The sequence below is a fragment of the Budorcas taxicolor genome, chromosome 8, assembly GCF_023091745.1.
Source record: "Budorcas taxicolor isolate Tak-1 chromosome 8, Takin1.1, whole genome shotgun sequence".
In the NCBI taxonomy this organism is placed as follows: domain Eukaryota; kingdom Metazoa; phylum Chordata; class Mammalia; order Artiodactyla; family Bovidae; genus Budorcas; species Budorcas taxicolor.
In genome coordinates this window covers 32,673,972-32,746,060 of record NC_068917.1, presented here as the reverse complement: position 1 = coordinate 32,746,060, position 72,089 = coordinate 32,673,972, and the positions used below count along the sequence as shown (strand labels likewise).

General features: G+C 34.5%; 1 protein-coding gene across 1 annotated transcript; it reads right to left on the bottom strand.

The window, feature by feature from the left end:
* Positions 1–22,523: 22,523 nt before the first annotated feature.
* Positions 22,524–71,759, bottom strand: ZDHHC21 (zinc finger DHHC-type palmitoyltransferase 21). Its single transcript, XM_052645268.1, has 7 exons — positions 71,606–71,759; positions 70,663–70,761; positions 63,991–64,102; positions 60,822–60,960; positions 37,901–38,017; positions 23,320–23,363; positions 22,524–22,769 (listed from the first exon to the last, which is right to left on the bottom strand). The coding sequence occupies exons 1-7, from the start codon at positions 71,757–71,759 to the stop codon at positions 22,637–22,639; spliced, it is 798 nt and encodes a 265-aa protein (XP_052501228.1). The 3' UTR covers positions 22,524–22,636.
* Between the last annotated feature and the right edge of the window lie 330 nt (positions 71,760–72,089).

The window sequence follows — 72,089 nt, the reverse complement described above, 5'->3', positions numbered from 1 at the left end:
CTGGGCATACATACCAAGGAAAGCAGAATTGAAAGAGACACATGTATCCCAGTGTTCATCACAGCACTGTTTATAATAGCCAGGACATGGAAACAACCTAGATGTCCACCAGCAGATGAATGGATAAGAAAGCTGTGGTACATATACACAATGGAATATTACTCAGCCATTAAAAAGAATGCATTTGAATCAGTTCTAATGAGGTAGATGAAACTGGAGCCGATTATACAGAGTGAATTAAGCCAGAAAGAAAGACATCAATACAGTATACTAACACATATATATGGAATTTAGAAAGATGGTAACGATAACCCTGTATGTGAGACAGCAAAAGAGACACAGATGTATAGAACATCTTTTGGACTCTGTGGGAGAGGGAGAGGGCAGGATAATTTGGGAGAATGGCATTGAAACATGTATAATATCATATAGGAAATGATTCGCCAGTCCAGGTTCGATGCATGATACAGGATGCTTGAGGCTGGTGCACTGGGATGACCCAGAGGGATGGTATGGGGAGGGTGGTGGAGGGGAGTTCAGTATGGGGAACACGTGTATACCTGTGGCGGATTCATGTTGATGTATGGCAAAACCAATTTATATTAAAAAAAAAAAAACTATAAAAGGGCTCCCTGGGTAGCTCAAATGGTAAAGAATCTGCCGGCAATGTGGGAGGCCTGGGTTTGACCTCTAGGTTGGGAAGATCCCCTGGAGAAGGGCATGGTAACCAACTCCAGTATTCTTGCCTGGAGAATTCCATGGACAGAACAGCCTCGTGGGCTACAGTCCATGGGGTCTCAAAGAGGTGGGCACAACTGCGTGATTCACTCACTTTCACTCATAAAAGTAATTACATTAAGTGTAAATGATCTAAATGCATAGCTCTAAAACTGTGGTCTACTGGTCCCTTAACAGAAATCAACATAGAACATCAAACTGTACTGGCAATCACTGTACTGTTCATTATCATTAATTGCACATAGAAAAGAGTCAGTCTCACTTAAGAAAATGCTTCATGTAGCAGTACAAATTATTGACATTATTAAATCATGACCGTTAAGTACCTCTTTTATAAAATATTCCCTCCTCTTTGTCTTTTGTAATATTTCATGGCATAAAATCTATTTTGTCTGATATCATTATAGCTATTTTATTTTTCTTATGATTACTGCCTGCATGGTATATCTTGTGTAATCCTTTTATTTTTTATCTATTTATGTTTCTGGACATAAATTTTGTCTCTTGTAGACAGCAAATAGTTGGATCTTGCTTTTTTTAATCCATTCTGACCATCTTGCCTTTTGATAGTTGTTATTCAATTTATAATAAAATAGTAATTGATATGGTTATATTTACAGTTAGGAAGATATAGCAATTACAAGTCCATTCTCATCTAACAACAAAACCTTAAAATAAAATGGTGCAAAAACTAAAAGAACTGAAAGGAGAACACACAGTTCCACAATATATTTGATCATTTCAATAGTCTACTCTCAATAACTGGCAAAGTAACTAAAAAGTCATCAGGGATAGAGACTTGAACAAACATATTAATCAACATTTCATAACTGACACTTGTAGACCACTGCATCCAAAACCAGCAGAATATACATGCTTTTCAAACATACTTGGAACATTTTTCAAGAGGTACGATATGCTAGACCATAAAATAAATCTCAAAAATTTTTATAAAAGTTGAAAAAGTGTACTTTTCAACCATAATGAAATTAAATTAGAAATCAATAGTTGAAATAAATTTGAGAAATTCCTAAATTCTTCAAATTAAACAATACACTTCTCAATAATCTTTGGTCAAAAAATATGTAATGAAAAAAAATGTAATGAGGGAAATTAAAGTATTTAAAATTGAATGAAAAACTATAGCATATCAAAATTATGGGATATAGCTAAACAATACTAAGAAGGCAATTCATAGCTTTGAAAAATCCATGTTAAAAAAGAATAATCATTTCAAATCAGCAATTTAAGCTTTCACCTTAAGAAACTAGAAAAAGAAAAGCAAACTAAACTCAAGGTAGGCAGAAAAGAAATAGAGTTGAAATAAGAAATTATAGTACAAATCAATGAAATAGAAAAAAGAGAAAATTCTGAAAAAATATGTCTTTTATTAAAAAAATCACAAAATTGACAAAAAAGAAAAATAGGTTTTCAAAATTAAGAATAAAAGAGGGGACATTGCTACTTAAACTACTGAAATGAAAAGACATCTAAGGGAATACTATGAACAACTTTGTGTCAAAAATTAGACAAGTTGGATGAAAAAGACAAATTTCTAGAAAGATAGAAATTCTCAAAACAGACATAAGAAGAAACAGATTCCATTTGTGTTTTTTGTTTGTTTTGTTTTGTTTTTTTCATTACTCTAGGAGATTAAAAACAAATACTTCTGCGATTCATGTCTAGAGTGTTCTGCCTGTTTCCCTTCAGGAGTTTTACAGTATTGGGTATTACATTTAGGTCTTTAATCCATTTTGAGTTTATTTTTATATATGGTATTAGAGAATGTTCTCATTTGATTCTTTTACAAACATCTGTCCAGTTTTCCCAGCACCACTAATTCAAGAGACTTATCTTTTCTCCATTATATACTCTTGCCTACTTTGTTGTAGACTGATTGACTGTAATTGTGTGGGTTTATTTCTGGGCTTTCTATTCTGTTCCATTGATCTAGAAGTCTGCATTTTGTTTGTTTATTGTTTTAACTTCTAATTTTATATTGGAGTATGCTTGTTGACAATGTGTTAGTTTTGGATGTACAGCAAAATGATTCAATTATACATATAATGGATCTATTCTTGTTCAAATTATTTTCCCATTTACGTTGTTACATAATAATGAGTCAGGCTTGCTTGTACTATACAGTAAACATCTGTTTTTTGCCAATTCCACACTATTTTGACTACTGTAGTTTTGTTGTATAGTTAGGAGTCAGGAAGTGTAATTCCTCCAGCTCTGTTCTTCTTTCTTAAGATTGTTTTGGCTATTTGGGGTCTTTTGTTTTTCCATACAAATTTAAATTTTTTTGTGTTAGTTCATGAAAAATGCCATTGCTAATTTGATAGGAATTACATTGAATCTGTAGATTGCCTTGAATAGTATGGTCATTTTTAACAATATTGATTCTTCCAATCCAAGAACACATATATCTTTCCATCTGTTTGTGTCACCTTCAATTTTGTTTTTCAATGTCTTATTTTTGAGTACAGCTTAGTTTTTTGAGTACAGCTCTTTTGCCCCTTAGGTAGATTTATTCCTAGATACTTCATTCTTTTTGATGCAATGGTATATGAAATTGTTTCCTTAATTTCTCTTTAAGACAGTCATTGTTAGTATATAGAAATACAACAGATTTCTGTATATTAATTCCAGCAATCTTATGAAATTCACTGGTGGACTCTAATTTGGAAGCATATTTAAGATTTTCTATGTATATTATCCCCTGGTGAAGGAAATGGCAACCCACTCCACTATTCTTGCCTGGAGAAATCCATGGACAGAGAAATCTAATGGGCTACAAGTCCAGAGTCGCAAAGAGTTGGACACGACTAACTGACTAACACACACACAGGTATATTATGATCTCATATGTGAACAATGACAATTGTTCTTCTCTTCTTCTCCAATATATATTCTCTTTTTGTTCTCCAATTGCTGGGGCTAGGACTTCCAAAACTATGTTGAATAAAATTAGTAAGAGTGAGCATCCTTGTCTTATTCCTGACCTTAGAGGAAATGCTTTCAGCTTTTCACCATTGAGTATGATGTTAGCTGTGAGTTTGTCATATATGGCCATTATTATGTTGAGATATTTTCCCTCTATGCACACTTTCTTAAGAGTTTTTATCATAAATGGATATTGAATTTTATCAAAAGCTTTTTCTGGATCTTTTGAGATGATCATATGATTTCTATTCTTCAGTTATTCAATGTGGTGTATCAAACTCATTTGCAAGATTTTGAAAATTCCCTGCTTCACAGAAATAAATCTCATACTACTCAAGGCAATCTACAGATTCAATGCAATCCCTATCAAATTACCAATGGCATTTTTATGAACTAAGACAAAAATTTTAAATTCATATGGAAACACAAAAGACCCCAAAGAGCCAAAACAAATGTACTGTTGAAGCTGGTTTGCTAGTATTTTGAGGAATTTTGCATATATGTTCATCAGTGATATTGCCCTTATAATTTTCTTTTCTTGTGATATCTTTGGTTTTGGTATCAGAGTGATGCTGGCCTCATAGAATAAGTTCAGAAATGTTACTTCCTCTGCAGATTTTTTGGAATACTTTCAGAATGACAGGTGTTAACTCCTCTCTAACTGTGCGGCAGAATTCACCTGTGAAGCTCTCTGGTCTTGGGCTTTTGTTTGTTGGCAGTTTTAAATTAATGATTTCATTTTAGTACTGGTAACTGGTCTGTTCGGAGAAGGCAATGGCACCTCACTCCAGTACTCTTGCCTGGAAAATCCCATGGATGGAGGAGCCTGGAAGGCTGCGGTCCATGGGGTCGCTAAGAGTTAGACACGACTGAGTGACTTCACTTTCACTTTTCACTTTCATGCATTGGAGAAGGAAATGGCAACCCACTCCAGTGTTCTTGCCTGGAGAATCCCAGGGACAGGGGAGCCTGACGAGCTGCCGTCTATGGGGTCGCACAGAGTCGGACACGACTGAAGTGACTTAGCAGCAGCAGCAGCAACTGGTCTGTTTATATTTTCTATTTCTTCCACTTTTGCATAGCAAAAGAAGCCATAAACAAATTGAAAAGATAACCTATGGACTGGGAAAACATATTTGTAAATGATGCTATTGACAAGGGATTTATTTTCAAAATATGTAAACAGCTCATATAGTTTAATACAAAAAACCCAGACAACACAATCAAAAATGAGCAGAAGACTTAACCAGACATCTCTCCAAAGACAAATAGATGGCCAACAGTCACATGAAAAGATGCCTGCTAACATTAATTATTGTTGTATAGTCACTAAGCTGTGTCCGACTCTTTTGCAACTCCATGGACTGTAGCCTGCCAGGCTGCTCTGTCCATGGGATTTCCCAGGCAAGATTACTGGAGTAGGTTGCCATTTCCTTCTCCAGGGGATCTTCCCAACCCAGGGATTGAACCAACATCTCCTGCATTGCAGGTGGATTCTTTACCACTGAGCCATGAAGGAAGCCCTATCACTAACTATCAGAGAAAGGCAAATCAAAACTACAATGAGGTGTCACCTCACACCAGTCAGAATAGCCATCATTGAAATGTCTCCAAATAATAAATGCTGGAGAGAGTGTGGAGAAAAAGGAATGCTCCCATGCTGTTGGTGGCAATCTGAATTGGCATAGCCACTATGGAGAACAGTTCCTTAAAAATCTAAAAACAGAGTTATCATATGATCCTGCAGTTCCACTCTTGGGCATACATCTGGAGAAAACCATAATTTGAAAAGATATATGCACCCCAATGTTCAACTGCAGTAGTGTTTACAATAGTCAAGACATGGAAGCAGTCTAAATGTCCATCAACAGAAGAATGGATAAAGAAGATGTGGTACGTATATACAACTGGATATCATTCAGCCATAAAAAATAATGAAATAGTGCCACTTGCAGCAACAAGGGTGGACCTAGAGATTATCATAGAAGTGAAATGAGTCAGAAAGAAAAAGGCAAATATCATGTGATATAACTTATATGTGGAATCTGAAAAAAATGATACACATGAACTTATTTACAAAACAGAAATAGACTCACAAATACAGAAAACAAACATATTTACCAAAGAAGAGGAGGGGAGCCCAGGAAGAAGTAAATTAGGTTGGGGATTAACATAAACACACTACTATACATAAAATATATAAACAGCAAGGATGTACTGTATAGCACAGGGAACTATATTCAATAGCTTATAATAATATATATAATGGAAAAGTATATGAAAATATATATATATTTATATACTATATAATATGTATATATATATATATATGTTACTGAATAATTTTGCTTTTGCTGTATAACTGAAACTAACAACATTGTAAATTAACTATTTCAATTAAAAATGGTTAAAATTTCAAAAAAATAAAGAAGAAATAGAAAACCTGAGTAGATCTCTAACAAAGTAACAAATTGAATAAGTAACTAAAATTTTTCTAGCAGAGTAAATCTTAGGTCCAGTTAGTTTCACTGGTGAAATCTATGAAATATTTGAATAAATAATACCAATCCTTCCTAACTATTTCAGCAACTATATTATATTGAAAATTAGGATTAATTATAAAACAACATGCCACTGTAAGAAAAGGAAACAAATTGATACTGACACCATGAATGAATCTCAAAAATATAATGCTGACCAGAAACCTGTCCAAAAACAGGACAGACTATATACTTCCATCTATACAAAGTTTTAGAAGAGGCAGAGCTAATCTATAGTGAGGGAAAGCTGACCAGTATTTTCTGGTATTGGGAGTGAGCTTCCCCAAGGAACTTTCTGTGGTGACTGAATATTCTGTATCTTGATTGTGCTGGTCGTCACAAGGTATGACACTAACTGAAACGTGGGCTTCTCTGGTGGCTCAGACAGTAAAGAATCCACCTGCAACGCAGGATGCCCAGATTTGATTCCCGGGTCAGGAAGATCCCCTGCAGGAGGGAAAGGCTGCCTACTTCATTATTCTTGCCTGGAAAATTCCATGGACAGAGGAGCCTGTCAGGCTACAGTCCATAGGGCCATAAACAGTCGGATATAAATGAGTGACTAACACTTTCACATACACACACACAACTAAAATGTACCTGTAAAATGGTTACTTTATATTTCACGCAACCTACCTCAGTAAAACTGATTTTAAAATGAAAGATATAAAATATTATATGACTTTAAAATTTTAAATTATATTCATTTTAAAATAAGTGGAAATATGGAATGAAAAAATAAATTCCTTGCTTCAAATGGGTAGAGGTGTTAAAAATACTATTTTTTAAATGAAGATCACAGTGAGGAAAATACAGATGAATGCTTCTGAAATTTTAATCAATAATTATTAGAAGCATTAAATGCACACTACATATCTTCAAGAATATAATTAATATTATACATCATATATGATAAAGTGAACTGGGCAAAAAATTGTGTTGTGATATTCTGTATATGTAAACAAATTTAAAGTTAGTCTTCTGTGTGTGTATGTGTGCTCCGGCACTCAGTCATGTCTGACTTTCTGTGGCCCCATAAACTGTATCCCGCCAGGCTCCTCTGTCCATGGGATTTTCCAGGCAAGAATACCGGAGTGGGTACCCATGCCCTCCTCCAAGGGATCTTCCCGACCCAGGGATCAAACCTGCCATCTCCTGCATTGCAGGCAAACTCTTCACCACTAGCGCCACCTTTCTAATATATACTTATTACAAAAATAAAGGCTTATAAAAATACACAAAAACACTGAAGTTTTAAAAAATTAAAGTTACACTGGATTTTGTAATAGTAAATAGATTCAGCAGCCTAATACAAATGAGTAACACTATCAAAGTTTTCTGAGAAATAAAGGAAAATACATAATGTTGATTTAGGAAGGTTTTTTTTTTTTAATAATATAAAACCCCAGACATCTTACAATGCTTAAATTTCAAGATAATTTGACACTTCCATAAACCATAATGATTGTGGCAAATTTTATTATCCATATTTGTCCTCAATAATATCTTCCTTTTAAAATGATTTTCCTGTTAAATGTGAACTTGACACTCTTCCCAAGAAGAGTGTCAAATTCTCTTTCACTGAATCTGGGTAGGCTTCTGACTTCTGAAACTAGGTCATAGAAGGTGATACAGCTCTTACCTGGTTCTCTTGGGCCACTCTCTCTTCTGGAACTCAGCCATAATGAAGTGAGGATGCCCAAACAGATTTATGGAAAGAACCATGTGGATGTCCTCAGTGACAGCCCAGTTGCAGTCCCAGCTGAGAGCCAGCATCAACCATCAGACATGTGAGCAAATGAGGCTTTGGCTGACTGTAGTTTCCAGTAATACATTCCTTCACGGTCTTCAAAACTTTCTAGCTGAGGCCTGAGACACTATGGAACAGAGAAAAACTGCTGTGCCCTTTCTGAATTCCTGACCCACAGAATCTGTGACCATAAGAAAATGGTTGTTTGTTTTGTACCACTAAGCTTGGGGTTATTTGTTACACAGCCGTAAAGAAAAACCATAGAGAAAAAAAGAGGCTGGGCTAAAATATAGAAACATGTAGAATAAGTTAACAAATAATATCCAGAAAATATGAAGAGTTACTAACACTCAATAAGGAAAAGCAAAGAGTCCAGTCAAATATTCAAATACCATACACAAGGAACTTGGAGAAGGAAAAAATAAGCAGATGCTCACCTCTATTAGACTGACACAAATTTTAAAGATTAATAGTACCAAGTGAGGCTGTGTGTAAACTAAAGAAGTTTGGAAGGCAATTTGGTATTTCCTATCAAAATGTAAAATATGCGCATCCTTTGACTTGTCAGTTTCACTTCTAGAAATCTACTTACAGAAATACTAGCTAATGAATGTAAAGATTTTTGTACAAGTGTTTACTGTAACATTGCTTCTAATTGCAAAAAAAAAAAAAAGACTATATTTGGTGTTCATTGTAGAGGCATAGTTAAATATATTATAGGATACTGATATGTTGAAATCTACAGTAAAGGTAGAAAGAAAGGGGGAGACTATTATGCCTTGATACGGATGATCATCAAAATACATTGTTAACAATGAAAACGACAGAAAAGTTAGTTTGGTCTTCCATGAAAACCAAACAACTGTGCATGTGAACACAGATTGTTGGGTAGGTAGGTAGATATGAGATATGTGAAGATAAGGAAGAGAAATGATGGATACTAAGCTACTGTCTGTGTGGATCACAATAAACTGTGGAAAATTCTGAAAGAGATGGGAATACCAAAACACCTGACCTGCCTCTTGAGAAACCTATATGCAGGTCAGGAAGCAACAGTTAGAACTGGACATGGAACAACAGACTGGTTCCAAAGAGGAAAAGGAGTACGTCAAGGCTGCATATTGTCACCCTGCTTATTTAATTTATATGCAGAGGACATCATGAGAAACGCTAGACCGGAAGAAACACAATCTGGAATCAAGATTGCCGGGAGAAATATCAATAACCTCAGATATGCAGATGGCACCACCCTTATGGCAGAAAGTGAAGAGGAACTAAAAAGCCTCTTGATGAAAGTGAAAGAGGAGAGTGAAAATATTGGCTTAAAGCTCAACATTCAGAAAACGAAGATTATGGCATCTGGTCCCATCACTTCATGGGAAATAGATGGGGAAACAGTGGAAACAGTGTCAGACTTTATTTTGAGGGGCTCCAAAAATCACTGCAGATGGTGATTGCAGCCATGAAATTAAAAGACGCTTACTCCTTGGAAGAAAAGTTATGACCAACCTAGATAGCATATTAAAAAGCAGAGACATTACTTTGCCAACAAAGGTCCGTCTAGTCCAGGCTATGGTTTTTCCAGTGGTCATGTATGGATGTGAGAGTTGGACTGTGAAGAAAGCTGAGCACCGAAGAATTGACGCTTTTGAACTGTGGTGTTGGAGAACTCTTGAGAGTCCCTTGGACTGCAAGGAGATCCAACCAGTCCATTCTAAAGGAGATCAGTCCTGGGTGTTCATTGGAAGGACTGATGCTAAAGCTGAAACTCCAATACGTTGGCCACCTCATGCGAAGAGTTGACTCATTGGAAAAAACTCTGATGCTGGGAGGTGATTGGGGGCAGAAGGAGAAGGGGATGACAGAGGATGAGATGGCTGGATGGCATCACCGACTCGATGGACATGAGTTTGAGTAAACTCCGGGAGTTGGTGATGGACAGGGAGGCCTGGCGTACTGCGATTCATGGGGTCACAAAGAGTCGTACCCGACTGGGCGACTGAACTGAACTCAAGCTACTGTCAGTAGCTGCCTCTGGTGAGCAGTAGAAGTGGGGATTTTTCACATTTTGTTCTAAATGGTGATAAGTGCTATGGAGAAAAAAAAAAAACAGCAGGAACAAAAGATAAATGCTGGTATCAAAACTGAAAAAGACACATGTACCCCAATGTTCATTGCAGCACTATTTACAAAAGCTAGAACATGGAAGCAACCTAGCTGTCCATCAACAGATGAACAGATAAAGAAGCTGTGGTACATAAATATAAGGAACGCATCTGAGTCAGTTCTAATGAAGTGGACAAACCCAGAGCCTATTACACAGAGTGAAGTAAGTCAGAAAGAGCAATATAAATATTGGATACTGATGCATATACATGGGGTCTAGAAAGATTGTACTGATGAATTTATTTTCCGGGCAGCAATGGAGAAACAGACATAGAGAACAGACTTATGGACATGGCGGGAGGGGAGGAGGGAGAGAGTGAGATGTATGGAGACAGTAACACGGAACTTACAGTACCATATGTAAAATAGCCAATGGGAATTTGCTGTATGACTCAGAGAAGTAAACAGGGGCTCTGTGACCATCTAGAAGGGTGGGGAGGAAGACGGAAGGGAGGTTCAGGAAGGAGGGGACATGGGTTCACGTATGGCTGATTGTTGTTGAGGTATGACAGAAAAACACAAAATTCTGTAAAGCAAATACCCTTCAATTAAAAAAAAAAGTGGAAAAAAAAATGCTAGTGAGGAGGTTTATGTAAATAATCAAATAAAATATATTTCTCATCTTTACATACATGAAATTACAAGAATATCTTTGGAAACAATACATGCCAAATTTAGAATAGTGTTTACTTCAATGGAGAGGAAAGGGGAAAATCCTCTAAGAGTTTGAAAACCAGGAAATGTGGATACCTGAGGCCCTCTTAGAGATTATCTACCACAGAGATACCCAAATTACTGAAATTATTTTCAAATATCCAAAAATACATATGGAAAATGAATGGCAAAAATTATAGCACTTTGTATCGATTGGTATTTTCCATATTGTGGGTAGGTTTTCCATATTGAGAAGATTTGAAATGCTTTCAAACACTTAAGAACTCTCTAAAGCAGACATCAAGTTATAGTGTGGATAGATCACTCCAAAATTTTGATATTTCTTATTTTTAGCTACCATTAAAATATGAACCTATTAAATGGAATGAGGGTTATTTGGCCCAACTGCTACACAGCTTACATAATTTACAGAATGAAATTTATTAACTTGATGGTCATTCCTTATTCATCAAGATTACTCACCCATATTTTCAAGATTGAACTATAAAAACTCCACATTGTATTAGATCCTCAATCATTCAATGTATGCCAGGAACGAGCACAAGCTAGAGGGGCCACTATTAGTTATAAAAATAATACATTTCAGTATTAAGGATAAGTTTCACCTGAACCATTCCACAATTTACTACTAACAACACACGTAAGCACTTATGCACAGTACCATCTGAATGTTTGGATTTGTATATTTCAAGTTTCTCTATTTCTTGAATTCTTCTGGCTTTTTTACATGCAAAACACATTACTATTTGGGTGTTTGATCTTTAAGCAGAGGCACATTTTTGTTTGGAGAAAAGGACTAATTTGAAAAATACTAGGCAACCAGAGGACATATAAAGAATGTGCTGTGACTGACACAAGTATTTTTTTAAGTAAGCTTAGATGTATTTTTTTTTTCAAAGCAACACACATCCTCTATCCTTTCTCAGTCCTGTTTGCTCAGCTGGATGTCCACAGGGTCCAATTTTCCCTCCAATTGCCCTTGCACGCTAATATAATTGCTGCTCATATGGGTAATTGGTCAGCCTAGAGCAGCATTTGTATGCATTTGTTCACTTACAGTATCTGGCAGCTTCTCAAATGATTTTGCAGTATTATAATACTGTCATGTGTTTTTAGTTTTTGTCTCTTTATAACTAGCTAAATAGAGGTGAATCCTTAAGTATGCTATATTTTAAGTGTTTCAAAAGTAGGCATATAGAAATACAAATTCTTTTTAAGCAGCTCATGTTCCTTTTCACTTATCAAATGAAGAGTAAATGAACTAGAGTCTCAAATGGATAATGTTCTGTCCTACCTTCCCTCATTGCTTTCCTCCCTGTGTATGCGTGCTCAGTTGCTTCAGTCATGTCCGACTCTGCAACCCTATGTACAAAAGCCTGCCAGGCTCCTCTCTCCATGAGATTTTCCAGGCAAGAAAACTGGAGTGGATAGCCATGCCCTTCTCCAGGGGATCTTAAATTAAGTAGATTCAAACAAACTTCAGCTTAAAGAAGAAAATGACAAGCCAGTTTCACTTAATACGCCCTTGATGAATCAGTAAAAATAATAATTTTACTAAATCTCAGCCTTTGAGTACATTTTCAATATTTTCTTTGACAGCATAGGAAGTAAACATGAGGCACTCTTACCTGTATTCCAAAGTATGACTCTTCATTCTTGAGGGAAATAAGCACTGGTGTAACTTTTGAGTTGCAAGCTGAACTAACCACATTTTTCATGGATAGCATTTTTTACTTGAAAGAATAACTGACAAACTTTCATTTTTCAGACAGGGATATATGGCAAATATTTTCTCAAGATGAAATGAACCTGCCACATTAAGGGAAATCACTGAATCTGTGGTTACTGATAATAAAACTCAAGTTTTCACATGAAAATTAGGATTTTGCAAAATGTAATGCATGAGCTGAACAGTGTTCTAATACTTACTTTTCCTGAACAAGATCAGTGGTGATATTAGTTTTAAATTTTAATCCAATTTTTATTTTTATAGAATGAACGTGTCAACACTTGAAAGATCTGTGTTACTCCAATAATTTCCAAATGACTAATGAACGATGTCACAGAATCATGTATGGGTTAAGAGAACTTTTCAAAGTGAAAAAGAGATCAGTGGCTTTTAATGTAACAGGGTTGGAAAAGTCCTTGGTATTGTTTCTGGTTCTACAATGTAACTAAATTTTAAGGAACCATAACTTGTTAAGACTTATATTATCAAAGAGTATCCACAGACAATTGAAAAAACTATTTAAATATTCTTCCTTGTTCCAATTCCATTATTTGAATGAGATGAGATTTTTTCCAGATACTTCAGCCAAAATAACAATGTAATGGATTGAGTGTTCTATGAAAATCCAAATTTCTTTTTTAAAGCCAGATATTAGAGCTTTGAAAAAAAATTTAGAATCATGACTCTCTAAGTAAAAAACATTATTTATGTTAACAAGCAATAGGTTTATTATATGTTTAATGAATAAATAAGCATTTAAAATACTTCTCAGTTTTAATTTCTAATATAGTCAATATTGATAAAGACATTCTATATAAGCAAAGACTCCTTGGGGCATGTAATAATTTTTATGAAAATAAAGAAGTTCTGAGACCAAAAACTTGAGAATTACAATTTATCATCACTGAGAAAGCACAATTATCGTATATGCTGCTTAGAATCAGAGCAAAGGAAACTGAAGAAGAACAAGAGTGAAGTTTTACAATCCTTTAAGACTTGTCAGCACGCAACAATTTGCTTTGAATTACCAGTGCAGCAAAGTTTATAGTTTCATATGAAATCCTACCAACTTATTTACCTATTAATTCAGAGTATTTATCAAGTTATTTTTCTGGTGATAAAAATTTAAGAAGGGGGTTTTAAAAATTAGAGTTAAGCCCTATCTTTCAATCTCAGGGCAGCTTCTACTTCTTCATTCTTCGTAACACACACTGATTTGTCTTTTCAGATGATATTTTTGACACATTTATACTCACTAACATATGTCTCTGTTCTGATTTCTTGCATATACATGTAAAGTAATTAGTCGAGACTTAGGAAGGTATTTTTAGAACATAACTCAGTAAGAGCAAAAGCTCTAAGTAATACCCCTAGAAAATAAACAATGCCTAGACATGTACTCTTTGCATTTTACCTTGCATAGATTACTCCACAAAGAGAAACTATTTCCATAAAATAATGTCTGGCACAATAAATGCTAAAGGGGTGACTGAATATAGTCAATTGGGTCATCTCTACACAAATATGCCTAACTAGAAATACTCTGTCAATTTCAACTCTATTATGTATACTGAGTTTTTCTTGAATATGTAAACAATTCTGAGATTATGACAGAACAAAATCTTAAGGGTACTAAGTATGAATAATTATCCAAATTATATAAAATGGCTGCAGTCTAGGGGGTCGCTAGAGTCAGACACAACTGAGCGAATTCACTTTCACTGGCAACCCACTCCAGTGTTCTTGCCTGGAGAATCCCAGGAACGGGGAAGCCTGGTGGGCTGCCGTCTATGGGGTCGCACAGAGTCAGACACGACTGAAGCAACTTAGCAGCAGCAGCAGCAAACAAAGTGGCCCGGAGAAGGCAATGGCACCCCACTCCAGTACTCCTGCCTGGAAAATCCCATGGACGGAGGAGCCTAGTGGGCCGCCGTCTATGGGGTCGTACAGAGTCGGACACGACTGAAACAACTTAGCAGCAGCAGCAGCAAACAAAGTGGCCAGTCAAACTGATAGTCCTCAATTCTAGAATTTGGGGTTTATTTTAATAAAACAGAGGTGCAAAAGAAAAATAGTCCTATGTTTTTAAAAAATATTTATTTAAAAATAAGATATCTAAAAATACAGTGCATAATACATTTTGAGAGAAGTAAAAACTTCACAATTTAAATTAAAAAACAATCTGCAAAGAAAATAGAAATATTACATGAATAAAACTAAGTAAAATAAATTAAAAACAAAACAAAACATCGTTCTTAAGGTAGATAGATACATGGTTTGTTTTTCATTCAAAAACCAGTGTAGACTTTTCATTTCAACAAGTGTATCTCGGATACATGGCTCCCACTTATCATTTTCCTCCCTCTTCTCAATCTAATTTCATATCCCTCAACTACTGTTTTCTTTATTCCCTTTAGCACAAGAAACATCAGTGACAATTTTTCTTTAAATGCTATTCGGGGAACTGACAAGGTAACACGGTAGACATGCAGCAAAATAACACCCAGATTTAAACAGATGCACTGAATGTAAAAATGCCCAACAAATTTAAGAACAGAATCATCACATGGCACTTGGAACATACCACTATCAAAACAAAAGTCTTTCATTTTAGGGAGGATATAATATTAAACATCACTTGAGGTTGACACAGAATTTTAAGGGCCTCAAAATATCACAAATTTTGCCTATTCGTTAAACTTGCCAGTCACATTTTAAAAGACTAATTCTAGGGACACAAGGCCCACACAAGCAAGATCATCTACACTCAGTTCCCGCAAAAGTCTATTTCATTCCCTCAGGTTAAACTTGCAACTCACTTGCCTGAGTATCTCCAGTTGTAGAGAAAATTCTTCCTATGATATCATTTAGTCACTTTATTCTACCTATGCTAAAGCAGACATTTCTTTCTAATACTCTAGAGGACAACAGTTGTGAATCTTCTACTACTCAATAACTTAAATAAATGACTGCATTTAGCCACATTAAACGTGACTCCCCTGGTGGCTCAGACGGTAAAGCGTCTGCCTACAATGTGGGAGACCCGGGTTCAATCCCTGGGTCGGGAAGATCCCCTGTTGAAGGAAATGGCAACCCACTCCAGTATTCTTGCCTGGGAAAATCCCATAGATGGAGGAGCCTGGTTGGCTACTGTCCATGGGGTCACAAAGAGTCGGAGATGACTGAGCGACTTCACTATCTATCTATCTATCTATCTAGCCACATTAAATTAAGTAACACATAAACAATCTGAGTAACTCAGAACTGATACTGCAGCAACAAGATCTAGAAAATATATTTGGATAATTAGAGACAATGTTGTTTCTTCCCAGTTTGCTTTTGAATTTTATCTTTCCCCCTAATAATATATACATCTGTATTTCAATATATCATTCATGTGATCCTAAGTCACATTTCACATTAGTTTCAGGCATGATTTTTTTCCATTCAGAATTCACTGCAAAACCACATATTATATCTACACTCAAAGACAGAATGATTTTAGTTGATTGAAAACTATGCGGAACATTCTCAAATGCGATTGTCTACTTTCCCAATATGCACACTCAGTTATCTTCTTGCCAGAATTTTTAATCAATTCAGCTACATTTTTTAGGGGCATTAAATGAATGCTTTAAAGTTTTGTGGGGGAAAAAAACAGGGAAACAGGATAGTAAACATAACAGTATTACATTTGGACCATTACAACTACTTCTAAAGGATGTTTTCTTTCATTTTTTACAAAATGAATCACTAAGCAGAATTAGTTTTTAAAATACTCAACTATAACTTACGTGAAGTGAGTAACAACATCTAGATTTCTGGGGGGATGTAAAGTTCAATTTCTTATTAGTTTTGTTTAAATCAAAGTTTTGCATTTCCTCTTAAGACAAGCGTATGCATGTGTGTGTGCATGTGGTATGTGTGTGTACACACATACATATGTGTATATTTTAACATTTCCTTTAAAATTATCTTTATTTGCAAAATAGAAAAATGGCAATATCATTCTTTAATACCACTAATACACACACACAGATGCAGAAACCTTCATCTGTTATCAGAATGGGCCCTTAACTTTTCCTTTTAGCATTTTGCTTCAGAATTTATTAAAATGGCCCAACAAGCCATACAGTTCATTTGTAGGAATAGTAGAGTTATTATTATTTCTCATTTATTCCTGCAGATTAAGACAAAAAAAAAATCTTGTGAAAAGTGTTTCGATTAACTTTTGTAAGTTCAACCTACCATACTACATTTTAAAGTGGCCAATCTATATGAAAATACAAAATTAAACATCATACTAATCTTCCTAACTAAAAAACATAAAGTTCAAATGAGAGACATTTAAAGCCAACTAAATTGAGGCAGCAGTGTGCAAAAACTAACATCTATTAATCAGAACTGTTCTTAGTAACATCAAATTCTCCTTTATAAACACAAGGACGTGAGAAGAGAACCCTCAGGGAACTGAAAAGAAAATTAACTCTTTGGTACGGGAGTTAAAAATGTCACTCAAGGCTAAAGTGAGTAGCACCAGGATGTTTTAGTTATTGAGGTTGTAAAACACTAACTTCAGGCACCAGTAGTGCAAATATCACCCAACACACACTGGCAAGAATGAGCTTGCAATATGCAGGCAAGCTTTCCCTTTAGTTAACAGCCTATGCAATTAAACCCTGTACTTAGTCAACAGACAAGCAAAGCCACAAAAAGAAACACACCTTTTGTTGCTACTGTTCTGTCCACATCTCTGTTTATATATAAAGCTATCAATACCAAAAAGATCAGAGTGCTGCACGACTGTGGTAGGCACCATATTACATGTTACAGGAATTCACAATACCAATAGCTATGGAGACCCTCAAGATCTCAAAATATCTGAAATAGTCCAAAACTGAAAGTGAAAAATCACCCTTCATACACAAACAGTTGATTTTCTCTCTGTTGACAAATTCTACTTTAATATTTAATACATAGTATCCTTTCTCCGTAATAGGAGACTTATAATAAGGTCCTAGTTTTTTCAGTCAAACTTTAGGCAACCTATTCACTTCTCCTTGGCATTAAATAGCTGTACTACCACATAATTCTTGAAACTTCCTGACAGCAGACACTATACAATTATGATGTTTAAAATTAAAAAGAATTTCTCAAAGGCATCTGACTAGCTGACAAGAATCAGCAATATAAACTCCTTAGGTAAAATAACTCAAACTAAATGCTTACATGCATTAACAACTCTTACAGTAAAACGGTATCAACAAGAGATAAGGCTAAAGTGATTGTAGCAGGGAAATTCTGTGCCCAGTAAACCCTGCTGTTAAGATGCTGATTATATATAGTCTGTCTAGCCTTCTCTCTATCTCATTATGTTCCCCTACTCTCTTTATCCAGTTTTGGCTACTCACTCCTCATTTATACCTGTACTCTATGGTAGAAAAAGGAAAAAGGAAATAATATAGCAAAAAAAATTAATAATAATAGAAAATACCAAAAATACCAATAACATAATAAAGATCACTATTATTTGTTTCAAATTAGCATAGCAAGCAGCATACTATAACATCTGAACAACAGACAAAAACGCACTAAATTTAGTTGTTAAAAACTGCACAATGATAATGAAAGGAGACATAAGAGAAAACTTCCCTGAAGTTAAACCATCACCATCCCAAACACAGCAGAAATGTTAAATACTGACTGATATACAGAACAACAGCATTGGTTCACAATACTTCAAGCAAGTTGGTTCTATTACTTTTTCATGTTCTACTGAAGAATATTCTAGGATTCAACTGAGAATGGCTAAATTCAGAGTTCAATGAAATTAGTGATTTACAGAGAAATTCAAAGCATTCTTAGGATCTAAAGTAATAAATGTGGACATTAAATACTACATTCATTCATTTACTAGTTGTATGGCTACTAATACTAGCAAGTAGAACATACTAAATGTGTATGACTTACTAACTACATTTGCTAATACTTATTTTTTTTAAAGCAACAGTAGGAGAATTGGGTAAAAAAAATCCCATATCTAATAATAAATTATTTAATGTTTTTAAATATAAACTGTACCAAATAAATTCTAGATATATCTACATATATAGAGGTCATGTCAAAAACTTATTTAATAAAGCAGCAATAGTTTAGTAAACTTGAGCTAAGTAGTCTATTCATACAGGAAGCACTAAGGGAAGTAGACACTGGAGAAAAGTCCAGGGAAAGACTAGCAGCTCTGTTAATATTAATGCTTTTGTAAACTACAGCTGCATATATTGTGATTTTCAAACCACTCCATTACCTAACACATAGAAAGCTACATGCTTAAAAATCAAAATTATTTCATACATCTTGTGTGGAGGTGTTCTCCTAACTCAAGTCTTCATGATTAGCATCAAAACACCCTTTGGGGTAAAACATACCTTCAATTTATTGTTTGTACAAAAGTGGCCTGAAAAAGCCTGATGAAGAGTAGTTAAAATTAGCCACCAGCCTGGAGAAAAATACCCCTAAGCTTTAGCAAACAATCACTAATGCCCATTCTGACAGAAATTTTAACTTAGCTGTTATACTAAACTTTATCTATGCTTATGTTTTCTATTTCTATTATTTAAAACTATGCTTTCTTCTGCTCAAAGAGATTAATATATTACTATTTTAAATATACCTATTTCTTAAGTTAACCACAAATATTTTTAATACAATTCTTAAGCAAAATAGTTATTTTTCTTACAGTGGAACATCAGCTGATTTAATATTTTTAAAATTTTGAACTCAGTCAACTTTTGCCCACAATCTTGAGCCTATAAAATATTTTTGTTTGCAGAAATAAATAGCAACAAACATAACTGTTCAAGAGGGGTAAATTCTAACAACCACTTAAAAATCTTTCATTTCCAGAAGCCCAATTAATGACTTTGCTGACATAAAACATCCTTTAATATACATTTCACTTAAAATGAAATGGAATGTTTATAAGGAAATACTTCATTCAATATATAGATTACATCAATAATCTCACTGCTCATAATTATTTTCTAATGTTCAACATCATTAGTTATTTTCATGGTTATCCAGAATACATAATAAATCAGCTACTAAAGGTACAGTTCTAACTCACAGTAGGATAATTAAAAGGAATGAAGAAAATTATAGAAAGAATTAGTAATCTCATTATTTTAATACAATTGAATCAGTAAAAAAAAATTTATTCCAAAACTGGGATTAAAAACCAAATGTATTTTTTTATATATTCAGTAAAACACTAACTAGACACTTGCTTGCTATTGTAACTACAATAAATTTGTTTTGTAGTAAATTGGTAATTTTAAGGTAATGGTTTTTTTCAATTCTGAGGCTTAATTTGCCAAAATAAGGCTCAAAATAAAATTGATGAAATAGTTTCATATGTATTTATCCTCATCTGATATAAATCTGACAGTAAAAAAAATACAATATGAATACACATAAATGAAGAAAAGAGGTCATACCTGTATGAACTAGACATCAAAATCATAAATAGGAACACATTCATTTTCATAAAACCTTACATTTTTTTACACAGACTTCCCTTAAATTTGTACCTTTGAAGTATTCAGAATTTGACTATACAATTCACTTGTGGGGCAATAAATCTCTAAAGCCAGTATAATTACATCAATTAGCCAAAAGAGGGCGCAGAGAGAACACTAGAGTTTATGCACTCCCTAGGAAAGTGCCAGGTGGCTTCTCTCACGTGGTCTACCAAGAATCACAAAACCCAGTCATGTGTGCTAACTTGAAAACACTTAAAGTTACAGCATAAGTATACACAGCTACACTTTATATAGATTCTTATATAAATATATTGATATGTAGCATTTCTGCCATTCAAAGAAAAATAAATACATGCCTTGCCTAGTGTATCAGTTTGCATTTCAGTAACTTAGAAGAATCAGCTACAATGGGATCAGGATCAGGGAAACTAAAGAGAAAGAAGCGAAAAGATTGTGCCCTAAAATTGGGAAATCTAAGAAAGCCAGAAACAGAGATCCTTAGAGTAGGAAAGAGACCACCTCTGGTTCTCATCACTGAGGCAGAGGTTGGCCCTGACCTCCCCCAGTACCTTTCAAGGTAGCTACTGCTACTACATGAAGTATAAATACATCCATAAAGCTCTTTAGGAGTCCTCACTTGGCTACGCTGTGTTCTCAAGGTCCTCATTTGAAAGGAATGTATACAGCATAAGGCATTTGACTGATATCTATCTACATTATCTATACTCCTTATAACTTCTGTCACCAGGCCAAATTTGGTCAATATGTTAGCCTGCACAAAACCCTACCCATTTATTTGCCTGGCATGAATATACTAATTTTGTGGTTCATTAAGCTCTATAAATATATTTCTTATATTAAATTTACTATGCAACTTATCAGCACCAGTAAATATTTTTACCTGCCACATCTAAGTTTTTAAATAATAAAGCATTGTAATCAGAACAGGAGAGACATGGCACTTAAATCTCTGAGAAGACCTTATTCTATTATTTTAGAAGACTATTTACAGTTTCTAAAAACTAAACACAGTAGAGTTAACTAGCTGACAATGGTTAACCTTCTGTCCCATGATTTCTCAGGTATGACTCCTTACTATCAAAATTAACTAAAAAGAAAATATTGCTATGCTCCAAGAACACTAGACACCCCTTCAATCTTCTCTTCAAGAGAAAGACTGAGTACATAATTTCTTTAGAAAAGATATATGGATTTTGCAGTATTCTAATGGAAAAAAAATTTTTAACTGAATTTTTTTCCAAAACATACTAAATATTTTTTTCAAACAAATGTTCTGTACTTTCCAAGAGACCATCACTATCAACAATTCAAATTTGTATAAGGCTAATCATGAATACAGATCACTATATTTTCTTATTTTAAGGTCATTTCCTAACATTAGCTACAACGAAAGGTCTCTCCATCCAGATTATATGTGGGCAATTAAAATTTAATTTCAATTTGGGTGATTACAGGTACACAAAAGTTACTTACTTTTACTAGTAACTTTCTATAAATAAAATTTCAATATTAGTTGGCCAATATTTATTACATAAAAATCTTAACGTGTCATTTTAGATCTAATAGGTAAAAGTAAAAAGTATACATTTTTTCAAAAGCACAATACTCCTCTTTATTCTATACATTACATATTATCTAGTTCACTAGCATTTAAAAAACATAACACATTCTAATATAACGACACAAAAAAAGGTATCAGTGGAATTATTGCAAATTCTTTACCCTTCTGCTCATCAAAATCTTAGGGTAAAATAGGAACACGTCTGTTTAGTCAAAAATTCTTCCCCGGAGCAAATATCTCAACAAAAACCAATAATTACAACAGTAGAGAGAGAAGAAATGGGAAAGTTAACGTGGAAAAAATTAATTTTTCCTTTAAAATAAAGCAGGTAGTTGGTATTTTACTTTAGTGGTGTTTTTATTTAGTTTTTGGTGAAGAGAAAAAAATCAGAAAGCTACTTCTAAGAAAACACCGTCCTTTTTTTGTGTTGCTGCTTTTGGTTTTTGTTGCTGTTCAATCTTCTATGCTGCATTTAAAAAAAATCTTGCAGCACATATAAAAGGGAGTATATGATATTTTAAACTGTATTTGAAAAAGAAAATTTACATAAAAGGTACATCAACTTTTGTAAAATTTGAAGGATTAAATTCAGATTTGGTTAGTACCGCTTAAGAGTGAAAATTTTAAATACACACACACAAATCTGTAACACTGTTAGTACTAAAAGAAATTATGTACAATTATTTCATCCCAATCAGTGCCTTTTAAGTTTAATAACAAAAGCATTTAAAGAAATCCCTGTGGAAAGCTAATTTGAAAGTAAACATGCTTTAAAACTTAAATATAGATCTTTTATTAGTCCCACAACAGGATCAAGATCACTATTAAAATAAAGCCTGGGGCACATTATGATGCTTAAGATTGGTGGGTGGATTTTAATTGACTTGAAGACTGTCATAGTTCTATTATCAGAAAACCTGTAACGCATTTCCAGCATGGAGGACCCATCTGTGCCCACCATCCATCTGTTTAGACATGATTGGCAAAGTGGTAGGGAACTCGCAGTGGTTGCCTCCGCCTGAAAGGAATAAACCACAGGATCTTCCAACGAGTGCCAAAAACTTCTGAGAAGGTCTGCTGCCATGGCTTTCGGGGCCTCGATCTGCAGAAGACAGCATTATTAGTGAAAGACAGCTCTCCCATGGTGCACTTCAGTCAGCTGAAACAATACAGGTTGGCTGGGGATCCATTACTGGACTCTGATGAATTGTGTCCCAGCATCACAAATACAGCTTTCCTTTCATTATGGCATGCAGCTGAGTTTTAACTCTGGATAGCAGATATTGTATCCGTGTCGTCAATCAACCTAGGCAACTTTTGAAGCAGAGGAGAATCTCAGGATTAACAGAATGTGTGTCAACAACACAGTAGCAAATCTCTTTTGATGTACTTTCAGGACAAATAATTTAACTTACTTTAGTTAGACAAGGGACAAGAATGATCAGTACTTATTTTGTTTGAAAACTATCACGGCTAGAAGACCCCTACTGTAAGACTGGGTCATGCTTGTCTAGCTCAGACCTTAGACAAGGTACCGAGAAAAAGCCATCATTATATTATCTATCTTTTCACTACATGCACACATTTTTCAAATGTAACCAGTTGTTCACATTTTTAAATAAGAATACTACAGAGTTCACTTTTATACTTACATTTCTTCACAACAGTTTGACATCTTTTCAATAGATGTTGTATCCTATTAAAAATTTAAAAAATTATACTCAGGTATAACAAAGTTTTCAAGGCTTTATTTTATATCTATTTTATGGGCTTTATTCGATACTTTATGATGTTTTTAATCATATTAAGAGAATATTCTGAAGATATAAACAGTCTACATATAGGTACTAAGAACTCTAAATTATCCATGTACATTGCTGAAATTCCCTTGGAAAAACAGAATCAATATTACCTTGTGCTAAAAAAAAAAAAAAAAAATTCAATTACAAACCCCATTCCCCAAATTGTAGGAGTCTCACTTCATTAAAAAATACCTTTTATTACATTTCCCTTCCGGATAATTCTTTTAAAAGCCTATAGTTAATTCAATTGTCACATGCATTCAAAATTAAATACCAAAATATTAAAGACACTAGTGAACAGAAAACTTTAAAGAGTCAACAGTTGCTACTGGTTATGGATTTCTGTAAACCAACACAAATTCAACAACAGTCTATGCATTTACCATGCTACCACACTATTACTTGAAAAGTAAAGCTAACTGATTAGTATTTAGTAAAAACTGCTTCAAAAGAAAAAACAGTCCCTTCATAATAATGCAATTTCTCATTATGTGTTTTCTAAAAGGCTGTTAAGACAAATATATAAGAAAAAGAACTCAATAAAGAGAATAAAGTTTCTAGACATACTAGTCTAATTCATGTTAATGGAAGACATCATTAGACTGAGAAACTGGGATGGATAAGGAATATAGAAATAATTAAAAACACAAGTAACATAATATTATTTTATATACATATTTACATTTTTTTAATTTATATTTTAAAAATACTTTTAAATAGTACAAAAGAAATACATTCTTTTTAAATATACAAAAAAGTTAAGAGTTTTCCTTTTACCCTATTTATTAGCTTCCTCATATACAGCAGGTGGACTGTACTATTATTAAGCAGTACTACTCATGCAAATATTTCTAACTGCAACTCCAATTCCAAAAACTTCTTTAGATGTGATTGTCTTCCAACACTACTACTAAAAAATACCTTTGCTTCAAAAAATTCTTTAAAAGAAGCTACATGAATGGCTCATAATATTAAATTCTTATGTATGAACAGCTGTCTAACTTCAGTTGGCCCACACACAGGAAAACAAATCTCTGTTTTTTTTTAGATGACTAGTAACCAATAACAGAGTTTCACTTCCAGATTTGTCAGGCATGTGTGAGGAGGTTATAGATTAGTTACTCTATATTCACTAATTTCCCTAGCATTTTCTGAAATTCATGATATCCAATGACAATTCGACTCATAATTAACCTTTCCTAGTTCTATTGCGTGCATAATTTGCTCAAAATAATGTTTTACTTTGTGAAAACATAGTCTGCAAATACATGTAAACATTGATTAGAGATTTAGAGGAAAGTTGGGGCTCTGGTTCTGTATCTGACAAAAAAGTGAAGGAAGTCATTTAAATGGTTTCTTAGAATTGATGGTGACAGGTTATTGTGAAACAATTAAGACAGCTTGCACAAAAATATGAAGGAAGAAACAGAAAAGAAATTTAAAACTGTTATGAGGAAAGGTGTATAAATGGCCCTTAATCGCAGGTGTAGATAATATTTGAAACTAGAAAACTATTTCAGGATAAGGAAGGCAATTATAAGGTTAAACTATTGTAACTAGCTAATAGTACAGGAAATGTTTTACCATGCCTAAACTCACAACTTGACTATAATTCTGAGCAATGTTTGTGACAGTAAAAGATCAACTTAAAAGACTTTGGATTTAGACTTCCTAAGGGGAAAGCTCTTACTTTCAAGTGCTTTTGATGATATCTTTCTAGAATCTGGTTCAAGAAATAGCAGGAATACTACCTTTCAAGTCATCATAAACAGTTATTCTATCAAAGGATGGAGTGGTTTACCATGACTTTATGAACAGGACTTGTGGGGCAACCTATAAAGGACTATTTTTTCCCCCTCTAGAAATGGCAAATGCTTAGCTCTCAGCTATCCAAAATACTATTATAAGAACAATAAATGGCCAAACATGTCACAAAGTTTTTGCACTGGCCTTTATACAACATACTCAGGGCAACAAAAGTTATCAGCTATCACATTCATACACACAATAGAAACAGTGAACTAGAGGAGAGATTAGTAGTGAAGGAACGTTGACAGTTACAAGTTATTTTCAAGTGCCAAACTACATTCAATATATTTTTAGTTTTGTTTTATTTAGGCAGGGAATTGTGGAATATTTCACAGAAAAACTAAAAATAAATAGATTTTGTTGCAAATAATTCTATTGAACATAAAAGATTCAATACCTTTAGTGACTATCACAAAAAGACCAATAAGATAATTACTATCTTCAAGGAGTAATAATACAATCTTTTAAATTCCTGCTATATGTAGGACAGCTATCTAGAAAAAAATCACATTCCTCAAGGAATGATAAGAAACACATTTTTATTGTGTGTTGTCTACAATCAAAATACCTTATTTCCAATGAAATATTTATGTCTTGATTATGGTCTTATGACATAATGGTCTTATGACAAGTCTTGGCTAAGACTTGTGTCAGTCTGCATAAGTGAGATATATGAAAATCCTTTCCTAGTTTAAAAACCAGAAGTTTATTTTCTAAAAAAAAAAAGAATAAACTAGAAACAAGCAAGACTTACAGAAACATAGCCCTCATGTATTTTATCAAATATACTTTATCTTCTCCCGATGGCTGACCCTACTCTAAGAAATGATTTTTCAGGTTCAGTCTAAGGAAATATGTTTGACTATGAAAGAACGATGTATCTCTCAACTAATAAGATTATAACTGGAATGAAAAAAAAGTTTCTAATAGGAAGGGAGAAGGAGGTATTATTGCCTATGGGAAAAATTGGGGGTGAGAGAGGCGAAGAGCAAGAATTTATCACCAAACATTTCCTGGTTAACAGATCTGAGAATCTAGTCCTCTTGGGATAGACTGCTTGATGACACTATTCATCCAACTCACTCACTCTGCCTTGAGTTCATCCTCACCAAGCAACACTTTGCTGTGCACACAGCTGTACAGGAGAGTGTACTGCAGGGTCCTTTGGTACCTGACAGTTGTACATAAGGGAATAAATAGTCACCCTGGTTTATATGACTATCACTTTTGCACCTAGAAGTAAGAGTTACTACTTCTGGGCCTGATTAACCCTGGAAACATTTTCAAAATGGAGTTTCCAGAGCTATCAAAACAAAGGTCTGAGGAAAATAAGAACATTCTGTCAGAAAGAAGACAGTTCAACGTAGCTGCCCGCTCTCATTCGTCTCAGTATAGGTCTTCTTGATAGTTTTGACTCTGCTGCACATACCTGACTCAACAACTCTGCTGATTCAACCTGGAGTAAAAAACACTATTAAGGAAAGTCTATTTCAACTAGAGATGATATACCTCTTGTGTCTACTAATAATTTTTGTAATTCTAAAACAGACGTTAGTTGACTTCCTATAATTTCTGATCAACATACAGAGAGCAACTCATTTCACTTTGTATCTTTTATAGCACCAAACCACACAGAAAGTGGGTACTCAATATATGTTTGCAGCACTAAACTAATCGAACATGGACAGAAATAACATTATTTCTTATCTTTATTTTTTTTCAATCCAGAGAGAGAAAAACTTCCTCCTAACCTTAGACCTCTCTTATTCTTTGAGGTCAAACTCACTACCTTACTCACTTGAAGAGATAGTTTTTTTAAAAATCCATCTTTCACAAAGGATCAGCTATATCTTTTATTAGAGATCTTAAGTTCATATAAACATTTAATCAATCATGAAACCAAACTGAGAAGGCCGTAGATCTTACATTTATAGCCACTGAAAATTTCTTTCCAAAAGAATTTCTATACTCCTTTTCTGTGTGCGCTTAGTCGCTCAGTTGCGTCCGACTCTTTGTACCCCATGGGCTGCAGCCTGCCAGGCTCTTCTGTCCATAAGGATTCTCCAGGCAAGAATACTGGAGTGGGTAGCCATGTCCTTCTCCAGGGGATCTCCCCAACCCAGGGATCAAACCCAGGTTTCCTGCATTGCAGGTGGATTCTTTACCATCTGAGCCACCAGGGAAATCCAAGAATACTGGAGTCAGTAGCCTATTCCTTCTTCAGGGGGACTTCCCAACCCAGGAATCGAACCAGGGTCTCCTGCACTGCAGGTGGATTCTTTACCAGCTGAGCTACTCAGGTTTTTAATCAGCCTTTTTCTGGCTGTTCAAATACTACTACTAGGTTTTTGTAGGAATCAAATGAATTAATATGTTAGAACCCTTAATAACTCAATAAATGGCAAACCTAAGTTTTTACTGTAGGACTTGGAGATATCTCATTTATATTAGATTGTAACTAGACAAAATTATCTTTAAACAAAAGCGATTTTCATAATTAAAATGACATGGACTGTGGAAGACTACACAAATAAAATACAATGTCCAAAAGGGACTTATAATCTGGTTGAAAAAATAGGCAGTAAGTATTATACATAAACCATGATTCATTTACTCATTTATTCCTCTATCAAAAATTTAATAAGTACATATTATACAGTAACAAAGAGCTTACAGGCTAGTGACAGTTAAACATATAAGAAATAATTATACAGAAGATATCAGAGAGGACGATCATATCTAACAACATATAAGTAAGCCAAACACTATTTTAAAACAGCTGAAAACTTATGTTTGCAATCAACAATCAACTCAAGGCCAATTACCCTTACATGTTTAATACAAAATTATACTTTTAAGAAGATTTTTTACCAGTAGAAGATGGGCTAACGTGCCTCTTTGGCTTGGATTTGAGGAGTAAGTAATATAGCGACAGAATGTGACAGAGAAAAACATAAGAATCACTGTGGAAAAAATATACCAAGTTAACTATAAATATAAAGTTCACTGTTTTTTCCAATCCTGTAAGTTGTAAAGTCAGAGTAAAAATTCATGTGGATTCAGAACATGAAACAATAAAGTGGGAAAAATCACAATTAAAAGGGAAACTCATAAATGTTTAGCTTCCTTACCAAAAAAAAAAAAAGCCATCTACTTAATCACTGAAGCAATTAGTCATGCCTAAAGAAAATTAAAAGGCGCTATTCCTATTTTTTAAAGTACAGAAATAGATCTAAGTTGTTTTAAATGACTTTTAATCTTATCAGAAATAGTTAATTAATTACACTGACTAAAAAGAGAGGATGTAATATAAATACATTTACACACAGAACAGTTTTCTACTAAAGAGCAATCCAATTCCACACATAATAATCATGATGCTAGGAGGCATTTTTAGAAAGAAAGCTTTTCTATTACTAGGCAATGTAACTTAGTATGTATTTAAATTAATTCTTTTGCTAGAGTGAACCTAGTTTCCATACAGGTCTCTACTGTATCCAAAATTCAAAGAAATATTATAGCCAATATTAGAATATGATACTGAAAGCATATAAGAAGTAACATTTTAAATTTTAATGATTTTTCTAGGTTTTAAAAAGCTACACAGATACTTCCTGTAATATTATAATTAGAAATGCTGTATTAGAAACATATTTTGTTTTTATTAAATGAAAATATAATTCAGAAAGGAAAACAAAATGTTGCACAGAACTCCCTTTATAGAAATATAAGTGAGCTAGGTTCAGCATAATTGGTAATGATATCCATATTTGCAATGCTGATTTAGAGCTGAGTAAACCAAACATAATTTGTACACAGATTGTACTGAACACTTAATTCATCGCATTGATTCAGGGGATACTTAGCAAAATTTCATTATAAGTCTTAGGACTACATTTTTGGGTACATGTCTAAAAGGCAGGTAAGTTCACTAACTGATGAATAAGAATGCTATTTAATAGATAATCTCATTTAAGCTAATTTAACATTTTGAACATAAGATACTTTTCACTGTAAAACATAATCAAGTTAAAATTAAAGTCACTCCTGCATCTGTGAGTCTGTCTATGTTTATTTAGGTAATCATGAATGAGAATTTAGGGAGGAAAACATTTTCTCCTTTTATTCTGAAAAGCTTTGCTCTAAGCTATCCTCAGGAATTTAAGTAGTGGTCCAAAAATAGTACCTGTGAGACCAAATATAAAAAGTTCAAAATTTACAAAACTGCAACTAAATATATCTTCCCCAGCCTACCCTCAACCTCACCACAACTGAGAAAAGCACTAAGATCCAGAGACACCATCAAAAGCTTCAGCTTTTACACAAACTCCACGGTGCCCTGAAAATAAAAATGCGTGTATACAAAATAGAGATAAACTGTCAGAACAGTGTCATGGTGTACAATAGCTCACTGTCAGGCCCTCACCAGAAGGCGCTGTACCAGCTGTTACCGGCTTCTTGATTAACTCTCTCCAAGCCCAGTGACGGAAAACACAGCTAATACAATCATCCAGCACTATTAGTATTGGTGCTCATCAGAATGGACATTATTCTTGGCTGTGTGTGAACTACTGCATGGTAAGAAATACTGACAACAGCAATTACACTAATAACATCACTATCCATTTCATTCAGAAACAAACAAAAAGGCTAAATAGTCTAAGTGAGGAATAATTAGAATAATCTGTTCCCTAAATAAAGAATGTTTCAAAGCAAACTTTGAAAACACTTTTAACCTCAATATTAATTTTAGTCAAAAGGAGCAAGAATATATACTTAAACCTTGTTTTTTTAAATTGAGTCTAAAATAATCAAAGGTAATCCTTAAAAATTGGGTTTAAGATTAGTCTATTTCATAGAAACATCTGGCTGGGTTGAAATCTTTTAACCTTGGAAATGGGATCACAAATCCAATATTTCTAAATTTAAGTAATTTCTAATTATTTTATCTGGGTCATAGTAATTTGTCTTACTAGGTCTAAAATGACACTGGATTATCATTAACTATGATTAACCTGTTACCTTTCACTATCAGTAAAAAGATGGGATTTTTCCTCTTATACAGGAAGGAAATGTTTTATTTTTCCAAGTAAGGGCAGATAATGGGAAAAAATTACCAAAAATTAACATGTAGCTTCCTCAAAACTTCAATCTAAACCTAAATAGAAACAGCATTTGTTCTGCTTGTTTGTCATGTATTTCAAACTATGTAATTACATAATTTCTATAATGAAATGATACTCCTACCAATGTTTTCCAAAAATGTATCTTGGTCTTCGGGGTACAGGAGTAGGGGAAGGAGAAACACATCAATGAAAGGATTAAATTTACCATGATTCCTTCTCCTCCTTTTCTTTTTTATGCTACCCGACAAATTTTCGTCACTACTTTCACATTCTAAAGAGAGATCCATGGATTCTGACAGTGACAAAAAGATGTCCAGATGTGAAATATCCTATAGGTAGTATCAATTTTTTTCATCAAATTAAACAGGAGGCATATGTTATAAAGACAGGAAGCAAAATCTATATTTTAAACTTTAATTTTAACATTAATATGAATAATTCACTAGATTTAAAAATATTAAATATTGAATGCATTAACAACTTTATATAATTAAGCCCTAAAGAACCTTAAATCAATGTGGGAAGTAGTGCATTCTGGAAACTTAAAAAAAACAACTTTTTCATTAAAAAGAGTGGTACTTGAAGTACCTTATGAGAATCCAGGTAAATGCGATTGAAATTAACTATAATTTTTAAGAATTTAGATTCAAGAGGAAGTACAGTAACTAAAGGTTGGACTAGCAAATGGAATATATAAACAGCAAGCAAATTTTATAAAGAAAGGAAGCAAAAATCTTCATTTTAAACTTTAATTTTAACACTAAATACTATTTTAAATACTAATCAATTCATTAGATTTAAAATTAAACAATTAATGCATAACAACTTTATATAATTAAGCCCTAAAGAATCTTATATCAGTGTGGCTAGTTGTGCATTCTGGAAACTAAAAAAATTTTTTTTCTTCAAATAGTGGTACTTGAAGTACACCATGAAAGCCCAGGTAAATGCAATTGAAATTTACTTTTTTTTTTTTTTTCGGGATTTAGATTCAAGAGGAAGTGCAGTGACTAAAGGCTAAACTAGCAAATGGAATGTATTCTGTCTCTTAATACTTGCATTCTTTTTCAAATGTTTCACATATATTTAATTTCTGTACACGAGACCTGTCTACTATACTATATGTATACAGAAAGAGATGAAACTTTGGGAGAGAGCTTTATTTAACAAATAGAATTTCTACTCAGAGGCTTCCCAGGTAGCTCAGCCAATAAAGAATCTGCCTGCAGAGCAGGAGACCCGGGTTCGATCCCTGGGTCGGGAAGATCCCCTGGAGAAGGAAATGGCAACCCACTCCAGTATCCTTGCCTGGAAAATACCATGGACAGAAGAGCCAGGCAGGCTGCAGTCTACAGGGTTGCAAAGAGTCTGGCATGACTGAGCAACAAACACACACTCAGTTTTAGAAATGCCACAACCTTAAAACCAATATCCCTATCTTAAGAAAGACAATGAAATGAGGTTCAATATTATAGCGAAAGAGAACATACAATTTGAAAATTAATATTAATGTACTGGTAGTCTGAAACACAGAAGGGAACCTGATACTGTATATCCTTGAAAAAGCATAAATAACTATATATATATATATATATATATATATATATATAAAACTTTAGGTCCAACTCAGAAGTGAATCAGATATGATAAGTAGTTTTATGTCCAACTCAGAAGTGATACAAAAGCTTGAGAGCAGAAATTCTTAAATGATCTTGAAGCCTATGCTGCCAAACCCCATTTTCTGAAGCTACTAGGACTGCTTAGGTGAGAAGGAAATTGTTACTGCCAGCTATAAGCCTGATGACTCTCAGAAGTAACTTGTAGTCTTAACAGCAATGCTATCAAATGTCCATTTCCAGTCATTAACCATAGGAAATTAGGGAAATCAGAGAAACTTCATTTCAGGAAATATAAATATGATTTGGAAAAACTCAAAAGTAGAAATTTAAAAATGCAAGCACAATCTGGCAATTTAGACTCAACTTATGAATGGACTATAAAGTAATAATTATGAATGAGTATAAAGGCAGAGAAAAAAGATTTTAGGGGAAGATCTAGTCTCGTCCACAGGAATATGATTAATATCACATTACTTATCAACATCATTAGATAAATCACAAGAGATATTAGAAAATATATCAAGCGACTGAATAATAACAAAGGTATATCTAAACAGACATCATCCAATCCATGAATGACCAATAAGCACATGAAGAAGTGTTAAATATCATTAGTCATCAAGGAAATGTAATTTAAAACAACTGTTTATTATTAAAACCTATAGAACAGTCAAAGCCAAAGAGGAGAGTGAAAAAGTTGGCTTAAAGCTCAACATTCAGAAAACTAAAATCGTGGCATCTGGTCCCATCACTTCATGGCAAATAGATGGGGAAACAGTGGACACAGTGGCAGACTTTATTTTTCTGGGCTCCAAAATCACTGCAGATGGTGACTGCATCCATGAAATTAAAAGACATTTGCTCCTTGGAAGGAAAGTTATGACCAACATAGACAGCATATTCAAAAGCAGAGACATTACTTTGCCAACAAAGGTCTGTCTAGTCAAGGCTATGGTTTTTCCAGTGGTCATGTATGATGTGAGAGTTGGACTATAAAGAAGGCTGAGTGCCAAAGAATTGATGCTTTCGAACTGTGGTGTTGGAGAAGACTCTTGAGAGTCCCTTGGACTGCAAGGAGATCCAACCAGTCCATCCTAAAGGAGATCAGTCCAGGGTGGTCATTGGAGGGACTGATGTTGAAGCTGAAACTACAATACTTTGGCCACCTGATGAGAAGTGCTGACTCATTTGAAAAGACCCTGATGCTGGGAAAGATCGAGGGCAGGAGGAGAAGGGGACGACAGATGGTTGGATGGCATCACTGACTCGATGGACATGGGTTTGGGTGGACTCTGGGACTTGGTGATAGACAGGGAGGCCTGGCATGCTGTGGTTCATGGGGTCGCAAAGAATTGGACACGACTGAGCAACTGAACTGAAATGAACAGGTGCAATTAACTGAAATTAACAGGACTGGCAACAATAAATATTGATGAGTATGAAAGTAACCAGAATTCTCATACACTGCTGGTGAGATTGCAAAATGGTACAATCACTTGGGGAAGAGGCCTGGCAGTTTCTTATGAAATAAAAGATAAACCTATCTTAAGTGACCAGCAATTCTTCTCCTAGATATTTACCCAAGGAAATGAAAACATGTTTCCACAAAAATACCTGAACAAGAACGTTCATAGCATTTTTATTGATAATTACCAAATTATGGAACCAGACCAGTTGTCTATTAATAGAATGTATAAACAAACTGTGGTATAATGGAATATATTTGGTAATAAAAAGAAATTATCAGTACATGTAAAACATGGATGAATCAAAAAACATTATGCTGAAAGAAAGAAGACCTAGATAAATGGATACGAGTCAAGTTCTATAATGAATTCTAATCTATGATGGAAAAATAACCAGATCAATGCTGCTTCTTCACAGCACATTGATCTACTGATAAGAGGCATAAGAGAACGTTCTAGAGTAACGGACGCAGCTCTATTGTGAAAGAGGTTTGGGATGTGCATGTATGCATTTATGCCATTGTATGTAAATCTTGTCTATGGTACATTTTGAGTAAATTTACATAAGTGGTATGAGTTAAGGGCTCAACTTCATTCTTTTGCATGTGGACACCTAGTTGTCTCAGCAGCATTTGTTGACTTTTCCTTCCCCCATTGAATTTCTGTTCTAGATACAAGTCCTGTATCGGTACTCATATAAATGGAATCATACAAATCTGTAACCTTTTGTGACTGGTTTCTTTCACTAAGCATAAGGCTCTCTGGGTTCATCCATGTTGCTGCATGCATCATACTTCACCTCTTTTCAAAGCCAAATAATATTCCATTTTATGGACACACCACATTGCATGTATCCATTCATCAGCAGATAGATATGTGGACTGCTTTCAGTTTTGGCCTATTATGACTAATGCTGCTATAAATATTCATATACAAATTTTTGTGTGAACATATGTTTCAATTTTCTTGGGTATATACCTAGGAGTGGAATTGCTGAATAAAAGATAATTTAACTTTTTAAAGAACTGTTAGACTATTTTCTAAAGTATACGCCCCATTTTATATTCCCACTAGCAGTGTATGAGGGTTCTGATGCCTCTGCATCCTCACCTCTGATATTATCTTTATTATACCCTCCTCGTGGGTGTGAGAGAACTTCCCTGGTGGCTCAGTGGTAAAGAATCCACCTGCCATTATAGGAGATGCAGGTTTAATCCCTGGGTCAGGAAGATCCCCTGGAGAAGTAAATGGCAACCCACTCCAGTATTCTTGCCTGGAAAATCCCATGAACAGAGGGCCCTGGCAGGCTACAGTCCATGGGATTGCAGAGTCGAATAAGACTTAGCAACTAAAGAACACCAAGGATGCATGAGAAGTGATAACCTAATTATGGTTTTTCATCTCCCTGATGACTTATGATGTTGAACATCTTTTCGTGTATTTATTGTCCATTTGTACCTTCTCTGAAGAAATGCCATTCACATCCCTTCCTCATGCTTTAATTAGGTTATCTTTTGATTACTGAGTTGTTTTTTTAATCTATTCCAGATACAAGTCCTTTATCAGATATGTGACGTGCAAATACTTTCTCCCATTATGCGAGCTGTCCTTTCATTTTCTTGATAGAATCCTTTGAAGTTCAAAAGTTTACAGCTTTAAGTCCAAATTAGTCTTATTTTTCTCTGTTTGCACTTTTGGTATCATATCTAGGATATTATTTCCTACTTTAAGATTTACCACTGCCTAATCCTACATTTTCTTCTAAGAGTTACATAAGGTTAGACCTTCCATTTAGGTCTCTGATCCATTTTGAGTTAATTTACATATACAGTAATTACATATAATGGAAATAAGGGCCCAACTTCATTCTTTTGCATGTGGATACCAAGTTGTTACAGCAGCATTTGTTGAAAAGACTTTTTTCTTTCCACCATTGAATAATCTTGCTACTCTTGTTGAAAATTGATTGACCATACAGATACATGTTTATATGTCTGGACTCTCGATTCTGCTTCATCTATCCTTATGCCGGCAATACACTTTCTCAATTACTGCTGCTTTATGTTAAGTTCTGATGCATCTTCTTCACTGAATATATTCTGGTAAACACTTAAGCTTTTATACATATTGTGTTATATATAATAATGACAATCTTTTTTAACGTACATGTTTCACATGTAATATACACACATGTGAAAAAAATACTATCTATAGGTTGGCCAAAAGGGTTGTGCATTTTAAATTCTGATAGACACTGACAATCTGACCTTCAAAAACTTTATACTAATTTATACCCCCACCAATAACAAATGAGAAAGCCTATTTACATCTGAAATGCAGTGTATTTCCAAATGTTTTTGGGAAGTTTGTTTTTTTTTCCTTGTTTTGTTTTTCTCAGTGTTATTTTTCACATTTTAAAAATCTTTTCTGGAGAAATGTCTATTTAGTTCTTTGGCCCATTTTTTGATTGGGTCGTTTATTTTTCTGGAATTAAGCTGCATAAGTTGCTTGTATATTTTTGAGATTAGTTGTTTGTCAGTTGCTTCATTTGCTATTATTTTCTCCCATTCAGAAGGCTGTCTTTTCACCTTGCTTATATTTTCCTTTGTTGTGCAGAAGCTTTTAATCTTAGTTAGATCCCATTTGTTTATTTTTGCTTTTATTTCCAGAATTCTGGGAGGTGGATCATAGAGGATCCTGCTGTGATTTATGTCAGAGAGTGTTTTGCCTATGTTCTCCTCTAGAAGTTTTATAGTTTCTGGTCTTACATTTAGATCTTTAATCCATTTTGAGTTTATTTTTGTGTGCGGTGTTAGAAAGTGATCTAGTTTCATTCTTTTACAAATGGTTGACCAGTTTTCCCAGCACCACTTGTTAAAGAGATTGTCTTTACTCCATTGTATATTCTTGCCTCCTTTGTCAAAGATAAGGTGTCCATATGTGTGTGGATTTATCTCTGGGCTTTCAAACACATGAAAAGATGCTCAACATCACTCATTATTAGAGAAATGCAAATCAAAACCACAATGAAGTACCACTTCACACCAGTCAGAATGGCTGCGATCCAAAAATCTGCAAGCAATAAATGCTGGAGAGGGTGTGGAGAAAAGGGAACACTCCTACACTGTTGGTGGGAATGCAAACTAGTACAGCCACTATGGAGAACAGTGTGGAGATTCCTTAAAAAATTGCAAATAGAACTGCCTTATGACCCAGCAATCCCACTGCTGGGCATACACACCGAGGAAACCAGAACAGAAAGAGACACATGTACCCCAATGTTTATCGCAGCACTGTTTATAATAGCCAGGACATGGAAACAACCTAGATGTCCATCAGCAGATGAATGGATAAGAAAGCTGTGGTACATATACACAATGGAGTATTACTCAGCCATTAAAAAGAATACATTTGAATCAGTTCTGATGAGATGGGGAACTGGAGCCGATTATACAGAGTGAAGTAAGCCAGAAAGGATAACACCAATACAGTATACTAACACATATATATGGAATTTAGAAGGATGGCAATGATGACCCTGTATGCAAGACAGCAAAAAAGACACAGATGTGTATAGCGGACTTTTGGACTCCGAGGGAGAGGGAGAGGGTGGGATGATTTGGGAGAATGGCATTGAAACATGTATACTATCATGTAAGAATCGAATCGCCAGTCTATGTCCGATGCAGGATACAGCATGCTTGGGGCTGGTGCACGGGGATGACCCAGAGAGATGTTATGGGGAGGGAGGTGGGAGGGGGGACGCATGTACACCCGTGGTGGATTCATGTCAATGTATGGCAAAACCAATATAATATTGTAAAGTAAAATAAAGTAAAAATTAAAATTAAAATAAAAAATAAATAAATAAACAAAATAAATAAATAAAAAATAAAAATAAAAATCTTTTCTGTTGTAACAAGTCCACTTTGGCTAATAAACACATGCAAAAAAAAAAAAAAAAGCCCTTTACTTACTGATAAAATGTTTATACCTGCAACTCTATTTTTTGGAACTTACCTTAAATTAGTAGTTAAAAGAGAAAAATAGAGATGTTCAAAGAGCTATTTGTAATATAGAGAAAAAACCACATAGTAGATACTGATCAACAGAAAAATGATTAATTAAAATATGATGTAGTCACTAAACAGTGTATCAACCTATTAAAAACTATAAACATGAAGTTTGTAGCCATATAAAACTAAGCTAATTTTTAAAAGCAGGATACAAAATTATATGTACATTCTGTACACTGATTGTAACTATAATTACACAGGCATACAAAAATGGTACTATATAAATGACTATGGGTAAGTTTCTCTTTAATTTCTAAACTTTTTGTAACTTTTTAGAATTAAGTTCATAATTAGGACATATGTTCATAAATACATTACATTAAAAACATACTTACTGTGATGATGCCAATTAGTTGAGTATAAAACAGTCCAGTTATTCCAACTAACATTGTAATGCCCATAAAGGCAGCTAGTCTCATTATGGCCAATTCATGTCTAACAACAAAGAGGTCCTGTAAGAAAAAGAAAGTCTTAAAAACAATTCAAAAATTACTTATAATTGCAATAATCAAGAACTGAGCCATAACAATTTCCCTTATTATCTTAAAAGAAGTACACTCCCCTTTTATGAGTTTATTCCACTTTATAAATATATAAATATCTGAAATTGTCAAAACTAATTGTTTGTAGTTCACAGTTGCAAGCTGAAAAACAGGATTTTACTACTCTATTATAAGATAAAAACTCAATCCTAAAGTTGCAAATTACCCATGCTCATTTGCAGCAAAAAACAAAACATTCTTCAAAAATCAAGAAAAAAACAAACAGATGGTGCACAATCTCTGGTTCAACAAACAAAAATTTTATTATGGCACTGGTAAAAAGCTTGAATGCACAAGTCTGATTCATAATATTAAAGTTCAAGTGGCCAAGATACCTAGAGATTATGTATTTTAGTCAAAATGAGAGGAACACACAAACAATAGGATCACATGAACAGCTCTCCTCAATCTCCCCTCATTCATTCATTCATTCATTCACTCACTCATCCAACTACCACTGCCAAGCACTGAGCTATGTAGGAGAAATGTAAAAATGATAAAGGTATGGTCTGTGCCCTCAAGAAGTATGCAATTTATTCACAGAGAGAAGCCGACTTTGCAAAACCCCAGAACAATGATATATATGTTTTACCAGGAATGTGTGCACAGAGGACAGGAGAAAAGGGGGATGCCTAGACTGAAAGGTTAGAAAGAGAAAAGCTGTGAGGGAAAACTGATTTTCCAGCCCAGGGCATGAAGAAGAGAGTCTTGAAAGTGATCTAAAGAAGTTGTGGCAGGAGGTCAGGAGAACAAGGAGAAGCCATTTCATTTACCCTCAGAGTTCTTTCCTTCTCTCTCCCTCCTCTGGATAGACTAGTCCAGTCAAGGGAGATGAAAGAACAAAGACTTCTGGAAGCCTGTTGCTGCGAAGCTTTGGAATAAAAAAGTCACGGTGGATAAAAAGCAACAAAGGAATGGGAAGGACCCCAAAACATAACCATCCACATGCTTTTTCAATACTGATTCAGGTTAGGACTTAACAGTACTCTGGTGGCAATACCAGAAACAGGGAGGTCACTGAACATAATGATCTTGTTTGAAACAAAAGAACTGATGCTCTTCTATGTACCACAGGGATCATCCGCCAGGCTCAAGCACAACTCTGAGTCCACACTCAAACCACCCAGTTTATTAGCCAGGAAGAAATTAAAATTCGCCAAGACACTTAAGATGTTACGTAATAGTCGCATATTAGGCAGTCATTTCAAAACTTCAGTAAAAAGAGAACAGAGAATCCCTACAAAACATGTAAAGAGGAAAAGATGGGGCTATAAATGACACCACGAATTCAGTACAGTAAGCTCTTTAACAATGCTTTTGCAAAGCACAAATATGCTCCAATATGACTAATACATTAAGCAACAATTTGACCATAGCAAGGCCCTTGTGTTTGTTTATATGTGATTTTATCTGCAAGAAACCCAAGATGAACAATAAAATCTTCACCCAAGCCATACTGGAATACACAAAATACACACTGTCAAACATCTACTAGCTACCTCAACTTGTCATAAGTGTTATAAGTCACATTCATCCACAGCTGGTATTAAATTTTCCCTCCAATTTCAGGTGACTCTCCTCCCATCACTTGTAATAACTCACATAAGGCAACCCTTCTGGATACTCACTTCCACGAGAAAATTTTAGGTCTCTTCTAAGGTAATAAGCAATGTTCCTTACAGCATATCTTAACTAGTTAACATGTAAGACCATGCTGCTGTTTTTATTAGGTGTCCTTTTTAAGTGTCACTGACAAAGTTTTTGAATATTTTCATTTCTCTGCCTAATCCCTATGGTTTTCTTTGAATGATTTTGCATAGTGGGGCAAATTTTAGGAATTCACACATTGTGCTACATAGAGCTCACCCTAATAAAAAAACATACAGTCCCCAATTTACAATGGTTCACCTTATGACTTTCTGACTTTAAGATAGTGCGACTTCAGATATTTTTAATTTAGGATGGGTTTATCATGATGTATCCCACTGTAAGTCAAGGAAAATCTGTGACACATGTAACCAAATAAAATTCATCCTCTTTTTCCCCAGTGAAAAGATTAAAAAATTCTCTGCCAACTAGAATTTATACCTCTTAGGGATGAAGATGAGACTATAAAAGATCTATTTAAAATTATATTTATCCACTTAGATATACATTTATTATTGAGTATTTGTGCAAAATAGTAAAATAATTCAGAAGTTGCTTTTTATCACTCTTTTTCAAAAAATGTATTTCAATCTTATACACACATAATTAACCTAAGTACTAAATCCATACTTTGAGGCATTTAACACACATCTCCAGAGCACAACATCTTTACTTCTGTCTTCGATTTTTCTTTTTTTTTTTTTTAGATACAGTACTTCTGAATCCAAAAGTTGGCTTGGGAAATTTTATCTAAATCACAAGTACCCATTTGCTATTTAAAGCTTTACTACATAATCACTGTTAAGGCTGAATTATGGCTCTCCAAAAACTTGTATGTTGAAGTCCTCATCCCACCTCATCTTCAGTACTTCAGAATGTGACTGTATTTGGAGAAAAGGCCTTTAGAGAGCAGATGAAGTTAAAATGGGACGCTCAGGGCGGGCACTAATCCAATCTGACGAGTACCCTTATTAAGAAGAGGGAACTGAGAAACCCAGGGAGACACCGTGCATGCTGCAGCAGAGGCGAGACCACACGAGGGTACAGCAACAAGGGGCCGCCTGCAGAAAGGCCTCCAGTGGAGCCAGAACTGCAGACGTCCCAGTCCTGGACTCCCAGGCTCCGGAACTATGAGAAAACGTCTTTCTGTCGTTTGTGTCCCCCAGTCTGTGGTGAACTGTATCAGCCCTAGGAAACTAATAATACGGTAACTGTGCTTATAGTTTTCATTTCTTCCCATTTTTGTTAAGAAATGTGTTTATACATAGATGAACACAGAAAACACAAGTTCAGTTTAGAGAAAAGAATGTGGACATCTGAGAACAAACACAGGCGCCCTCACTGCATCTCTTCCCCTCATCCAACCCCTCATCCCTGACTTAAGGGAAAGGTCACTGACTGGCTCTTCAGACATTCTTGATGCTACATTTCTGTTGCTTATTACAATATCTTTTCATACTCCGAGTCTACTTTTTCATTCTCTTTATGGCAACTTTTGATAACCCCACATTCTTAATGTAGTCCAATTTATCAATCTTTTCTTTTAGTGCTTTTTTGTTTTGTATTTCGGAAATCTTTCCCAATCCTGAGGTAATAATGACATTCTCCTATATCATCTTCTAAAGCTTTTAAAAGCTTTATAATTTTGCCTTTCATATGTGGGTCACTCGTCCACGTGGAACTCATTTTTGTACACAGAGAAATACACACTTCTGAATTTACTTTTATTATATCGATATTCAATAGTCCCAGGATGGTTTATTTAAAAAGTTGGCCTTTCCTCAGTGATCAGAGGTCAAGTCTCCATACATGAATGAGTCTGATGTGGGCTCTTCTATTCAGCTTTCTTGGTTTATATGTTTATCCCAATACTAGTGAGCACATCTTTGTTACCATGGCTTTGTACTAACTCTCCATATCTAGGTGGCCAAATTATCCCAACTTGTTCTTTTTCAAGAATATCTTGTTATGGGGTTAAGAGACACAAACTACTAAGTGTTAAATAGATAAGCAACAAGGATATATTGTTCAGGACAGGGAAATTCAGCCTTTGTATTGTTATAAATTTAAATGGAGTATAATCTATAAAATATTGAATCACTAGTGTGTTACATCTGAAAATAAGATATTATGGTAAATGAAGTATACTTCAATTAAAAAAGGAATTATTGGTTATTCTAAATACAGCTGACCGTTGAACAACACAGGGGTTAATCTGTATGTAATTCATAGTAGGCAATCAATACCCACAGCTCCTCAGCATCAGGAGATTCAACCAACCGCTGGGGTAGTTACTACTGAAAATACACACAGGTAAGCAGTCCTGCATAGTTCCAATCTGTGTTGTTCAATGGTCAACTGTAATTTATATTTCCATAAAAACTTTTAAATCAGATTTCAAGTTATGACATACACACTCAGACATACACATACCTGACATATTCTCTCCACTAAGAGTCACAATTTTCCCCTAGAGGTCTTGTGCTTCTTCTAGTCAGATTTCCTTCAGGGACTTCCTATTTCTTGATTCAGTTATAAATAGTTCTGCTATTAATTTCACTGTCTAAAGCATTGCTTGCTGCCATTTAGAAGTAAAACTGATTTTTAAAAATATTTTATTAGAGTCACACTTCTTAAACTTTCTTTTAAAATCCCAAAGAATCTTTGAATAAATTATTTACACAATCATGACATCATGACTTTTACATATTTACACAAGAGTAACGATGGGCTTATTTATTTCAGCAGTTTTACTGTTTCCTTCTTCTTCTTGCCTCACTGTATAGACTAGAATTTCTAGCATTGTGTTTCATAACAATGGTTACGGGGGCACAGAGGCATCAATACCTTGTCCCGCAACTTGGAGGTCAACATCTTATCATTAAACAAGCTACAGCTGCTGTGTTGTGTTCTGTGTGTGGTTTTTGGTTGTTGGTTTGTTTTGGAACCATTTATCTCACTCAAAAAGCTCTCTAGTTCTAGTTTGCTAAGAGTTTATACATGAATGGAGGTTGAATTGTATCTTCGTCTTCATACATTGATATATGTAGTCTTCATACACCTGGGGATCTTCCCTAATCTGTTAGTGTGATAAAGTATACTGATTGATTTTCTAGTGTAAAAATAACCTTTCATTCCTAAGATAAACTTAACTTGTCCAGGCTGGTTATATATAACCAGATACAGTTGGCTAAAATTTTGTTTAGGGGTTGTTTATCTATGTTCATAATCAGACTAGTCTAATTTTCCTTCTTTTTCTTATTATCTTTGATAGGTTATATATCCAACATATGTTATACACATAAAATAAGTTGGGAAGAGTTTTCTCTTTACCTATTATTTTAATAAGTTTGCCTAAGACTGGAATTATTGTTCCCTTTCATACATGACAGAGTTAGAACTCACTGGTAAATGTGTGAATATTCTTTTCAGAAAAAGTTTTAACTACTCACTCATCATCATTGTATTACCCATGTTTCCAGATTCTTCCTGCTGCTATACTATGTTTACGATCAGGAAACTCAGTAATGTAGAGATGTCAATTATCCAAACTGATGTATAGAATTAATACAATCCCAATAAAATTCCCTCACCAGTAGAGTCCTACTGGTAGGAGTTTTTCACTTTCTTTTGATTTGTAAACTGCCAAGTAAGCGGTTTCTAAATTTCACTGGAAAAATAAAGGCAAAGGACAGCACAGCACTCCTATATAAAAAGCACAAGGGGAGGATTTGTTCTCCTGCATGCATTCTCAGTAGGGGCAGTACTGCCCCCAGGAGAGAGACAATTGGTTCCTGGAGGATAAAAAATCTTAGCTATTACAGTGATTTGTGGCTGTCCAACATCAGTCCTACCTGATAAAATCTTATTCCTTTAGTATTTAACTTCACAGAGAGAAGAGGAGAAAGCATCTAAAAAGGCTCCTGAGGGGAACAGAAATAATGGAAATAGAAAGGCTGAGAAACACTCCTACACTATATGACAAGATTTCTTATAAAACAACAGTTGTGGATTTTCCTGGTAGCACACTGGATAAGAATCCACCTGCCAAAGTGGGTGGCACAGATTCTATCCCTGGCCCAGGAAGACTCCATGTGCCAGGGAGCACCTGCCCAATGTGCCACCACCAGAGGCCCTGCTCGGGGCCCACAGCCACTGCCACTGAAGCCATGCTCGTAGAGCCTGTGCTCTGCAACAAGGTAAGCCACCGCGGTGAAAAGCCCACACCCAGCAGCGGGAGTGCCCTGCTCACCGCAACTAGAGGGAGCCTGTGCACAACCACAGAGACCCGGTGCAGCCAAAAATTAATGATTATTTTGCATTTTAAAAAGCCCTAAAAAAAAAACAGTTGTAACACATGATATTATACATGAGGTGGTGACCAAAACCATCCCCAAGAAAAAGAAATGCAAGAAGGCAAAGGGGTTCTCTGAGGAGGCCTTACAAATAGCTGAGAAAAGAAGAGAAGTGAAAGGCAAAGGAGAAAGGGAAAGATATACCCACCTGAATGAAGACTTCTAGAGAAATCAAAGAGAGAAAAGAAAGCCTTCTTAAGTGAACAATGCAAAGAAATAGAGGAAAACTACAGAATGTGAAAGACTAGAGATCTCTTCCAGAAAATTGTAGATACCAAGAGAACATTTCATTCAAGGATGGGCACAATAAAGGACACAAACAGTATGGACCTAACAGAAGCAGAAGATATTAACAAGAGGGGGCAAAAATACACAGAAGAACTTTACAAAAAAGATCTTAATGACCTGGATAACCATGATGGTGTGATCACTCACCTAGAGCCAAACATCCTGGACTGCGAAGTTAAGTGGGCCTTAGGAAACATCAGTACAAACAAAGCTAGTGGAGGTAATGGAATTCCAGCTGAGCTATTGCAAATCCTAAAAGATGATGCTGTTAAGTGCTACACTCAATATGCCACCAAATTTGGAAAACTCAGCGGTGTCCACAGTGCTGGAAAACGTCAGTTTTCATTCCAATCCCAAAGAAGGGCAATGCCAAAGAATGTTAAAACTATCATACAACTGTATTCATTTCACATGCTAGCAAGGTAATGAATGCTCAAAACACTTCAAACTAGGCTTTAACATTACATGAACTGAGAAATTCCAGATGTACAAGCTGGATTTTGAAAAGGCAGAGGAACCAGAGATCAAATTGCCAACATCTACTGGATCATAGGAAAAAAGCAAGGTAATTCCAAGAAAACATCTAGCTTGGCTTCACTAACTATGTGAAAGCCTCTAACTGCGTGGATCACAACAAACTGTGCAAAATTCTTAAAGAGATGGAAATACCAGACCATCTTACCCGTCTCCTGAGAAACCTGTATGCAGGTCAAGAAGCAACAGTTAGAACCAAACGTGGAACAATGAATGGACTGGATGAAAACTGGGAAAGGAGTACATCAAGGCTGTATATTGTCACCCTGCTTATTCAACTTACAAGCAGAGTACATCACTTGAAATACCGGGCTGGATGACTCACAAACTAGAATCAAGATTGCAGGGAGAACTATCAACAATCTCAGATATGCAGATGACACCACTCCAAGGGCAGAAAGCAAAGAAGAACTAAAGAGTCTCTTGATGAGGGTGAAAGAGGAGAGTGAAAAAGCTAGCTCAACATTCAAAAAAACCAAGATCATGGCATCCAGTCCCATCACTTCATGGCAAACAGAAGGGGAAAAAGTGGAAACAGTGACAAATTTTATTTTCTTGGGCTCCAAAATCACTGTTGATGACTACAACCACTAAATTAAAAGACGCTCACTCCTTGAAGGAAAAGTTATGACAAAACTAGACAGTGTATTAAAAAGCAGAGCTATCCCTTGGCCAAAGGTCTGTATAGTCAAAGCTACGGTTTTTCCAGTAGTCACATATGGCTGTGACAGTTGGACCATAAAGAAGGCCGAGTGCTAAAGAATTGATGCTTTCGAACTGTGGTGCTGGAGAAGACTGAAACTAGAGCACTTTCTAACACCATACACAAAAATAAACTCAAATTGGATTAAAGATCTAAACGTTTAAGACCAGAAACTATAAAACTCCTAGAGGAGAACATAACGCAAAACACTCTCCGAGAGTCCCTTGGACAGCAAGGAGATCAAACCAGTCAATGCTAAAGGAAATCAACCCTGAATATTCGCTGGAAGGACTGATGCTGAAGCTCCAATACTATGGCCATCTGACGTGAAGAGCCGCCTCATTGAAAAGATTGAAGGTAGGAAGAGAAAAGGATGACAGAGGATGAGATGGTTGGATGGCATCACAGACTTAATGGACATGAGTTTGAGCAAACTGCAGGAGCTAGCGTAGGATGGGGAAGCCTGGCGTGCTGCAGTCCATGGGGCTGCAAAGAGTCGGACATGACTGAGCAACCAACACATACAGGGCTTTGTCTTAAGATCTGTTTTCTTGTCTATCTATACTCACTCCCGAGAAAATCTTCTATCAGGTTCCATGGCTTTAAGTGCCGTCTTTATACTAAAGGCCCCAAACTTATATATCTAGCTCACACCACTCTATTGAAATCCAGACTTCTGTATCTTAACATCTATATGTCTACTTAACATCTGTTCTTGGATACTGAATTGGTACCTCAACAGATACAAAATTTTTTAACTTTTTCCTAAAATTTGGTCTTCCTCCAGGTTCCTCCCTCTCAGTAAATGGTATCTCTATTCTTCCAGTTCAGGACATAAAACCTTGCAGTCATACTTAGCTTGTCACTTTCTATCTCATAGCCCACATCCGAATCATCTCCAAATCCTGTTAGCTCTTAAACTATAAGGCACCACTTTTCAACACTCCCACTATTCCCTATGCACTGCCATCTTGTTGGGACTGTATTTTAATAGTCTAGTAACTGATCTTTTTGTTGCCATCATTGTCCCTAAATTTATTCTTCCTAGCAATCAGTTTTCCTTCTAAAATGTAAATGAGTTTGTGTAATTTTGCTAGAAATCCTTCAATAGATTCCAAGTCTCAATCTTTAAATTAAACCTCCTGACAAAACAAAGTCTCGCCTCCAATCCCAGCTCTCACTGCTCTCAGTTATCTCCTATTACTGCTGCCCTACCTCTTTCCACTCAAGACACACCGGCCTCCTTACTGTACCTTGAAAATATCAAGCACGCTCCCACCTCACATTCTTGGCATGGGATCTTTCCTCTCTCTGGAAGGCTCTTCCTCCCAGTATCAGTGACATGCTTGAGTTTCAGGTCTCTGCTCTAGTGTCAATGTAAGAAAGGCCTCCTGTGACTGTATCAGCATTACTTTCTATCCCTTACCCACTTTTGTTATACATTTCATAATACTAACCTTATACCATATATTTGCTTATCACCTGGCTCCTCCAATTAGGATGTAGGCTCCTTAATTCATGAACTTTACTGTGGTCTCTGCTGCATCTTCAGAGCCTAGAAGAGGCACCGTGCACAGAGAAGACGCTCGACAAATATTTTTTAACTGATTCATGAGTGTTCTTCAAAATTTTTGAAAATAAACAACTGTTTTACAAAGAAAATTTTACATCCAAAGTGGTAATAATCTTAATCAGTAGAAAGCGATTTTATTCATAACTATTATTTGTAAGTTACTTTCTGGCTTTTTTTTTTTTTTGCTGGCCCGGGATGTGGGATCTTAGTTTCCCAACCAAGGATCAAACCTGTGCCCCCTGCAGTGGAAGCATGTAGTCTTAACCACTGGACCACCACAGAAGTCCCCGTTTTCTGTGTTTTGATGAGACTAGCCTGAAAATTAACATGAGAGGTATTTGTGATCTTTCTGCTACTGTGAAGGGGTTTGTCAGCCTCCACATCACTGTGCTTTGTGCCAATTCATCCTCTTTTGTAAGGGATGGCACTATGCATTGCAGCACATTTAGCAGCAGCCCTGCTAAATGCCCGCAGCACTCTCCCAGTTGTGACCATCACAAGTATCTCCAGATATCCTTACCAAACTCTGCCTTCTTCCCCCACTGTACTCGTGGCAGGGGTTTGTTTTCTGTTTTTCAAAAATGAAAATAGCTAAGATCACAACTAAGATATCTAAAATATACAGATTTGAATTTTGAAAATGGCTAAATAACCAACTTCACATGCTGAGGTTAGGTTCATGTGGCACTTGCTTTTGCATAAAGTAAAATCCTACCATATATGTACAGTTAGCAGCACTTTCTGGGATGGGCTTCAGCTTCAATTTTATTACAATTGAATCACAAAGTTATAGGATTATACTGTATAGTACTCTCATCTCCAGTCTCCAAGTAAAATGTACTTTTCAGTTTTGTTAAATCCTAGTGGAAATTAATATCTGAATGGAAAAAAAAAATCACTCTTCATACCTGACTCAAGGCTCTTGCTGAGTGATCAGAATTATACATTAAATTTGGATACAGATAAAAATGCAGCTTTCTCGGGGAGCAAATTTCACTGGCACCTGACTGCCAGGTTCATGGCTGAAGGTAAAACATCTCAGAAAAATAATTTTGTCTGCCTTCCTATCTTTTAGCAGGATAAACTCTAGAAAAGTTAGAGCAAATTGGTAAGAAAGCAGGATACTGTACTTTCTTGCTATATGCATCTGATAAAAAATGAGAGATGAGTGAGATTATAAAATTGCATTTAACCACTTAAACTCACAGTGACTAAAAGATTCTCACAGAGAAATAAAACTGCTAAATTTTTACACTAAGTGTAATAATATTCATAAATAATTAGCTATATAGAATTTAATGAGGACATACATTCAGGAGACGTGGTACTGCAAGGCAAGGTCAAGATTTAGTATAAGGTTTCTTTGTTCTGCCTCAGTAAAAGCACAAGGATATACGACATATAGAACTGACAATTGTTAGAACAGTAGGGTATTCTTATATAGTTTTTTTTTTACACATATTAACTAACTATACATCTGACACCATACCTTTCAAGCAAAAAAAGAAAAAGGAAAGAAAAATTTACCAAGAGATGCTACTTCGACCAGCATTTCAGGAAAGAGACAAAACAAATTATCTCTATACTTATTAATGAAATAACTTTCATTTCATATTTATCTCAATTTCACACTATTTTTGGCTATTCTTGCCAAAAATAAACTAAATACATATTTCCAGAAATTTTATTCATTCTAAAATGTCCACAATAAATGACTCTATATAAATATAGTGTCAGGCCTAAATCATTTTTTAAAATAGCAATAAATAATTGAAGTACTCAGTATACTTTAAGATTGATTATATAAGAAGATTAAACTAAACTATAAAGAGATTTAGTAATACTCAAAGCTACCTGCAACCAAGTCCTCTAGCTACTTCTATTCTTTGTTAGCCAAAAATCTATGCAAATAACTCCATGGCAAGGTTCTATCTGACATCAATCCCTAGCAACACTATTAGATAGGAGCTAATTGGAATAATAATAATGCATCTTCCTAGCAGAAGAGTTGGCTGGACTGCTAAACACTATTTATTTTCCTCTCCTGAATACTGGCAACATGTCCTTTATTGAAATTCTCTCCCATCCTTTCCCACTTCTGTAACTTACCCCATAGCCTTAAATGCAGTTAATATATTAGTTTTCCCCCTTCATATAAAAATAGATACAAAAGAATCAACTAAAAATTACCTGAATCTACTTCATCTAAAAACAATTTAAAAGATGTAACTTCAGAACTGTGCCACGAATGATTAGTTGCATAAGCTCTCTGCTAATAGTTACAGATTATTTGAGAAAGAAAATAATCTCTTATTTTCTCACACAGAAAGAATGTACAGATAGTACTGCCTACAGCGTGTGATTGCCAGCAGGTACACGCTTTCTACAATATCTCTAACTTTCTATAATGCCTTTATAACATGTATTTTGACAATCTTTACATTACATTAACTACTAAAAATGTGCTGATTCAATTAAAAATGAAAACAGCCAGGTATGAATTTACCAATCAGGAGATCCAATAAGATTTCTCTGGAGATTTTGTGGATGTTTGACTGTTTTTTAAACTGCTGAAAAGTCTTCCTCAGGGTAAAGTGCAAACAACAAATAGTAACTTGATAAGGATAGAAAGCATACTGACTCAGGCATAGACAGAAATGGACCCAGACACACCTCTGGCAGGTGGGATAATTCTCTGCTTAGACAAGTTACTGGACCTCTCTAAATCTCAGTACCTTTTCTGTACAATGGGAACCACACTACTTATCCTCTCATGGTATTTTAAAAGAGTTTACATTTTCCACTAATTCAACTGTTACAAATCAAGAAAAATATAAAGTAAAATTCCTGAAATAAATGAATGAAATATTCATGGATCAATAAAGAGTGAACTACAGAAAGCATACTCCCGAATTATAATGATACCTTCCCTCATATTTAATTAAAATGTTATAATTTTCTAATAATGGTTTTGGTAAACAATTAGCATACAATAAGATCAACTACATTTTTATAATTTATTCTGTAAATTATTAAACTATATTTTTACAATTTAACAAGATGCCAAATGACCAGATATTTGCTTATAAATATTTTAAATTTATTTAAAATGTAAAAAATAGTCAAATAGAGACTCTGACCAAAGAAAATTTATTTTCTTTAATATCTATCCATTTTATTAATTTAAAATGCCAAATTGCTCCCCAACCTACAAGTTTTGAAATCTTTTAAGATGATTTTCATCCTAATCATGCTTAAAGGAAGACATTATTTTCAAGAGTATTTTAAATAAAAAATAACATTATAGTGGCATGATAAATACAAATGATGGTTGAATTAATCTGACATCTAACATTTGAAAAACTCCTACAAATATCTCCAAGTTTATAATTTTTATTAATTTTGGATTCTGTGATTCTAACTGAAAATGTTTTATTTATCCCCATTTATTTAGAAAGATACCTATTACTTATGTTCCTGAAATTTTCTAAATATGAATTTTTGTCTCAATATTACCTGAGAATTTATACAGATTTTTTTTTTAATTACTATTCACAAGGAAGATGGTAATATTAATTCTTCTTGGGTTTGTAAGCCTTCTTTAGTATAAGACTTAAGCTATAAATCAATATTTACAACACAAAAATAAATCCTGATTTGGGGCACTGATTCATGGTGAATAAATTCATTGTCTTCCTTTCTTCTTATTACCCCTTTCTCTAACTAAGGGATATATTAAAGCATTTCCTTAAAACTTCACATAGTAAAAACACATAAATCCTTGGAAGCCCATGATAGGTGGATATTTTAAAAGTAAAGATTAAGAAGAAATATAAAAAGCATTAAGTTACTCTCAAAAACAAAGGGGTTATTACAAAGCTATTAAAACAATCCAGCAGAGAATGTACTTTCCTGAAAAGGCAAAGCCAAGAGAAGAGAGAAATGGAAGAAAATCAGGTTCCAAACCCTTTACTTCCCAGAGTTTGTGAACCGGCCTGCTTTCTCTCAATTCTTTGTTTCTTGTGCATTTAACCAATAATCTACCAGTTTTCTCCTAAATACAGGTTAAGCAACATAACCACAAGTTTAAAAGTCAGTCTTTTTCTCTTGTTTAATGAATACTTTTACAATTTAAGAAAAAGAAAAAAAGAAACAAAAACCTAAGCAAGAGTTGTTAACACTTTCTTTTCCCACCTAGAGAATAAGCACTCAGCTTTAGAACTGAAGACGGTCTAGAAAAGATATATGCTGCCATCTACCTACCTGAAGGGGCATAAAGGAAATACACACTAAAGCTTTCACTTCCTCTGGCTGACAGAATACAGGGTCAGAGACCACAGCATACTTTGTACTTTTTCTCCACAAGGAAGAAGCACAGTAACCAGTAACACGATCTCCAAAGATAATTAGGGATCTCTGGGGATCTTTATACCATAGCCCAAATAACAGAAAAGAACAGCAAGTTTTATGAAGGTTTCTGATACTATCAAAACAACTTTACATACAAAACAAAGAGCTGGATATACTTTGTTTCTTTGTTTTAGAGAAAAATGAGAGACACCCAAGGGCTTAGGAAAAAATGGATGGGGTAGGATTGTTTGAAGAATATTCCACTATAAAACACTACTGTATAAAAAACACTAATAGTGATTTTTGTACTGAAATTACTGGCAATTTTCTACCTTTATAGAAAATATGATAAATGTCATTACCAAAAAAAATAATAATAATAACCTGCTATAGTAAGGAGAGTTTTCTATTATTTAGACTTAAGAAAATTTTCTATAGAGTTTATTAGTATCTTAGAACAAATGTGACCTTAAAACCAATTTCCAATTAACTGCCTCAAGCCTTTCAGCCTTTTGTTATTCTATTGTCCAGCAACGATTTCCTTCGTTTCTCCATCTGGTTTAACTCTATTGATACTATAAAGTCCACCACCAGTTTAATTCTCTACAGCACAACAACAGCTCTCAAACCTTACAGTTACAGGAGCATTCTTCTGTACAACTCCAAAGGATACTGTTTATATAGATTAAGATATGAGTGCTGTCTCCTGGAGTTGTGCAGTTAGGAAGCAATGATAAAAATCACCTGGGAAGAAATTTTTAAACAAAACTGTATGCCAATGATACTTATGAAAGAGGAGATTGTATGAGAATAACCCTACCAATAAGAACACTACTAAAAATCAGATAAAACTCAATTAATTGGTAAATAAGCAGCTGACTGAAGACACTGAGAAGTGGCCAGAGATGACCAACATCCCAGGAAAGGTAGAAATGCACTAAGGTGAGTCCTACATTCCACACTGTTTTTTACCTGGAGGTAACTGTCAACTCATAAACAGTACTGTATGAAAGGTCAAGTAGAAGTGGAGACTCAGAGCCTTCTACAGTCCCCCGGAGCTGGGGAAACAACACAGCAGCAGCCACTGTACACACTGAAGTTTCCAGCTGAAAAACCCTGCAAGGGCTACAACATAAGAGAAAGGAGAAACGGAAACTAGTTCTTCATGAAGACAAAACCCAAATCGTAAGCCCTTACAAAGTCTCAACAAAGGTAGTAAATTTCATCTTCAAAAGAACTGCTGTATTAAGACCAATGTTCTGTTATTTAGCCTTAGAAATATTTATTACACAAATTTTTGGCTGGATCAAGATGAGTCCTCTCTTATCGACTGTCCACAAAGATAAGTAAATCGTATCTTGAAAAAGAAAGCATCAACCAGGTCTTCTACAATTTGTCACATAAAATGCCTAGTATCTAACAAAACTTATCAGATGTATCAGAAGAAAGAACAAATATCTGAAACTAAAAGAGAGAAGAAAAAAGTCAACAGAAACAGATTCACAAGTGGATCTCAACACTGAAGATATCAGACATAAACATTAAAAGAACTTGCATAAAAATGTTCAAATTTTAATGACAAATAGAGAATTTCACCAGAGAAGTGATCTATGAAAAAATGGAAATTCTAACAGTGAGAAATATTGTACAAAGCCAGTATTAACCAGATATAAAAACCAAATAACACTAAAAGTATAGACACCATATACCTGACGAACAAAGATGTAAAATTCCTCAACAAAATATTAGCAAGCCAAATTCAACAATACGTTAATAGGATCACACACCATGATCAAGTGGGATTTAATTCCAGGGATGTAAAGATGCTTCAGCATCTGCAAATCAATCAGTGATTGATTGTATCAATATACTACATTAATAAACTGAAGGATAAATATATGATCTTCTCCAAGGACACAGAAAAGTACTTGACAAAATTCAATATCCATTCATGATAAAAACTCAACAAACCAGGTATAGGGGTGAACATATTTCAGTATAATAAAGGCCATATATGACAAGCCCACAGAAACATCACGCTCAATAAAAAGCTGAAAGGTTTTCCTCTAAGATCAAGAATGAGACAAGAACCACCATTCTCATCATGAATATTCAACACTGGATATCAAAACAATTAGGCAAGCAAAAGAAATAAGATACTCATTTAGAAAGGAAGAAGTAAACTGACATTACTGGCAGATTACATAGTATCACATAGAGAAAACCGAGAGACCGCCAAAAAAGTGTTAGAACTAACAAATAAGTCCATAAACTTGCAGAATACAAAATTAATATACAAATAGCATTCACATTTCCATAAACTAAGAATAAACTATCAGAAAGTTAAGAAAATAATGTTATTGATAACTGTATCAAAAAGAATAAAATACCTAGGAATAAATAACAACAAGGTGAAAGATCTGTTCAGTGAAGAAACTTATGAAAGAAATTGAATTGAAGACAACTAATAAATGGAAAGCTCTTCAAGGCTCACAGGCTGGAAAAATTAAATATTCTTAAAATGGCCATAGTACTCAAGCAGTTTACAGATTCAACGCAATCCCTATCACAATTTTGACTTCATTTTTTTCACAGAAATAGAACAAATAATTCTGTGTATAGAACCACAAAATACCTCAAATGACCAAAGTGATCTTAAGAAAATCAAAGCTGGAGGCATCTCATTTCCTGATTTGAAAATACATTACAAAGCTATGGCAATCAAAATGGTATGATACTGACATAAAAAGACACTGAGATCAATAGAACTGAACAGACAGCTCAGAAAAAGAAAACAAAAAACACTCTTACGTGGTCAATTAACTTATGACGAAGAAGCCAGGAAGAGTCAATGGGGAAAGGACAGTCCCTTCAATAAACGGTTCTCAAGAAACTGGACAGTAACATGCAAAAGAATGAAACTGGATCCCTACTTTATACTATACACAAAAATCAGCTCAAAATGATTCAAAGACTTGAATGTAAAACCTGAAACCATAAAACTCATAGAAGAAAGGGTTTTGGGTAAGCTCCATTAAACTGGTCTTGGCAATGATTTTTTTGGATTTGATACCAAAAACAAAGTTACCAAAGCAAAATAAACTAGAGTGTGGCTACATCAAACTAAAAACCTTTTGCACAGCATAGGAAACCACCAACAAAATGAAAAGGCAACCTATGTGATGTGTAAAAATATTTGCAAATCATCTCTCTAATATGGGGTTAATATTCAAAATACATAAAAAACTCATATAACTCAACAGAAAAAAAATGATTAAAAAAATGGCAGAGTACCTGAATAGACACTTCTCCAAAAATATACTGATAGCCAACAGGAAAATGAAAAGGTACTCAATATCACTAATCATCTGGGAAATCCAAATCAAAACCATGAGATATCACCTCACACCTGTTAGATTAGAATGGCTATCATCAAAAAGTAAAAGGTAAGTGTTAACAAGGATGTGGAGAAAGGGAACCCCTTTGGCACTGTTGGTGGGAATGTGAACACCTATAGCCACTATGGACAGCAGTATGCAGACCTCTCAAAAAATTCAAAACAGAACTACCATATGACCCTGCAACTTTACTTCTGGGTATATATGCAAAGGAAATAAAAACAGGATATCAAAGAGATATCTGCACTCCCATGTTCACTGCAGCATTATTCACAATAGCCAAGATATGGAAGCAACCGAGGCATCCATTAATGGACAAATGAATAAAAAAGATGTTTTACACACACACACACACACACACACACACACACACACGATGGAATACTATTCAGCCATGAGAAAGGAGGAGTTCCTGCTATTTCTGATAACATGGATATACCTTGGTGGCATTACACTAAGTGAAATAAGCCAAATGGTATCACTTACCTGTGGAATTTTTTTTTTTAAGTTAACTCTAGAAACTGAAAGTAGAAAAGTTCCCAGGGGCTGGAGTTGGGGTAAAAGGGAGAGATAGGTAAAAGGGTACAAATTTTAGGTGTAAGATGAATAAGGTCTAAAGGGCCTAATATAAAACATGGTAACTACTGTTTTATCACCATATTGCACAACTGAAATTCACTGAGAGAGAAGACTTAAATGTTCTCATAAAAAAGATTAATATGTAAGGCAACATTTGTGTTAACTAGATGCGGGAATCCTTTTAAAGTATATGTGCTGTGCTAAGCTGCTTCAGTCGTGTCCAACTCTTGGCGATCCCATGGACGGTAGCCTGCCAGGCTCCTCTGTCTATGGGATTCTCCAGGCAAGAGTACTAGAGTGGGTTGCCATGCCCTCCTCCAGGGGATCTTCCTGACCCAGGGATCAAACCCAGGTCTCCCGCACTGCAGGCAGATTATTTACTGGCTGAGCCACCAGAGAAGCCCTTCAAACTGTATACATACATCAAATTATCATAATATACAATTTAGGTATCTTATAAATTTATTCATTAATTATGCCTCAACAAAGCCAAATAATATAAATAACTAAATCATAAAAGCAGTTAGAGATAAAGACACATTACTTCAATGAATGAACTATAAAACTAACAACTAACTTTACAGCAGAAATCATGGAAACCAGGAGACAAGGAAATAATATTTTAAAATCTGAAAATAACTCTAAACCTATAATTCTATGCCAAGCAAATAAATCATTCAAAAATAAAAGAGAAATAAAGACATTTTCAGGTGAACCAAAAACTGGCAAAATTTGTTTCAGAACACTTCCACCAAAAGGCAGGAAAGAATACTCTCAGAAAGCAGCTTAGAAACTTATGAAATCATGAAGGATCAATAAAGCATCAATATGTGGGTAACTCTAAACAAATACTGACTTTATATAACATATGCATTATAACACATAATTTATAAAATTAAATCTTATCATTATGAGTTTTATTTCTACATCTATTTTATGCCCCTACAATACCAAAAATGATGATGATAGGAGGGGTTCTAAGGCTACTCCATTTATTATCTTGGTAACGTTTAAAGTATCAATTTATATTAAACTTCAGAAAACCAAGGAAAAATGTTTTGACCTCTGGGAAAACCATTTTTAAAAGAGTAAAAGAGAAAAAGCCTCAGAAGGGATATGTTGGAAATTTCTTTCAGTTGAAAATTTCAAAGCAGATAAGAAAAGGAGAAAAATGGAAACAAAGAATAACTAGTAGGATGATAGGATTAATATCAGTCAAAATAAATGAAATACACCATTTCAATTAGAAGACAAAGATTATCAAACTAGACTTCAAAAACGAGAGAAATATTTGGTGTCTATAAGACACAAAGACAACTAATAAAGGTTATAAGTAAAAAGTTGAAAATACTAACCAAAAGAATAATATAGCCAAATTAATAACAGAAAACACAAGGCAAGATAATTACTGCAGATGAAAAGGTATAATTTATGATACCAGAGTAAACTCATTAGAACAGTATTAGAATTCCAAGATTGTATGTATCTGGTGTGTCACTCAGTCATGTTGCGACCTAAAGGACTGTAGCCCACCAGTTTCCTCTGCCCATGGGATTCTCCAGGCAAGAATACTGGAGTGGGTTGCCACACCCTTCTCCAGGGGATCTTCCTGACCCAGGGATTGAACCTGAGTCTTTTAGGTCTCCTGCAGGTAGGTTCTTTACCACTAGTGCCACCTGGGAAGCCCTATGTACCTGGAAACATAGCTTTAAATTACCAACATCTTAATCAATGAAATGATTAGAATTCATTTCAGTGAATGCTAAGTACTATTGAACATTCATTTTCCTTCAGATCCTTGGAATATTTAGGGCTATATATTTCAAGGATCTAAAGGAAAGTTCAATCCCTGGGTCAGGAAGATACCCTGGAGAAAGAAATGGCAACTCACTCCAGTATCCTTGCCTAGGAAATCCCATGGACAGAGGAGCATGGTGGGCTACAGTCCATGGGATTGCAAAGAGTCGGAGACGACTGAGTAACTAACACACCAGTAAGTTTAAGTAGGTTAAAGACACCAGTAATAAACATACTATACAAAAACAGTATTAGTCAAACATAATAGTCTTTTCTTATACTGGATAACACTATGGTAAAATTCTCCTGTCCATATACCTAACTTAAAAATATTATGAATCACTTCATTCAGAAAATACACCATTAACAGGGTTAAAACATAAAGGATTTTTCAATAGGATGCCAAATGCTCTCAGAAATATCGTAACATAAACCCTTTGGGTTTCAATTTCATTACCTCTAACATGAAGGTAATTATAAAAACATCCTACTTAATACAACAAAGATACTATAAACCTTGAACAATTCCTGCTCAGCACTACTAGCTAAAACTCTGTCAGGTCCCTAGAACTATCTGTAATTTACTGCTATTACCAAAGTAGCTTTATTACAACCAATATGATAGAGCTAATTATTTGATTTTCATCTGGTAATCCTACTAACAATAATTATGATTTTTAAGAATTTTAGAATTACCTGTATTGTTTCTATAAGTGATTGCTCTAAATAAACTCAGGTTTGAATTTTTAAAACCCAACTGTACTGCCTTTTTATATTTTCATCCTGGACTTTACATTTCTTAATAAACCTTTACTACGCTGCTAGTCTTTTGTCAGTATGCATGTAAATACACGTCTATATATATGTTTCTAAGTATATTAGTATCATCTGTAATCAGTTTTGCCATTTAAAAAAGGGCTCTTTCCTCTAAGTGATAGTAATTTTTCCAGAGTTTCTACCTTTCGTCTGGAGAGACAAATCAGTTTGTGATTTGTAATGTCTTAATCCTTCATTTAAATATCACCATTATATTCTTATTTGAGTGTTGGAACTTTTTTATTCTGTCATTGATCTCCTAATAATGTTGTTAAACAGTCTGTTAAACGTTCATAAAAATTAAAGGGGCAAAGAAAAACTGTTCCCTTCTGAGAGCTTTCACCAAAATCAAAGGTAACATAAATTGAAAATCTCTTATCTACCAAGAACTTTTACTGCATTATCTCATTAAATCTCATTACTATTCACATTTTTCAAGTGGATATTACAATTCAGAAAGGTTAAAGGATGTGTCAAAGCTTATACTCACAATAAGAAAAGCCAGGCTTAATTCTAGGTGTGTCTATTTATAAAATCAAGATCTTTCCACTACCAGAAGCTGGTAAATGCAAGATAAAGAGCCTGATACCTAATCTTTTAGGCTTTTTAGCACATAGGCCTCTGTCACAGCTACTTAATTTTACTGTTGTATTACAAAGGCGACTGCAAACAAAACTTAACAAATGAGAGTAGCTATGTTTCAAACAAAACTAATAAAAACAGGTAGTGGGTCAAATTTATCCCAACACCCATAGTGTGCCAACCCCTCCACAGTGCCACGGTGCATTCCGTCCTAGAGAAACTCTACTAGCCTTTCATTAATACCACTAGATTCTACCTCTCTCTCCATTCTTAAAATATTCTGATCTTAATCTTACAGGTACATTTTTATTTTAAAGCTCTTCTAATTAGGCTCAATCTATTGCATATTTGAAACAGGTTACTTGGAAAATACATATAACCTTTTACATGTTCTAACTACAATACCAAATATATCAGAAATTAATCTATTGTTGAGATTCAAACCCAAGGAGTCTGCCTTTAAAGTCACACTCACATCTAGGCCACTTCACATGGTGCGGGAATTAAAATAAATGACATGTGCAGAAAGTACTTTGCTGACCCTAAATGACTCTTTAAATATTAACTGCTGTTGTTTCAGCGCTTCTGATCCGGATACTTTGGGTGACCATTCTTTTGTACCTGGTTTTATCAGAAAGTAAAATCAAAATATAAGAAAGCATAAAAAAGAAATTCATCTGTAAGATAAAACATTTCTAAGACTGTAGTATCAGGATGCACTAAATTCTCAGTGTGATAAATGCCGAACACCTACATTTACAGTTCTCCCCCTTGAACTTTTTTGAGTTGTTTGCATCTAATTTAATTGCTCATTCTGCATTTAATACGTAGAATTACCTTGACAAGGCCCACTAATATATGCAACCAAGCAACAACAGTAAATACCCTCTTTTAATTATACAAAATGATCATGTGTACAAAAAAGATCTAAATACACAGAACTCAAAGACCTTCTCTCAACTGTTCCATTATTACAAAATTTAGTTGTATGGGCCATCACTAAGCTTGTTATTTTTAACAGAAAAGATTTAAAGAGTATAAAATGACTTAAATAGGAAATTAAAAAACACCCTTCTTCATCAGAAATTCCATTCCTCTTACCTGTCTCCTTCCCTATCTTGCTTCCTGTAAGTACACATACTCTCTCTCTCTCTCTCTCTCTCTCACAAACACACACACACACATACACAGAGCATTCTAAAAACACAATCTAAGTCAAAATGGCACACAGGATCAGGCTGAAATATAAATTCTACAAACAAAGCACAAAAGATACGATTCAGAAAACACAAACCCAGGTTCAAATCCCAGTCTACAACTAAAACCAGTTGAATAATCACTTCCTAGCTTTGTGCCTTCAGTAACTATTTATTTAACCTCTAATAGTCTATTTCCTCATCTATAAAAAATGGAGGAAAAATCATACCCACCTCATGTGATTGTGGTGTGCATTTAAGTGAGAATTAAAATCACATGTCCATAGCACAGTGCTGATATTATAGTCAAGGCTTAAAACTCCTGGTTGATGTTATTACTACTACTACCTTTAACACCACGGTTCTGGGTAAATCTTATTAACATATATTGTAGTTCCTCTACAGAGTGGGAAAAGCATTGCCTCAAATGGATATATAACAACTTTTTAAAGCATCTGCAAATTCATCTTATCACCAATGTTAAAAGTTGGGAGTTGGGGTGCTGCGGAACGAATCCTTTTCTCAAGAACTTAACGTTCCTTTGAGAACTTTTAAGAATTAAACAAGTCTATTTTTACTCCTGAAAAGAAGTAAGAAGCTAACCTTTTTCACTTTGCTTTTCATTACTGTAGATTTAAAATGAAAATATGTATACACTGAGTGATAAGTCACTTTTTAAAGAACTTGACACTAACAAGTAATCGTAAATAGACGTGGTTAAAAGCCAATATCAGAAAAGGTCCATTTTCTCAATTCCAATACATTTTAAAACGCACCAATTTGAGGGTTTATGTTCATTACTTTTGTTTTCAATTTTCTGCACTTTTAAAAGCACCACATGTTAATAACTATATACTACAGCTGTTCTAGCATTAGTGGATATAAACATTTCTTACCAAATTACGCTTTTTTAGCGGAAGAAAGTAATAATAGTGGCAGAAAGAAAACATCAGTGCGTAGCAAGTAAGAAGTTCAGTGTAGAAACACAACTGCAGAAAAAGCCAATGGTTATCTTCACCAACACAATTGTTAATCCTGAAGGAAAAAAAAAAAAGGAAAAAGAAAAAATATTTCAAACTTTAGTAAGATGTTAATTTTAGGATGGTAAAACTAGAAATAAGCACAAACAACTTCTTAAGTGTTTAAGTTCATAGAGATAAGCCCAACCCACTCAAACCTAAAAGCAAAGAGTACATAAGAAAAGATATGACATAAACACGCCACCTCACATTTGTAAAGCACATTCTACTTGTCAAAGAAGTCCTGTATATGATTCCCCATTCAACTCAACAACAAGCCAGTGAGGCAGGAAGAACAGATGGCAATCTCCTTGCTTCACTGATACAAAAAAGGAACAGAGGGGTTAGGACAATCGCCAGAGGATGTACAGTTAGGAGAGACCGTGGTCAAGAGAACAAGAACCCTCTTCTGTACACTGCTCTTTCACTGCAGCATTCAAGCTGTGGAGATCAAGCTGAATGGCATGAAGCAAAGTAACTTAAACCTGCCATTCTGACACACTGCTAAGCATTCACAATTTTCCTTACTTTTACAGTCTAACCCTTGGTGGCTGAAAATAAACATATATTCAAAAGTATGTATAAATTCTTAGAGCTACATTTCCACCAATACAACAATGAACCAAAACTAGGAAAAAGGATTAATGTTAGAATTCCAAAAATTCAAGATTAATGCAAGCTGAATATTTTATTGTTCCAAAGTTATTGTATCTAAATTTCCTAAATACAATTCCAGCAGAAAATCCTAGTTCAAAACTACAAATTATCTTTCACAATGTTTTATTTTCAACATACTATAGCATTATACTGTCACTGTTTGAAAAAATAATAAATAGGGCCAAATTCCTAACTTTATTGTATTAAAGATGTGCTGTCAATTTTTTAAAACCAGATATGTAACTGAACAGAAAACCTGAAAGAGGCATTTCTTAGACTGAAGAATTCATGCTGAATAAACAAGAAAACCTTCTGTGTTTTGTTATCTGTAAGCAGGGCTACCAGAGAAGAGTACTTCTGTGTGCACTGAAAAACACTCTCCAATAGCTACTGCTTAAAAGATGCTTTATCCTTGCCCCACCCTTTCTGTCCCCCCAAAATCTGAGATATAACTGCTTTGAACACTGCCTTCTTCTTAAGAATAGAACTGTAAGAAACACTACTATCATCTACATGTATAAACTGTTTTGGTAACAAATTCCTTACAAAGAGTGATCAGAGTCACAAACAGAGTAAATCTTGAGGTCATCAGAAGAACTGACCGCTAAATCTAAAGCTGTTAAGCAGTTCAGATAATGCAATTTCTGAAAATACCGAAAATTCTCCTTGCTTCTGCTGCACACTGTATATTTCCCTCACTCTCTGAAGAGCTCAGCAGTGCTTTATTAGGGAATTCAAGCACATAAGTCCCTATATCTATTCACGCCCCTGATCCACCCTCTTTTCCTATCTACAGCTCTTTGTACTTCCACTCTTCTTCTCACCAGGGCTCTGAGAAGGTGACTAAAACTGGAAACAGAAGGCCTAAGAACAGAGAGTTCACCCCAATCCTAAAATTTTGGTTAAAAAGAACTTTATTTGGTCACCAAGTCAGTCTTAATTCCTTCAAAATAAGTAAATACTATCACTAATCTATATAATCTATATATAATCTATATAAAAGTTATTAAATAGTTGATTTTTTAAGCTTAAATTACTGCATTCACTTAAAAGGAAATATCGATATCTAACCATCATGAACATTTATTATGTTTTTAATCAGAAATATTACTCAAAAAATTATACAAAATTGAGTTTTTCAGTGTGATTATCACTTACCTGAATACATGCTTCACACAGTTTTAAAAAGCAAACCCTATTACTATTGTAACTGTAAACAGATCACTGAAGTTTATAAAATCATTTGAGAATTAATCTGAATAAATTCCAGGTACATTTTTAAAACACCAACTGTATGTTATATACTAAACTATCCTGTGATAGAATTTTAAACCTTTCTACATAGTAACACAGTATTCTTATTTTTTCTGAATCTCAGGAAATTATCTTCTAGTCAAATAATCATGTTATAGTGAAAACCAAATTCCCACTAAAAGCTTGCTGATAACTTGCGCTCCCAAAAATAAAGGAAGCTCTAAATGATTAGCATTACTAGACAAAACTAAAATCTACCCTTGAGTCAACCTCAGATAAATGCAGTTATAAATTTAAGAAGATTATTATGTAGCTAACTTTGTATACATGTGTGTATAAACATAAATATATATGTAGATAGATATATTTATAAAGTGCTACACCATACCAGTTTAAATATTTATGCAGAGATCCCATGCTAGAAAAACAGAATTAAATACAATATCCTTTCACAGATTTTTGTGACAGCTTTGAAATGAGATACAATGCAGAACTCTCACAGCATTTGTTTTCAAAAATTGTTTCTCAACTGAACATTTTCTTTAAATATTACAAGAGAGCCCCCTACTGACCAAAAATGTTGGCAGTCAGCAGAATCAACTATCACTTCTTTTTTTCCACTTCTAGCTAGCATGTAATATTAATCCCTATATCCAACACATAACACTGAAAAAAAAGGCTGAAAGGAAGTGAAATGAGGTATAAGGTATATGAAATGTCACTCTTTAATTAAATTGGAGGGAAATACAAACAATGAGATGTATATGGTTTACATTACAGTTAGAAACAGTAACAGCTACTATATTTAAATTTAAGTACTCTCTATATGTCTTATACTATACTAAATGCTTTACCTACACTGCTTCATTTAATAAAACCACTTTAGTTCTTTTGTATATTTGGGTGCATGTTAATTTTTAGTTTTCTGCTCAAATATCTCCTTGTTAGAAAAATCTACGATCTCTGAAAAAATGACCCTGGGAGTTGATAGAAGCATATGATCAATTAAAGCTCTCCTTATAAAAAGGCTTTCTTAAACTGTATAACTCTGATATAACCTTTGTTTAAATCGGCTAAGTACCAAGATCTATTTTTTAATGCATTATTTTTCAAAAGTGAATTATTCATTTCTTACCATGGACAGTGATGATCCATTCTCCTAACACAGTGGCCGCAGCGGCTGCAGTGATGGGAACGCTTCGGTCTCATCAAATTACACTTGTTACACAATTCCCAGAACTCCCTTTCTAGAGAAGGAAATTAAAATTCATTTAGTAAAGGAACATGAGTAATGTTGAAATTTAGAAACAAGTGTTTAGAAGAGTTATAGGAATTCTTCGAGATATGTGCCTAAGTCTCTCCTGTAAATGTTTGCCGTAAACGTTGCTTCTCTATTCTCTGCATGTTTTATTTTGTACATTTCTAATTTTAAACACTATAAAATAAGACTGTTAATAGTCAAACTAAGGATAAAAAAACAGCGTATTTGGGTTTAAGTATATGGCTGTAAGCAAAATTTAGTGAAAAAACTCTTATTTTAGAATCAAATTATTACATTAAAACAGAATTTTATTGAAACAAGTTAATTTCTAGAAATTTATTATCTAATGGTTCTACAGAAGAGATAATGCTGAGTACTGGTTTCATAGATTAGTAAGTCAAAATTAACTGCATAAACAGAGACGGCATCTCCCCAAACTTCCCACACAAAACCATTTTTTGAATGGATTTATTTGGGAATATTTATGACAGAGGGATGGAAAAACAGTTCAGATGCATTTAAGAGGTACTAAAATAGTTTCAGAAGTGAAGAAGATTACAAGAAAATTACTCTTTAACAGAAATAAAGGAGTCCTTTACAAAACTCTATCCTACCACCAAGTAAGTTTCCTCTAGTCTGCTGTGAACGAGCACACAACTAGGCTTTGTGCTAAAAACATGAAGTTTACAGGAATTAAGGAAAAAGTAATTTATTTCCATTAAGAACTGCTCTAGCTAGAGCCATTAAAAACTCTACGGGACTGTTATCTACCAAGACAACTGTTATATAGAATATATAATCTTAATATTTCTTGACATGGAATTTTACCTTTATAACAATTTTTAAACGTTGTATCACTTATGGAAAACTATACCCTAACCTCACTAAAATTATGGGTATAGTAAAATTAACCTAACTTCAATACTCCAAGTGAATATTAGTATATGCAAAGTGTGACTGAGCAAACCATAGACAGTCACTAAATCCTTGCTAAAACATGACAAGTTTAATTTTTTTTTAATGAAAGATTCTAAACATAAGTAACAAAAGAGAAGAGTAGGTAGTTTTCAATTTTTTAAAAAGATACCCTATTTTAATTCCATTATTTCTAGTTTATTTATTTATTTTTTAACTTTATTTTACTTTACAATTCTGTATTGGTTTTGCCATACATTGACATGAATCCACCACGGGTGTACATGCGTTCCCAAACATGAACCCCCCTCCCACCTCCCTCCCCATAATGACCAGAAGTAAGATCAATATACTGGAATTTTATAGTAAAGTCTTGGAAAAACTTCCTGCTACAAATGTCTCTGGAGAAATCAATAAAGCATGAATAACAGCTGTAACAAATTAATTGCTCTCGATGAAAGTTGAAAAATTATCTTTTACATTTAAAATATTTCATTTTAAAATAAAATTCTCTTCTATTTCTTACTTACAATTATTTTAATGAAAACATATTACATGAGAAAGCAACAATATTGAAGCTTAATTTAGGTACAATTAAACTACTGTTATTTAACTGTTGGCGAAATAGAAACTCATTTCATATGTAGCATAATACAATGTCACATACATATCACTTTTTTTCCCCACTTAACTAGATGTTCCCAAATATCCCAATATTAAAACTCTAAATTCATATATTTCAAGGAATATGTGAAGGTGAGCCCATTTTCATTGAAAGACAACGTGAAAACTATGTTCTTAAACCAGCTCCTTAAAAAAATTAATATGGGGTATTCACTATTGGCAATTTCAGCATAAAATATTCCAAAGAATAAATCATTTATTTCATACTTAAAATGCTGTACCCTCAGGAAAAGAGAGAGAATTTGGCTATAGTCAGCGAAAGACTGTAATTCATTGTGTGTGTAAACTACGGTTGGCAAACTACAGTCCACAGGCAAACCCAGGCCATCACCTGTTTGGGGGTGATCCATGAGCTTCCCAGGTGGCGTTAGTAGTAAAGAACCCACCTGCCTAATGTAAGAGAGGTAAGAGATGACTGGGCCAGAAAGATCCCCTGGAGAAGGGTGTGACAACCCACTCCAGCTTCTTGCCTAGAGAATCCACGGACAGAGCAGCCCGGAGGGCTACAGTCTACAAAGAGTCGGACACAACTGAAGCGACTTAGCATGCACGCATGAGCTAAAAGTATTTTTAACAATTTTAAATGATTGAAAATAATAATAACAATTTGTGGTAAGTAAAAATCTTGGAATTTAAATTCCATGTCCATAAAGAAAGCTCTATTTAAACACAGCCATGCCCATTCATTTACATGCTGTGTATGTCGGCTTTGGGGCTACCATGACAGAGAGGAGGACTTGTGACAGAGACTATATGGTTCATAAGGCTAAAAACATCTATTTGGCACTAACGCTACAGTAGAATTTGCTGATCTATGGTCTGGACCATAAATTTGTTCAAACAAAGAGTCTGGGTCACTTAATGCTCAATTTAAGATACAAAAATCTAAAATGAAGATGCACATTTTGCACACACAAGCACAGACACATTTGTTTTTAGAAAGGAAAAAAAAATCACTATTTTTAAAATTCAGAAATTTAAAGTATCATCTATGTTTTTGCTTTGCAAAACAAGAAAAAAAGCCATCCATCTTAATCTATCCTATGTATCCTGAAACCATTTCTTCGTCTTCTCTCTTTTTTCTTTTTCAGGATTTATTCAGGTCCTAATAGGATCTTGGAGAAGGCAATGGCACCCCACTCCAGTACTCTTGCCTGGAAAATCCCATGGACGGAGGAGCCTGGTAGACTGCAGTCCATGGGGTCGCTGAGAGTCAGGCACGACTGAGCGACTTCACTTTCACTTTTCACTTTCACGCACTGGAGAAGGAAATGGCAACCCACTCCAGTATTCTTGCCTGGAGAATCCCAGAGACAGAGGAGCCTAGTGGGCTGCTGTCTATGGGGTCGCACAGAGTCGGACACGACTGAAGCGACTTAGCAGCAGCAGTAGCAATAGGATCTTGGTGACTGATACATTCTGGTGTCTGATGATTACCTATAAGACTTTTGCACTACCCATCTAACAAAATAAAATAAAAGCCTATGGGAGACAGAATCCACCTGCTAATTTATGGCAGCTATATAGAAAGTTAAAAATTAAGATAACATTTTTTAAAGGAAAGAAAAATCAACACATAAAACAAAAGAAAAAAGGTAAAATCTATAAATGATCCTCTTTAATATAAGGTAAACAGTATCATAGTTTAACAGGGAAACTTATTAATGCTGTAATTGCATGAAAGACTATAAAGACAGATATGGTTTGGTTTCGTTTATCCCTCAAAAAGGAACAAATCACTTTTCCATTTGAGTTTTTTGAAAGATTTACATATTAGGGGAACTTTTTTCAATGACTACATTTCAGATCACAAAGTAATGTTTTGGGGAGAAAAATATAACTTGAAACTAATGAAAATCAATACAAGGATTGGGTCTTAATCGAGGTTTTCTGGCAGAACTGGTTGGCAATGCAAGAAATAAATGAACAAACAAAACAGAAATAGACTCAAGAAACAGAAAACAAAATAGTGGTTGCCAGAGGGAGAGGGGTGGGAGTGGGGCAAAATATGAGAAGGGGACTAAGAAGTACAAATTTTCAGCCATAAAATAAATAAGCCACAGGGATACAAGGTACAACAGGGGGCATATACAACAACAAAAAAATAAAAACAAAGTGGCACTAGTGAGGACAAAAACAGAACTCTAACATGCAAGTTAAGAGCTTAATGATGAAAATGTTCTAAGATTGACTGTGCTAATGGTTGTACAAATCTGTGTATATTTAAAAGACACTAAATTGTACACTTTAAATAGGTGAATTATATGATGTGTGAATTACACTCAAAGTTGTTTTTTGAAAGTTGAGACTAAATAAAATCATTTCATAAAATTCAAAAATGACAAAAAGTAGTATTTCTGTATTTCAAACATGCATGTAATTTAAATAGACATGTAATAGTTTCATGTGACTATTCCATCTACATGTCCCAAAGTTTATAAAATCGAATTCTTGGGATCTTCACACGGAAGCATTCTCCTATACTCAAATTGCCTCAGGGGTCATATAGAAACCAAAGTTACTATGTTTAAAACAACAGAAAGGCATGTAAAATATTTCAGAAGGGCATGTAAAAATTTTTTAAAGTAGCTAAAATAATAAAAGCCTTAAGGTGTAGGTTTCCTTTTCTAAGGAGCTCAATTATATAAAACTGCTCACTCTTAAAACAATGCTGAATAAACGTCACTATTTTGTAGACTCCAACACTTTAGTCATTATTTTTCACTATTAAATTTTTATTTTTTTAACTAAGTTAAAACTATATCTACACAATCAACAAGTAACTGAGCAAAAAGCACATGGCAGCGTTAATTAATTTCCTTCAAACCAAAGCAAAGATGAATAAAGAGGTAAGATCATTCATCTGTAAGAGGACTCACGGTAAAAAAGAGGATGGGGACAAGAATCTGGGCTTCACAGCCACTCTGTAACAGCCTACTGTATGACCTGTGAAGGGCAATCTATGCTCCCGATTTACCCAGCCTACCCACCTCATACCACCACCATGAGGGTCACACGACAGGAGATACCAAAAGACTCTGGAAGCATTCAAATGTGATAGATGAACGCGTGGATTTTTTTTTTTTTTTTTTGGTTGGGCAAAGGGGAACTTTCCACTGAAGAAAAACAGCCCAAATGTCAATGAGAAGAGATATAATGCAGATAACCAAAAGGTTGGCAAGATGCCATGGTGTCCTCATCACTGGAACCTATAAATTAAAGGTAACACAGCAGCTTCAGGTGGATTCAATCTGGCCCTCAGGTATAATCTGTTCGGTATTCATTTAAAAACAATGCTTTTAAAACGTTGAATTAGTTGCTAATATTTTTTAAAATCATAAAATGTCTCATAAAAATTGAGATTTCATGTTTTCTCTTCAAAAATACCCATCCTGCATGACAATTCAGTGTAGCTGATTAGTGCCACTTCCTTTAGATAAGATAGATTTTCAAGATGAAATAGTTCCTCCCTGGCCCCTTTCACTGATTTGTACTATCTGACAGATGTAGGCATTTGAATATTTGACCACAGCAAACTGAAGTTTTCATCAGAAATGAGTACTGAGTTAGGAAAACCCTGCTTCCTTGATTTTCTGGGAACATCAGGTTTTAGAGTTGAAGTAGAAAAATACATGTATCAATATTTTAGACAGTCGTTTATTTTAGGTTAGTTGAGAAGAGAGATTCTATACAAATTACAGACTGCCATCCTCCCCGCCCAAACACAGGCGTACACACACACACAATAACCGTTAAGTGACAGTGATACTGTTCTACAAATTAATAAAAACTAAATACTCAAGATTATTTTCAGAAATTTCTACAGTTACATAAATATCAGTGTCATTCCCACTTAATCATTAAATGTGCAAGGCCCATTAAGCCCCAAAATCACGGATCTCAAAAAACAACCACAAGCTAAAGGAGGCTAAGTGACTTGCCACTTAAATCTAATTTTGGAAAGAACGACTACATTGCTTTCCAAACTTCTACACGTTAGATTCACCTGGGATCTTTCAAAAGCATGGATACCGGGCTCTTACCCCCAGACATTCTGATTTAATTAATATGGGATGTGATTTGGACATTGAGGTTTTTTAAAGCTCCCTAGGTGATTCTAATGTATAGCAAGTTCAGAAACTACTGAATTACTATAAAAATTATCTGGCTCTATAATGTATAAAAAAGACATATAAATTTCTTCCTAGAAGAAAGTACAGGGTTCTCAAAGATTACATAGCAAATGTTCAAAAGCAAAACTCAGGAAAGAGGATAAGGGAGGTTTACTGTATCCGGCAAGCAATACATTTTTAATTTATTTCTGTGATCTAAATGGTTACTATGCAATAAGGTGACCAAAAATTACCTCCATTGACACTAGAACAAAAGGCTTTCAAATTTTTCACTGAATTGTTTCAACTTGGAGAAATACAAGCAATAGCATTATAATACAATAGATATTTAGTTTGTAAATATTTGTAAATACATTGTAAGCAATATTATACTTAAAATACATCATGAGGTAAGTGGCACCATCAAAAACTCCTCTACTAAATAAAAATGTAATTTTTCAGATAATATCATTCAACAAATATTTACCCAGCAATTATTACTAAGTCACAGAGACTGTTTAGGCCCTAAGGATACAGTACTGAACAAATAAGAAAACAAAACAAAAACTCTACACCCTCACAGAGGTTATACAGATCTAGAGTGGGAGGCGTGAGGGACAAATAAGCAGCTAAACCAAAAAGGAGCCAGAGACGGCAGATCCGAGGAGTAAGCTGGGATTTGTGGTTGTAAACTGAGAAATCTGGAAAGAAGGCACTTGAGACACGGAAGTGGCTTAGATGACATCTGTAATTAATATACTAAAGGCAATAACATACACTAATACCGGTGATAGTTCTGACATAGTAAAACCGATGAATCTGAAGAGCACCCTACCTCCATGTGGGATCTTTGGGTTCTCAGGGAGTCTTCCTGGATCAGTTATTGAGGCCCTCACTAAAGCAACCAGACAGAACATGGCAATGCCATAGAATACTTGAAAATAAACAAATAAATAAAATCAGTATTTATCCTTCAAAATGTTTTTTGACAAGCATATTTAAAGGCTAAAAGTATATTTTAATTAACAGCATCAGCCTAAATTCTCAGAGATAAGATGGAAAAATGATTAACTCATTTCATTCATCAAATAATATTGCCAAGAGGACTTTCTAAAATACACTAATTTTAAATAGTTATTTTGCATAACAATGATAAATGTGTTGTAAATGAGATTCTTTATTAACAGAAATTAGTGGTATATTAATTAACAGAAATTAATTCCTTTTAATTACTACATATACTATATTTGATAGAATCAAAGCAGCATTTTTAAACCTATTCTACAATTAAACTTTTTCATTAACTCTAACTGGCTAGCTTCAAAATTACATTGGATTAGTGATGTTCAATTGCTCTTTTCAACAGATCTTGAGATTCTTAATTTGAAAATAAAGAATGCAGAAACTTTTGATTTTACAATTAATAACACCTTAAACTATATACATTTATACATGTACTTTAATTATCTAAATTTAAATTCTATAACAGAAACATTAAAAATACACATACACCTACATAAATAGAACTATTGTGCCAGCGTAGCTTTAAACAAAATTGTATTTGTAGATTTCGTAGAGTTAGATATGAAGATATACCAATTACCTTACCCTGCAAAATTATATATAGAGCTCATTCTTTTAAAATGAGTAAATAATTTCATATTAATAGCACTGAATAATATTAAAAGGAAGGTTATATAATGGTATTAAACTCCAAAAATATTCACAATGAGAAAAAATCTTTAATTATACAAGAAAATAAAGATTTAGAAACTTACTTATTATTAATATGCCTGGAATATGTCCTTCTTCATAGTGAGGAAAGAGGACAATTTTGGGAATTAAAAAAAAGTTGTATAACCAGACAAAGACAATCAAACCCATGCAGCACCAACCATGCGGGTCAACAACAAAGTGAATCCGGAGACCCATTCTGCAGCCCTATGACTGCCTACCAATCCACAGCGAAGACGAACCTAGGGAAAGGGAAACAGAAAACAATTACTTACATAGGAAAAATTATCAGACTGAAACAAAACTACCTTATTGGCAACTATAAAATGACACGAATTTTCTTTGTACATATATTTTTGACAATATAAAACCCTTTGGAAAACAAAGGGAAGTTTTAGGCTATTCGAATTTCACCATAAGCTTCAAATAATTTAACTTCAATTTTCATTATGGATTGAGATCATAGAGTAAACTGGCATTACCTTCTGAAGTTAAACACAAGTCTGTCTTTAGCTCAGCGATTCCATG

What these genes read in the sequence shown, in the direction of transcription:
- ZDHHC21 (XM_052645268.1), bottom strand. Translation starts at nt 71,759, where the DNA reads ATGGGTCTCCGGATTCACTTTGTTGTTGACCCGCATGGTTGGTGCTGC. An exon ending in AACTAATTGGCATCATCACA is followed by an intron (nt 23,364 to 37,900) that starts GTAAGTATGTTT and finishes AATTTTTAATAG; the next exon opens with GATACAACATCTATTGAAAA. An exon ending in TCAAACTGTTGTGAAGAAAT is followed by an intron (nt 22,770 to 23,319) that starts GTAAGTATAAAA and finishes TGTCTTCTGCAG; the next exon opens with ATCGAGGCCCCGAAAGCCAT.